The sequence below is a fragment of the Lygodium microphyllum genome, chromosome 23 (genome assembly GCF_053477565.2).
Source record: "Lygodium microphyllum isolate KBCC chromosome 23, Lygodium_microphyllum_v1.1.10, whole genome shotgun sequence".
NCBI lineage: Eukaryota > Viridiplantae > Streptophyta > Polypodiopsida > Schizaeales > Lygodiaceae > Lygodium > Lygodium microphyllum.
Window position 1 is genome coordinate 86,647,692 of NC_141157.1, and position 72,089 is coordinate 86,719,780.

General features: G+C 41.2%; 1 protein-coding gene across 1 annotated transcript; it reads left to right on the plus strand.

The window, feature by feature from the left end:
• Nucleotides 1-26,940: 26,940 nt before the first annotated feature.
• LOC148016428 (QWRF motif-containing protein 2-like) lies at nucleotides 26,941-36,920 on the plus strand. The gene is made up of 7 exons (XM_087663762.1): nucleotides 26,941-27,422; nucleotides 27,787-29,870; nucleotides 31,475-31,594; nucleotides 34,525-34,641; nucleotides 34,729-34,818; nucleotides 34,910-35,017; nucleotides 35,153-36,920. Exons 2-7 carry the CDS (start codon nucleotides 28,086-28,088, stop codon nucleotides 35,273-35,275), a joined length of 2,343 nt encoding a protein of 780 aa, XP_087519888.1. The 5' UTR covers nucleotides 26,941-27,422; nucleotides 27,787-28,085; the 3' UTR covers nucleotides 35,276-36,920.
• Nucleotides 36,921-72,089: the final 35,169 nt, after the last annotated feature.

Consider the following 72,089-nt stretch of genomic DNA (forward strand, 5'->3'; position numbering starts at 1 on the left):
AGTAGCATAAGAGACCAATCGAAAGCACAACTGACTGAGCAAAAAATCTCAATAAAGAGCCAAGACAAGTGTATACATAAGAATGAAGGTTGGTGCTAGTCCAAGACAATTGTCAACTCAGATCAACCCTCAAGGCATAAATTGCAAATATATAGCGTGTAAAGAGAGCATGTGCATAAAGTGAATATCCCACTGTGTCAATAATCAAGCTCAATTGCATAACCATGAGCTTTATGTAGCATAAAATTCAATGAAGTCCCTCCCATTGGAACAAAGTCAGATGTGGAAAGCAAGCAAAGCTTAGTTACATCATGTACATAGCATTAGACATCCAAGATCCAACTATATACATTTGAAGCATCCAAGCTAAAGTAGTCTCATCAAAGCATCCGCTTTAACATACAAGTAGGTAATTGACAATCAATTCAATGTTCAAAGCTCCAAAATAACTCAAATGCAAGTCAAAAGGCAAAGCCCAGTGTCCATTGAGCATAGTCAAGACATGCAGCATCCATCTCAAACATCTAACATCCAAGTTGATAGCCCGAGTATCATTAAATGATAAGTGACATGAACTATCTCTAGTGAATCTCTACCATAGCAAATGACAAACAATGTCAATCAAAACGAGCTTCAATCACTACTCAAAAGCATTCTCGAGTCATGACAAAGCATGTAACATGAACCATAAGCATCGATATATCAATCAAAGTAGTCAATAAGCACCCAAGAAGCAATAGACATTATTTTAATAACAAAATAACATTCAGCCCTACTTATTATAGCAACTAAGTCTCTATCAAACTAAGCAAGAACAATGCTCAAATCAATTTCAAAATGAGCTCAAAGCATAGGCATATCATCCCTAAACATGGTAGCATCATACATAGCCATTCGGGCATCAAACGAGCATGCCATTGATCATGAGACATCAAAGATAGGGGGCTACCCTATTATTACAACCTATAAAACTTAGAAGCACAGTCAATAACTAAAGGATAACACTCCAATGGGGTGCTCAAGTAGAAAAGGCCAATGCCAAGGGGTATTCCCAAGATATAGAGGACCACCCAAAAGCTAGAGGGGCTACCAATGATTGTTGTCGGGACTTGTCCAGATTGGTGCAATTAGCACATGCCTGAGATGAAGGGATGCTCCACATTTTGCATGATAATGCTGGTTGGGGAGGGTAGGGAGGCACTAAGAGGTGCCCAAGAAGCCTTCAAGCAAGCTCAAGCAAGGTGGGAAGCAAGCCAAGCTTCAATGAGAAGTTATAGGTGTGGCTGCCCTATTTTTCAAACTATCTACTATGTGACTAAGCTGAAATGTGGCCCAAGATCAAGCTCAAGAGAGTTCACCGAATCCCTAGAGCATGTCCAAAAAAGTGGGGAATAGGGAAGGGTCACAAATCATGCCCCTTCAAGCTAAGCTATGGCTTCCATGAAAGGAATTGTTGTAGGTACTGAAAAGAGAGCTAAAGCAATGCTTGTTCAAGCTCGAACTCACGGCAACAAAGAAAGCTCTGATACTAGTTGAAGGGAGTGATCCCTGAAGTGGAAGCACAAAGAGAAAGAAAGAGCTATGGTGGAAGGAGAGAGAGAGAGAGAGAGAGAGAGAGAGAGAGAGAGAGAGAGAGAGAGAGAGAGAGAGAGAGAGAGAGAGAGAGAGAGGATGTGGGAACTCCAATAGTCACAATGTGTGACCAGCCTTCCTTTATCAAATGTTATTGAAAGAATAAAACATAAAGTGATAGTGATGGGTGCTTGCTACCTACAATGCATAGGTTTGTGGGTAAGTAATAATGGTGCAGGTACTATCAATGTAACTAATACATAGGCGGCTAGGTAGCACATGTGCCTTTACCCCCAACAGCTTGTTTAGTCATATCCTCTTCATTTTCAGGGGAAAAAGGAAATTTATCTACCACATCCTCTTCTTCACACATAAGCTTATCATACAAGCATAAAATATCTAAATAATATCCTCTTTCATATTATGAATCAATACTAGATACTTGATATCTACATAGTCTTCCTTCATTTTGGGATGATTATATTTTTGCTTTTCATTATCAAAATAAGGTTGATGTGAAATTTTACCAAGAAAATTACAAACCTCTATATTTGATCTTGGTCTTTCAACCTCAATTGCAATTCAATAGGGTTGACATCTCCATCTAGTTGGATTTTGAACTTAGCATCCTCTTACCTGAAAGGTGGAGCAAAAGTGAAAGCACAAGCAAAAGCAAGAAGAGACGCAAGAGCTATGGAGGTTCAAGCGAGAAAAGAGAGACTCATGTGTGGGAACTCCAAAAGTCACAATGTATAACCTACCTTCCCTTACTCTATTGCCACTAAAAAAATGAAGAACAAAGTGATAGTGATGGGCACCTGCCACCTGCAGTGTACAAGTGTGTAGGTACAATATACAAGTGACTGTAGGTAACTAGACATAGGTGGCATTTAACCCCCAACAACCTCCCACTTAAAGGAAAATGTGCCCGAGTATGGACAAAACAAGAAAAAAAGTACAAAGTACAAAGTGTACATAGAAGTACAATAGGAAGAGGAAGAGATGCCATCTCATACTACACCCATCATCTTCCTAAGGAAAGCGTATCGATCTAATGGGAGACTTTTGGTAAGCAAATATGTAGGATTCATATCCGTAGAGATCTTGATAATTTCAATGGACTTATCCTCTACCACCTCTCTCATGAAGTGATAGCACACCTCAATGTGCTTTACCTTCACATGGAAGACTGGGGTATAGGCCACCAACTGAATCGTACTCATCAAATCAAAATGCAATGTAGCAGTCATAGTCATACCAAGATCTACAACCAAACGGCCTAACCATAGGGCCTCCTCCAAGCTATGGTGGTTACAATGTACTTACACTCAATAGTATGAAACACAAAGAAGGCTAGTGAATGGAATCACAAATGGTGAAGCATTCCCCAATAAATGAAGAATTGTAAGCATGGCAATCTGTAAGAGATTCCAAAGTGTTGTCCAAAATAGGGCTACAAGAGAAAGATGGCCATAATTTTGGATCTACAACTCTAAATAAGACAAATTATGTATCTAAAGATTAAAAAGACACTCCATAGTACTCATCTAGACTATTAAAACCCAAATTTGATGAAGTTAGGTCAATTATTTTCATTGCAAAATTTAATGCAGCAAACTATTTTTCTTGTCCTCTGCATATCAAGAGTCCTCCTAGGTAAAGAAGACATGAAAATTTATCCAAATAAGTGAATGGCTATTAGGTAGACTCTTCCAATGGTAAACCCTTCCATTTGATGAGATATTTGATGAGAGAAAGGTTGTGAAGAACCTTCTCCCACTTGCCAATAATACTTTCAAGTTCATAAATGATTAACCTATCCTCATCAATGGGTGGCAATTCCTCAAGCACTTGAATTTCAAGTTCAAGATAGGGCTTCAACTTGATGATGACTTGCTCAAATAGCAAGAAAACCATTTCTTCAAGAATCTTGTCAGTGACCACCAAAATGATCATGGTTTGCTATAGTAGACCCTACCTAGTTATTACAATTATAGGAATTAACTGGGCTTGTGGCTAAAATCAAACTATAATCCTATGTCCTAGTCTCAACAACTAAATCCATAGCTAACAATGATCACATATATTATCTAACCTAAAGCTCTGATACCAATGAAAAGAAGACTTGCACTAACTAAACCAACTAACATTTAATGTCTAAGAAAGAAGAAATGGAATAGAAAGTGATAATATTCCATTGCTAGAGCTTCATAAATCCATGGTTGCTGCAAGGTACAATGAAGAAGACAACTAATGCTAGTGCTACAGCTAATGCTAGCTCAGTTCTTGAGATTTTTCAAATGATCAAAAAGTATTTGCAATGCCACTAAGGCTCCTTTTATACTCCTCAAGTAATACTCTAAATCTCTCTCTCTCTCTATGCACAATTGCCTTCCTTCAAATTTAATAATGGCCTTCAAAATAGTCTTTGAAAACATTTTTTCTACATTATAGATGTGTGGAGTGATCAACTAACACTTAATACCCCTCTCATCACAAAGCTTCTCAAATGCCTTAGAGACATATTCACCCCCATTTTTAGGTATTTTAGCCAATACCCAGATAGCCATAGCAAGAAAGTACTAAAAGATGGGCAAAATATCTTTTTTTTCCTTAATAGGATAGGCCCAAACCTTATGTAAATAATTATCTATGAATCTAGCAAAGTACTTCATGCCACCCAATGACTGATAGGGCAAGGGACTGCAAACATTTGAATGGGCAAGAGCCAAAGGCTCACCTAGAGGCATAGAACAAAACTTCTTATGCAAGTTACAAGTCTACTTGCCATACAAACTATGATCACATGAATCAAAACATGAATAATCAAGAGATGAAAAATACTAGAAATGGATCAATACTTTCATTCCTTTCAAAGACATGTACCCAAGATAGTGATCCTAGAGAGATACATGTGGAAGATCGGTCATAGCCAAAACATAGTCAACAAAACTAGAAACAAATAAGGGACAGAGATTGCCAACATTAGCACCTCTAGTAAAAATAAGGCAACCATGGGTAATCTTCCATGTAGAATCACCAAAAGATACATAGTACCTATCATCATCCAATTGTCCAATTAAAATAAGGCTTTTAGTCAAAGCCAAGACATGATGTGAATCATGAAGCATGAAAGGAGCACCAATATCAAATTGCAATCTAACATCACATATACCAATGATATCTAATATAGTGTCATCTCCTAGTCTAACAAAACATGTAATAGTATGGTAACTATGAAACTAACAACAATGCAAGGTAATATGGAATGAAGCTCCCAAATGAAGAAGCCAATATTGAGAGTAAGAAGAGGGAGCATTGGTCAACTAGGTAGCATCAAGTGATGAAGCAACAAGAATGCACTCATCAAAACTATACTCCAAGGCATTTATCTCTATCTTCACACTAGACTTAAGCACAATATCAATAGACTTTGCACTTTCCCTTTGCCTTTCTCATTATGCATTTTATGGCACTACGCCCTAATGTGGCCCACTATCCACAATGATGACATCTCAAAGAGGACTTACGACTGCATGACTTACTATGATTGCCTATGGATTGAGACTTGCCCTCATTGGGCTGTGAGTCTCTACCATGATTATTATTCCTATTTCCACCATTTTTGCCTCTAACTATAAGTGCATAAGAAGTGTAGGATGTTAAATCAATATTCTTCTTGTTCACTTCTTCTATAAGTAAACCACTCTCTACATCACTACATTTAAAACCATCTTTAAGAGAATTAGCACTCACAGCAATACGAAATGTATCTCGTGACTCTAGTAGTGTGACAAGCAAGAACATAAACTTTATGTTATCTTCAAACTAAGTGCCTTCGAGATAAGCTAGCTAACAATGTGAACTCATTCAAATGAGTAGACATAAGGGTTCCCTCCATCCTCCAAAGGTCCACGAGCTTCTTAAACCAATACAACTGAGATGCAAGACTTTTCTTCTCATAAAGATCACATATTTTCTTCCATAAATCATAGTCAAAATAACATTAAAGTACACCTTCTTAGACAAAGATAGTGTGATAGTGGACTTGTATAGCTCGTCTAGCTCATAATAGTCATCTCTATATTCCCAAATTTATGGCTTAATGCCCTTAGCTTTCAATGGCCTAACCTTCTTCTACACCAATACTTACCATATTTGCATATTCCAATATGAGAAGTCATTATCATCTAACTTTCAATGTTAAAAATAGAACTATCATTTGATGCATTTGAAGTACATGCCATTATGTTTGCAAAAGATTGCAAAGTACAAGAGTATGGACTACTATAATCACAGTAAAAACAACCCCAAAACTAAGCCAAAAGTGAGGGTAAGAGGTATGGAATAAAAGAGTATATAGTTGTCCACAAACAATAGGTACAAGAGTACCCAACCAAGGTGTTTGCTCCTCTCAAAGAAATTGCTCATATACAAATTTCAGTATTGCTATCCATAAAAGTGTAGTAAATGACTATGCATATGTAGGCAAATGACCAACAAAGTAAGCTCTCGTTGGTAGGAATATCAAGGTAGCAACCTGAATATATAGAATGCAACTAGTAGTGTAACAAGCAAGTACCAAGAATTGTCAAAACATACAAAGTGTTAGAGACATAGATGCATACAACAATGTGTATCAAGCATGTATCCACCAATGACAACCCACTAATAATGATAGGTACAAGGTATCCAAGTACTCAAAAGCAAATCAGCCTGCAAGAGTTAGTATCTACAAGAACAATGTATTCATAGGTCAACTAAGCATGTGTATAAGCAAGAGACTCCCACTTTTTCTAAAGAACCAAGCTCTACAAAGAAAGTACAAGTGTCTCCCATTAGAAGCAAATCCAAAATGTAGAGTGAGCATGCAAAGCTCAAGACATAAGTGTCATAACATTCGAGAAGCCCAAGTACATCATAAATACATTTGGGAGTATACAAATCCAATATGTCTTCAATCTGCAAGTGAAGAATCACTAAAGCAAGTGTCTAATACCCAAATACATCCAACTTGACCTTAGATACAAATCTCAAAGCACATCATAAGCATATCCTGGCATATACAATAATGCCAAAGCATCCATATAAGTATGTAACATCCCCAGATGTCTTGTAGGCATTCAAAGCATAAAGCTCCACTATTATATGCTTGCTATCTGAGCTGTATTCTAGTGATGAACCCTACTAAAACTAAAATAGAATCTCAAAGAATTAACATAACATCCGGGCATCAAAATAGCATCACATAAGCATTATGGAGTCCAATGGGTGCTATCCACCACAATATACAACAAACTATTTCAAATAGTGGGTCAATGATTGACTAATGCCACTCCAAATGATACTCTAGACCACTATGATGCCAAAGAGAAATGCCAAGAGGTTTGCCAAGTGCTAGGAGTAGTGGGAAGTAATCTGGAGTAACCGTTGGTGAAGAACAAAGGGATGTCCCTGCAAGACATCCCATGCTAATCTAGTTGGGGCTATGGTAGCAACTACTGACCATAGTGGGGCTTCACCAAACAATCTCCCTAAAGACTTGGAATAATCCTTGATAAGCCTAAAGCAAGCCGAGACTCAATACATACCTCAGAAGGATGAAGGTTGGGCTACCGTGAAAGCTTCAAGTCAAGCTCTTCTTATCGAGCTGAAGTAAGTGATGAAGAAGCTCCTCGAATGCCCATGATGATACTAGTTGAAAGGTGGAGTGGAAGTGGAAGCACAAGCGGAAGCAAGAAGAGATACAAGAGCTATGGAGGTTCAAGTAAGAAGAAAGAGACCAATGTGTGAGAACTCCAACAGTCATAATGTGTGACCTATCTTCCCTTATTCTATTGCCATTAAAAGAATAAAGAATAAAGTGACATTGATGGGTGCCCACCACCTATAGTGTACATGTGTGGGGATACATTGTACAAGTAAATGTAAGCGGATGGGCACAGGCGGCCTTTAACCCCCAGCATTGCCTTGGAAATTTGACATCTACGTCATAAGTCAATTATGAATAGAAGCATCATGCTTAACTACTTTGTCCTTTTTGGTATCCTATCCGTAAAGATTGAAATTCCTCCACTTTGTCGAATGTTTTTTATATTACATTAATGAGATTTCCAAGTTTTGCATGGCTAAATATCTTGTTTTATTTGGGCTAGCCTCACTTGAATCAAGCTCAAATTGTCATCATACATCCAATCAATTGATTCACTATTTCCTACATCATTTGATCATGACAAATACTAGAGAATAACTCCATTCTATTTTCATGATGATTCTCATGCCAAAACACCAGCTTATCCAAAGAAAATAAGGAAATTATTTTAACTATTCTCTTGCCTCTTCCATTTCAACATAGTTTGAAGCATTCCAAATTTTCTTGATAATCTTGTAGAACTTATTGCACTAATGTGTAACATAAAACTTGATGCATATCCATTCCTTAGAACATGGGTCACACATGCAGGAGCATTCTCTAGTGGAATGGCAATGGTATTCAACAAATAAATTAATGTTCTTTTCTTCTTCTCAATTATTCACAAAAGGCTAAAGCAAGAAGGACTGACATTAAAACCCCGATTCATGAATTTCCTAAAACCTCTATGAACAAAAGAACCACTTGAAAATTATCAACTACATGCATTAGTTGAAAATTTTCTAGCAAAAAACTTCCTAAACTATAAACACTACATGAAATTTCTTGAATTGTTTACACTATAGGAAACTATTTGAAGTGTTTACACTACAAGAAAGTACCTAAACTACTTGCACAATACATAAGTACTTGAATGTTGAGATCAAGATGCCTAGATATAGGCTATTTGAATATATGCACACATCCCTAAAAATGATAGCTGTATCTCTTAATAGTGATAATTATATGAAAACCCCTATTTACAAGAAATGACCTCCAAGTTCTATAAGAAATTATCTCAATTTGGAAACATTTGCAAAAATACCTAAACACTCAATAATACCCCAAATTGGTAAAATGGCATGAGTTTGGAGTGGCCACAACCTTTCATATCCTGCATGCACGAAGGACCAGATTGCACAAAGATCTCAAAGTACGCTAAAAAGAAGCCTATAGGAATGCCAACTCTACTTGGTTTACATACTGGACATATAATTTGTAAAAACCAAAAGCTACAACCAAAATAACATTGCAAATATGCAAAGACTCAAACCCACACACAACATGATAGAATGTGTTTGCATGGTAAAGACTTGAACAAAATAGAGACAGAGATACATATAGAATGTTGCATCATCTTTAATCATTGATCACATTGAGAAGAACTTATAGTTACAACCTAAATAAGAGATACAAGGGACATCTATGTCCCATGAGATTTAATGTAGTCATTATCTACATGCATACACTAGTGAAAATCTAGGACCTATTAGTATTCATCCATCCATCTATTCATTTGTTTGTTTGTGTTATGTCTATCTATCCATCCGTGTGTGTGTGTGTGTGTGTGCGTGTGCGTGTGCGTGTGCGTGTGCGTGTGCGTGTGCGTGCGTGCGTGCGTGTGTGTGTGGGTGGGTGGGTGGGTGGGTGCATGCGTGCGTGCGTGCGTGCGTGTGTGTGCGTGTGTGCGTGTGCATGTGCGTGTGCGTGTGTGTGTGTGCGTGTGCGTGTGTGTGTGCGTGTGCGCGTGCGCATGCTCGTGTGCATGTGCGCATGTGCTTGGCGTGTGTGTGTGCGTGGGGGCGCGTGCGGGGGCGTGTGTGTGTGGGGGGGGGGGGCGTGTGTGCGTGTGCGTGAGCGGGGGCGTGTGTGCGTGTGCGTGCGTGTGCGTGGGCGTGGGCGTGGGCGTGCATGTGCGTGCGCGTGCGCGCACATGCACCTGTGTGCGCATAGAATGTAAGCCTATTGATAATGAAATTCTTGCCTAGGTGACTAGGGCCACATGAATCAAGTATAAAGACTACATTCACAAATCTTTCAATAATTGCATAGAAAACTCTTTTGGCCTTCTCCATAAATGTCAACTTTTTGACCAACACATGAGTCTGTGACATAGTTTATTGGTAGAAAAATTCTCAAAACTTGAATGCTATTAGGAGTTTAATATAAATAAGGATCTAGGCATTATGTAGAGAATTTGCACCAAATTGAGTGATCTTCTTTTATAGTTCAATTCGTTGAGCATGATGCCAACAAGGAATCCAAATAGAGGTGAGGAAAATGAAATTGCACAAATGTAGGTGACATTGTTAGATAATTTTTTAACTCAAAGAGGAGGGACAAAAGGATGCTGCATTTTGTGCAACTTCTTTTCCATCTTCTTTGATCTTGAAACTAGCCCCAAATGAGGCTATGCTAATGTAGCCTCCATTTCAGTAGTTTCATTTTCTGCATTAGTCAGTATCTCATTTGGGGTAGTCCTAAGCTCAAAGAAGATGGAAATGGATATCTCAAAATAAGATTGTATTGTCACATCCTTACTTAGGGTAGTTTCAAGTTCAAAGAAGTTGGAAATGAAACTACCTAAAAATGAGGCTACATTGACATGGCCTTATTTTGGGCAAATGAGATTGCATCAAGACGACCTTGTTTGGGGTAATTTCAAGCACAAAGAATATGGAAATGAAGCTGTCCAAATTGAGGCCATGTCAACACAGTCTCATTTGGAGCAATTTCAAGCTTAAAGAAGATGGAAATGAAACTACCCAAACTCAGGCCCCATCAACATGGCCTCATTTGGGGAAAGTTCCAAGCTAAAAAGGGATGGAAGTGGAACTACTTCAATTGAGAAGTATGTGCCTTATTTTCTAAGGGATAGACCCGATTTTTCTTTTGCTCAAAAGAACCATCCTAGAGATATGCTAAACTCAAAAAATTGATAGACATGCCACCATTCTTGCAAAATGTAAGGGTGTGGATGTGCTTATGGATTACTACAATGAAAACATGGGTAGGGAAGAGTTGGGAGGGTGAAGATGGCTAGAGTGGATAGCAAAGAGAGGATGGATGCAAACAACGGGGAAATTTCACTAGAATCTTCTAGGGAAAACATGCCACCTACTACTATTACGCCAAAATCACAATAACCCTTTGCATTGAACCACACATACATCATGTTAAGCTTGTGTTGGGATCATCATTAAACACCTAAAAAGTGAATGTTGGTTAAACGTAGACATGTGGATTTTATCCAACCTCCCATGTACCAAAGCACAAGTAGTGGTAATAAATGTGTAGGTGAGATAGGGCAAGTATCATGATCGGTGATGGAGGAAGGATGTGAGTGGCTCCTAGATGAATGGGGCACTGCTTAACTTACACAAACTTGCTTGATGTGTTGAACACCCATGCAGAGCTTGATTCTTTGGTCTTAAAATGTGCCTTTTCACAATAAAGTAGAGGACATCTTATTTTTGTAGCGAGGAAGTTTGAAGACAACCCAATAGAATACTACGATGGACCGATACACACAATAAAGTAGAGACCGTCTTATTTTTGTAGCAAAAAAGTTTAAACAAAACTTGATAGAATAATGCAATGGAAACATGGATGTATGTGTCAGTTGTAGGTGCTAATGTATTGAGTCGACATCATTACCTTGGAAGGATAAGGGTTATAGTCAATGCTATTTCATGTTACCTCTAATTTAAAGCCAAACATGAGGGTTTCTGTTCACTCAATTTCCTCATAGAATAGGAAGTGGTAGGAAACTCGCGAGGACTTGATGTAGATGAAATTAATGAAATAATTGAAATCATTTAAACCTTTGGCTCTACTATTCATTAGAAGCACCTTCTACCTTTGTGCTAGGAATGAACCCAAGAGGTATGCCTTTATCATCTTCGAGCTAAAAGGGTATTATGGATTGTGAATTGTGGATAAGCTCTAAACCTTTATAAAGATGACAAAACCATTCAAGGAATGGCTTGCCCAATTTTTACCAATAAATGTAAGACTTAATCAAACAGACTTTGGGAGTGGATGTACTAAAGTGGACATCAAGCATACAAGCAATAGCTTGTCTAATTTGGACCAAGAAGTCCAAGACAATTGATGTACTATAGTGGACACCAAGCATACAAGCAATAGCTTGTCTAATTTGGACCAAGAAGTCCAAGACAATTGAACAAACTTTAGGTGTGGATGTACTAAATATGAGTTATTCTACACTTTGTTGCATTCTTATTCTAGGGACTTTCGATTGCAAGCCCTTAGTTAACTTGTTCCACCATGCAAATCTTAAGTCCTTAGAGCCTATGCTTGCCAACTTAATACAATGAGAATAAATGCTTGTCAACTTCTTCAACGTCAATACAATGTTTCAATTAATACATGTCAAAAGTTCCTTAATAGTTTGTTAAAACATAAATCCAAATTATAAGACTAACTCAAACATTTGAGAAGTATTCACAAAGTCCGTTCAAATTGAACATGGGATAAATGCATAAAAGTGAGCTCAATTATTACTCTTAAATTTGGCTCATTGAGCCTTTTCACACTTGTCTTCAATATAGGATGCATGCTCTAGATATGAAAGTCATGGGCAATGCACCCCAACAATCACACTTCTTTGCTCATGTTCTTGAGCTTATCCATTTGTACAATTTGGTTCCTCCACATCAAATGGGATTAACCTTCGATCCAGCCTCTATAACTTTGTTGTAAAAGTGCACACTAGGTTTGAGCAAAATTGTTTGTGTTTAAACTGACTAGAAGCCCTTTTATTTCACTATAACACATTTGGCCTTCAGTGGCATTTTTAGTGACATAATTAGTCCTATGAAAATATCCCTTTGTCATCACTAAAAGCATCACCATAAAATCATTTGTTATTTGCATTGCTATAAACTGATGGAAATATGAATGATTACAATGTCACTATTATCATTGCTATTATAACAATGCTAAGAGCAACACAAATAGTGATAGATGCAATAAAATTAGTGATGCTAATAGCAATAGTCATAGAGGAAAAATTTTGGTGGAAAGGCTTTGCAGTCCTACCAACATTCTAGCCAAATTGGGTTGAGAACCAAATCTTGCCACATTAGGTTGAAAACCATAACTTGCCATTAAATTTAAAGAGTCTACATTAGTTGACCAATTACAAACACTTGAAAGAAAATAAATCCTTTGTGTCGATTGCATTTTGCAAATTGTTCACATATCTACTATTAGTAGTGTGTATAATTATGGTATGGATAGGGTAGAATTACAATAAGCCATAGAAACTGTAACTTTTTCTTAATATAATCCACATACAATGGATATAATAATAATCATAATCATAAGTAATCATGGCACAAAAAGAAACAAATGTGTAGGGCATAAGGCCTTACATGGTGGAGGAGAAAAGATAGAGCATAAGGAAAAAAAGACAAGAGGGCTTCAAGTAGCCAAACTCTAGGGGTTTGCAAGATTTGCACTACTCACCATCTAAGAGCTCGTATTGATGCAAGGGCTCCTCAAAAGGTTTTGTGACATAACCAAACTATCTAAATTTAGGTGTGACATAAATTTAACTATCAAGAGAGATATGACATACTGAACCACTACATGCATAGAACTTGTCGATGAGGGTGTGTAGACCATGGTTTCCTCCATATGTTATTTTGAGTCTACTAGTGGGATCCCGCACATTAGTAATATAAGAAATTTAGAAAACAATAAGTCTTTAATAACAAATTTAGGTGGGACATATGCCAATGCATCTACTTTATCATCCACCTTGTAGAGAATTGATCGACTAAATAAGGTATTGGGAGCTCCTAATGAAAGGTTGCTAGCACATAGTCATTGCCATTTTCTAGCACATGCCTCCATTTATCTAAGATGTTCACATCATTCATGATGCAATACTAATAACCTTGTACACCAAGTAGGGATACCTTGATGGTCAAACTCTAGTATAGGTCCTCTCCCACCTAGGAGTATATTGCCTAGCATATTTAGGAGAACCCTAAACATTAGATGTACTTGTAGACATGACTCTTGGAAGTGGCTAATCAAATCCAAGTGTCACAAGAGAGGCAATAGCTATGGGTGTGGCCAATTTGGATGGTGACCATCAATCAATAGGAAGGGGTCATATAATCAACACCCAGCAGAGCCATCAACTCCGTCGATAAATTGAGGTATACTATCTCTAGCCATACTAGAGCATCAATTGTGCCTATTAGAGATTGACATGTTAGAGTATATCAAGGTAGAATGTGAAAATGTCAAATGAGAAAACTCAACATCTGCTCTATCTCCAAAATGGGCCAATTGATGAGAGACATATGTGCTACTACTCAAACTCCTCATTTGTATACATGGCCATCTCATGATGCCCTTGCTGTCAAGTCTGAATACCTTGCTATTGTTGGCATTAGTGATGTCACTCTACAATTTTCCTCTAGTAGCACTTTTGTTATGCGTAATGTACATCATGTACCCACATTGACTAAAAGCCTTATGTCTACTCTGGGAAGCTTGATGATGCAAGTTATCATATATGCTTTGGTGATTCTACATGGAAGATAACTAGTGGTAGACTTGTTCTTGAAAGAGGTGCATTCATTGGCAGTTTAGGCATTCGATGACATACTTTAGTACATCACCCTTGAGTCTTTCCCAATAGAAGCTTTTTTTGACTATATTAAGAGTCTTAGCATAACGAGGATGACCTAAAAATGGGGAATTGTGAGCTTCCCAAAGTATTTTCATTTTGAGTTATCGGCTTGCAAGAATACATAATCTTGTCCTATAATAAGCAAGCTCCTCGTTTATGGAAAAATCTTGATACTTAGTCTTGAGTGTTGGGGGTAAAGGCGCCTCCGCCGTGCCGCCCCGTGTATTACTACACTGACAGTACCCGCCACTGCACACTGCAGGTGGCGGGCGCCCGTCACGTCACTTTATTCTTTATTCTTTTAGTGACAGTTTGAATAAAGGAAGGCCCGGTCACACATTGTGACTGTTGGAGTTCCCATTTCTTGTCTCTCTCTTTCTTGCTCTTGCTCTCCCGCCATAGCTCGCGTGCAAGCTTCGATCCTTCTCACCTTTCAACTGGTATCAGAGCTTGGCATTCTCTTGCTCGAGCTCGACTCGGTGCTTCCCGACCTTCGCATCGACTCGCTTCACGCATTGGGTCTCCATCCCGGCAGCCATAGCCGACCTCTTGAGCTCCCGACTCTCCCCGGCTTCCCGAGCTCCATCCTGGCCTTCTTGAGCTTCATCAGGGCCTTGCCCTTGAGGTATTGCTTCAGCATTTGCAGGAATTTGAGTGTATTCTCAGATTGAAACAGGGCAGGAACAAAGGGCAGCCACTCTTCTTGAGCTCCATAGCTCATATCTTCCCTCCCCTTTGCATTGGGCCTTCATGGCTTGGTATGTGCCTACCTTGGGCCATCATTGAGCCCCCCATTACCCCCTTTTTTAGCCCATGTGGAGCAACAGCAAGTTCAGCACCAACAGGGCAGATTGCATCATTTTTTCCAGGCTGTGAGCACTCATCTACTTCAGCTCCACACTTGGCCATTGCTTCTTGCTCTCTACCTTGATCAAGAGGGCTATAGACTTCATGTTTGATGTCATTCAAGCTTTGGGTATTGGTCTTGATCTTTCGGGGCTGATTTCTTCAGATTTGGGACTGTCATAAACTGTCATAATAGGCTGAAAACAGGGCAGCACCATTGGCATTAGCATTTGTTGCTTATACTCCATTCCGGTTGTGCTATTTGATGCCTGTATGCGGTCTACATGATGCCTAGTGCCTTGGGAATGTATGCACATGATTATGCCATGATTTTGGCTTGAAATATTGGCTAATTTGGGACTGTTATTTACTGTTATACAGTGCTGGAAACAGGGCAGCCACACTTGGCATTGGCATTTAATGCTTATACTCTACTCCGGTTACCTTGTTTGATGCCCGTATGCGGTCTACTTCCTACCCGGATGTATTGGGGATGTATGCATTTGGTTTGACCATGATTTTGGCTTGAATTTGGGGCTGAAATCTACTGTTTAGAACAGTAAATACATGCTGGAATAACAGTGGGCTGAAGGTACTTTACATGCTTTGGCACTTACCTACCGATACCGGATGTATGCTTTGAGCTTTGGCATGATATCTCTGACATTTGGGGACGACTTGGAGCATATGTATGAGATTATGGGATGCTTTTGAGCTTTGCATTAGCTCCGTCTTCACTGGCATTTGGACCGACTCGGCATGCTCGTGGACCGCCTATGCCTCATATCTCTGCTTGACAGTTAGGCTTTTGCATTACATGCTTTGGTTCGTGACATATGCTATTTGGTTCGTGTATGCCATACCGACATTTGGAGCTTGGATTTGGATGTATTTGAGCATTCCCGGCTTACTTGATCACTGATCTTGGTTGCTATTTGGATGTCATTGAGTTGACCGAGAGCTTATTTGGGCTTATGTATTGCTTCATGGTTAATACGACCGGTGCTTCATGTATGTCATGCTCTCTCGGATGCGCTTGATGCATTGACAGGGTCACTTATCACTGGTGCTTTCTCTTGGGTTGTTTGAGCTTCTGAGCTCGCTTTGTACGCCTTTTGTGCCAGTGGGAGCATTTTACATGCTTTCTTGACCTTTGACAGTTGCATGCTATTGGAGCACTTACATGTATTTGAAGCAGTTTATGTCTTGAGCAGCTACATACACATTGAGACTTTGGGATCATACTCCGATCTTTATGGATATGCATTGATGTACTCTTGGTTCATAGGATGCTTATGAGCTGAGTCTCATATTTGGATCTTTCTCTTTGAGCAGATACCTATTTGTGTCAGGTTTTGGCAGTTACAGGAACACTTTGCCTAGAGTGTCTGGGGGTGTGCCTTTCACTGGCAGATGTTATTTTGACATGCTTGGTGTTGAGCTCATGTTCTTTTCACTGTCATTGGCCTTGCTTATGTCCGTTTCATGCCGGCTTTGGACCTAGCATTGTTTGCTTGACATTGGATCCTATTTTGGGACAGTTTGCTCTCTAGACTGCATACCTGCAATTTATTACAGCAAGCAGTTATTGGTGGACTGAGGTGTACTTTTCATGCTGAAATATCCTGATTTGGTGTACCGCACCTAGTACTAAGTGGGCAGCAACTTTTGGCACACTTTGCTCACCCTTTGGACCCCGTTTTGGTCATTTTTGGGCAGTTTCTGCAGTAAAACAACAAGCAGTTTTGGACTGTTTGGGCATTTCCAGCCTGCATAATGGCGTCATCTTCGCATGATAGTGCCATCTTTAACATTACAAAGTTGGATGGTACCAACTACTCTTACTGGAAGAGTCAAATATGGCAGGTTTTGGTGCAGAAATCTTAGATTAAGCCACTTCGGTTGAGTGGGGAGCAGCCTGAAACTATGGACATTGACGACTGGCTTGAACTTGATGAGCTATGCAAGTCCACGATTGTATTGTCTCTCACTGAACAGGTACATTATAATGTATTTGAGGAAGCACAGAGTGCATGGGATCTATGGAATAAGATCAAGAATCTTTATGATAAGAAAAGTCCGGCGAGTCAGATGTACTGGTTGAAGCAGCTTATGGATCTGCGCATGAAGGATAATGCGACTATGTCTGCTCACTTGAGCCAGTTCCATGCTATACTGAAGAACCTGACTTCGCAGGATATCACCTTTGGAGAGGAAGTAACTCCTCTTTTCTTGCTTGGAACTCTGAATGAGTCATGGGATGTATTCCGCACTGCTCTTTGTGCCTCTAGTGCTACTCTAAAATTGGCAGATGTTGAGAGTGCTCTTCTTCAGGAAGAGGTGAATCGCAAAAACTTGGATGCCTCTCGTGGTAGTCATGCTTTGACAGTTAGAGGCAGGAATGACAGGTATGACCGTGGTAATGGCCGAGGCCGTGACTCGCAGAAGGGTCGGTCTAAATCTCGTGGTGGCAAGTCGCGTAGTAAGTCGCGTGGACGCAACGCAAATGTCACTTGTCATCATTGTGGGAAAAAGGGCCATATTAGACCACAGTGTCATGAGTTGCGCAATGAGAAGCGCAAGGATAAGGGGAAAGATAAAGTGCAGGAGAAGTCCTCTGATCGCAGCATAGTACCTGCGAAGTCCAACGTCAAGATTGAGGAAATTAATGTCACGCAGACTGAAGAGTCCGATGGTGGTGATGAGTTTATACTTGCAGCTAGTTCTTCTGATGCTTCACACTTGACTGAGACACCTAGTATGTATGCACAGTGCTGGTTATTGGATTCAGGTGCGTCTTTCCATGTGACGCCTTACCGTGAGTGGTTTCACTCTTACCGTACTGTATCTGGATCAGTCAAACTTGGAGATATTGTGGGCTGTGGAGATATTCAGTTGCAGTTTTCCACTGGCAGTTCCTTTTTGCTCAGGGATGTACGTCATGTACCTGCGCTTACGCGTAGTCTTATGTCTGCAGGACAGTTGGATGATGCAGGATTTCATGTCTGTTTTGGGGATTCTACCTGGAAGATTACCAAAGGCAGACTTGTGCTTGCTAGAGGCGCCAAGGCTGGCAGCCTCTATCCTCTTGTTGTATCTGGGTCTTCTGTAGACCATGTTTTGGCAGTGGGCTCTATCCCACATGTATCACTTTGGCATGCCCGTTTGGGGCATATGTCTTTGAAAGGAATGAAAATGTTATCTGGTTTGCAGTATCTTCCGCCTTTGGATTATGCATGTTTTGACTCGTGTGATCATTGTCTTTATGGTAAGCAGAATAGGTCTACGCATAAGAAATCGGGTAGGCCACGCATGAGTGAGCCCTTGGCATTGGTGCATTCCGATGTTTGTGGGCCTATGCCTTGCATGTCTATGGGTGGCGCGAAGTACTTCGTTACCTTCATTGATGATTTTTCTAGGAAAGTGTGGGCTTATCCCATAAAGCAGAAGTCCGATGTCTTGGCAGTTTTTCAGAGATGGCTTGCTCTTGTTGAGAACCAGACTGGGTATAGGCTGAAATGCCTTAGGACAGATAATGGGGGAGAATATGTCTCGCATGCTTTTGAGCAGTTTTGTGATGACAGGGGTATTAAGCGTCAGTTGACCGCCCCTTACACCCCACCCCAGAATGGTTTGGCTGAGCGCATGAACAGGACTATTCAGGAGCGTGTGCGCTCTATGCTTAGCCATGCAGGCCTACCCCCGAGTTTTTGGGCTGAGGCAGTTAGTACATCAGTGCATGTCATAAACCGATCGCCTTCCAGTGGATTGGATTTCCAGGTTGCAGAGGAAGTTTGGGCTGGTAAGCCACCCTCTTATGCGCATCTCCGTGTCTTTGGATGTGAGGCATTCTGCCATGTGCCCAAGGACAAGAGGAGTAAATTGGATCCAAAGAGCATTAAATGCATATTCCTTGGCTATGGTGAGTCAGGAGAGATGGGCTATCGCCTATGGGATCCGCAGGCACGGAAAATAGTACGCAGCCATGATGTCGTCTTCCATGAAGACAAGATGCACAGGCAGCCTGAGAAGGTGGTTGAGATCCGCAGAGTGATCTTTCAGGAGGAGCCTAAAGCTCCAACACAGGCCGATTGTTCGCAGACAGATGAGCAGAGGGCCGAGATGGCCAAGATCCCTTATGCATCAGCCGTGGGCAGTTTGATGTATGCCATGATAGCCACTCGTCCAGATATTGCACATGCAGTTGGTGTTGTGGCACGCTATATGGCTACACCTGGCAGCAGACATTGGGATGCCGTGAAGGGTATCATGAGGTACCTGAAGGGCACAGCAGATATGTGTATTTGCTATGGCAGCCAGGATACAGGGGTCGTGGGGTACACTGACTCCGATTATGCAGGACATGCAGATAGTAGGAAGTCCACTTCTGGCTATGTATTCACCTATGCTGGAGGGGCTATCTCTTGGATGTCCATGGTTCAGAAGTGTACGGCTTTGTCTACCACTGAGGCCGAGTATGTTGCAGCCACTGAGGCTTGCAAGGAGGCCATATGGTTAGGCCGTCTAGTTGCTGACCTTGGGATTGATGCTACACCTACACTGCATTCGGATTCTATGAGTGCCATTCAGTTGGCTAAGAATCCGGTCTTCCATGCGAAGACGAAACACATTGAGGTGAGGTATCACTTCATACGTGGTGTCGTGGAGGACAGGTCTGTTGACCTTGTCAAGATCTCCATTGACGAGAATCCTGCAGATTTGCTCACGAAGAGCCTCACTACTGAGCGCTTTGCCTTCCTCAGGAGGTTGATGGGCGTTGGATGAGATGTCACCTTTCCTCACCTATGTACATTTGTACTGTCTTTTCTTTTTCTTTTCTCTCTCACTAGGGCAGATTCGCCTTTAAGTGGGAGGTTGTTGGGGGTAAAGGCGCCTCCGCCGTGCCGCCCCGTGTATTACTACACTGACAGTACCCGCCACTGCACACTGCAGGTGGCGGGCGCCCGTCACGTCACTTTATTCTTTATTCTTTTAGTGACAGTTTGAATAAAGGAAGGCCCGGTCACACATTGTGACTGTTGGAGTTCCCATTTCTTGTCTCTCTCTTTCTTGCTCTTGCTCTCCCGCCATAGCTCGCGTGCAAGCTTCGATCCTTCTCACCTTTCATTGAGTTACAACAAATTAACATCCAAAACTGAGCAAACAATGGCTCAATCCAAGCTCAAAACCATAGACAAACCATGGGCATACTTTCCCATATGTATAGGCACCAATCGGGCATAATCGAGGATCAAATGATCATGTAACATGATTATAAAGTGTAATGAAAAGGGATTGCCCTGTTTTGGGCTACCTGTGGATTGTGTAAAATAGTCAATTTGACTGAGCAAATTCTGCCCCAAAGCATCTCATATCATAGGCATACATTCCCCTAGCATTCGAGGAGCATTCGGGACCAACCGAGCAACCAATGTCAATGCCAAAGTGGTCCAAACATATAATGCTAATGTAGCACTGTTGTGGGATGCCTGTAAACTATGTATAATAGTCCCAAACTTGAAGTGAATCACGTCAATTGTCAATGCCAAGGCTCGAGATCAAATGCCAAAGCATAAACCAAGTGTATAGTGCCCAAATGAGGTTGCCAATGATTGGAATGAGTTGGAGGAGATCAAACAACTAATCACGTGTTGTAAATGCACCTGGAAAAATGGTGCAAATCTACATGGGGTTGTTGCTCATGTTTTTGTGCTAGGCAGAGTGGTAGGAAGCTCAAGTGGGTGCCAAAGAAGGCACACAACAGGTCTGAGGTGACCCAGTAAAGCCTATGTCAAGATATGGAGCCTCGGAGCTTCAATGGTGTTGCCTCCTTTCTCTTCTTAGACTTGTAGACATGTAACTAGCATGAAACCCTGAACCAAATGAATGAACACCTTTGTTGGAATGCCCTGAGAGTGCCCAAAGGGGTTGGGAAGGTGCTCGAGAAGCCAAGGAGTGACGGGAGCTCAAGAGAGTTAGCTATGGCTACCGAGAAGGAGACCCAATGAGTGAAGGGATTCAATATGAAGCTGAAGATGCCACGAACCAAGCTCGAGCAATCATGAATCCTTGCTCAGATACCAATTGAAAGGTGAAAAGGATTGAAGCTTGCTTGAAAGAGCTATGGCAAGAGAGCAAGAGCAAGAAAGAGAGAGAGAGCAAATGGGAACTCCAATAGTCACAATGTGTGACCGAGCCTTCCTTTATTCAGGAATGTCACTAGGCTAGGCAAAGGCACCTTTACCCCCAACACTAGGCTAAGTCATAAGGGGGGTCCACTTAGAGATCTTAGCCTTTATTTTCTACATTAGCCAATCAAAACATTATTTCAATGTAATAGCAATGGGTTGTGCTAAATCTAAGTCTAAAAAGAGGGAAGTCTCTATGACTACAAGATTTTAAGATGGTGTGCTTTGGTGTCTTGCTATGGATCCTACTCATGAAATTTTGCTTCTCTTCTTAAAGATGTTGAAAAGTTCATTGATAGGATGGAGCAATATAGAGTTATGAGTGCAAAAACTCAGCTAAAAGTACATTGGGATCTAATGGTTGATGTGTTGAACCACTTCTACTTCCAAGCCCTCAAAGCCAAACAATAGAAAGATGATATCATCTCTATGATAGATGAGAAAGGCACAAAAGTCATTGAAAACTTGGAGATGTCATGCGCATTTTATAGATATTTGGCTACACTAGTGATGGAACTAGATACCTCTCAAGAATGGCACCGTTGCATCTCCAACTTTCTTAACGTAGAGGTGGAGAGGGTTCCTACAAAGATGATGCTCTTACTTGACAAAATTTTCCCCTAAAGAGGTAATCTTTGTGCTAAAGTATATGAGAACATGAAAATCACCTAGTATTGATGGATCTCTTGTGGATTAATATTTTAAAATATTACAAATTTAAGATATTTGTGACTTGCTAAACTACATTAGAGGTTCAAGTGGGATTAACCCTAAGATGAATGAAGGGCTTGCGAAAACTTATTTCTAAGGCCAAGGTAAGATCCCAACCTTGCCATTGAATGCCCTTGAAAATGCTTAATATTTCATACAAAGTGTTATTGAAGGCATTGGACATCAATAATTAAGCATGTGACCCCTTTGTTTTGCATGCTTATTAGTATGGCTTTGTACCTAGTCATAGGATTCATGGTGATACCACTTGATGGTTAAGGCCTTTTTCTCTAATGTGTCCGCTAAGGTTGCTATCAATGGTATTTTATCTAATCCATTCTAGCTTTGAAGGTATATTCAAAAGGGTTGCCCAATCACCCCCTTAGATGTTTACTATTGTCACAAACCTACTTTTAAGAAACATAGACAAAATGGTTAGGGAGAATCATTAAAATGATCAAGCTTTTAGACAACAAGTATTCATTGTCATAGTTCTTTGTGGATGATGATTTCAATGTAATGCAAGTGGATAGAGACTTTGCTAGTACACTCATGGATTTATATGATGAATTTGTTGTAGTCTTTTGTTCACGAGTCAATAAAACTAGTGAACTAGAGACATTAATGCCTTTAATTGCAAGCCATCACCTTCTTTTAACTTCATCCACATGCATGTGATCTTGCAAAAATGGCGCATTCAACTTAAAAGGAGAAGTGCCTCCACTAAATTTAATCACCTTCTTTTAACATCATCCACATGCGTCCGAATTGCAAAAAATGGCACATTCAACTTAAAAGGAGAAGTGCCTACTAGATTTAATGGCAGTCACAATATAAGCCACTATCTTGATGGAGGTGACAATTGATCAAACCTCTAAGAATACATGTATTTTCTTCCTATATGTATCCACCAAGCTCCACGTGTGGCATACATTTGATCCACACATGCCGCATGACAAGTTTTGATGACATGAGGATTATGTTACATGGATGATACATCATTTCTTTCCATCATTGATGCCAAATCCTTGATTATATGGTGGCTAAGGATCCATGAGTCCTATGATTTCTTTTCTTCTTGTATCATGCAAGCACTACAATGAGATGCATCCCTTTCACTAGTAGCCATATTCCAACCCTCTAATAGCAAGGATGACATCTAGGATATCTTCTCTTCAAGTGTCTTCCAAAAGGTTGTTCTCTATGCAAAAACATTTGGAGCGCATATAAAAAATATGTCTACCCTCTCATCATCAACATGAATGTGTGCAATGCCAACATGATCAACACCTTCATTCTATAGTTGCATAGGCTTAAGGGTGTCTTTGATTAAAAGGACACTGCCCCCTTTAGCCTTAGCATTAACATCACTGGGCATCTTTCATACTTAAGAGCCTGGCAATCTTCTAGCCCTAAATAAATTTCTTGAATAGTTGCCACATCTAGTTTGTGCATTTTGAGGATAGGTAGCCCACTTTCACTCAAGATAACATAGCTCATGGATGTTCTAGGACATGCATGCGACTTTTCTCAAGAATAGTTAAAATAAAATGCACATTTATTACTCATAATCCATAAACTTGATTTGTTTCTTTTAAAGCTTAGGTGTAGTACATTGACCTTAAATCCTTGAAGCTATGTCAATTTTTTCTTTATTTTACCATAGCATTAAACACATGTAATCTAAGCTCTTAACACTAGTGTTGTTAATGAAAATTTTAAATCAACCATAAAAAATCATTCATATTATTTATAAAAGAATATGATCTTATACAATAATGACACCCTGGACTTTATAAGGCACAAATTCTCACTAACCAAGCTTCTAGCTTTTAGAGCCCTAACTTTATGTTCAATTATCTATGGCACACATAATGTAGATCCTCTCTAAGATTTGGCCAAATTTGAGATTGTTCACACATTCCATGGGAGAAAAAGTTATTGGGTGATGCTAGGAACATGAAGAGAAGGAGAGATGCTTTTCATTGTACTTGGGATTACTACACTTTTTCAAATTGGAGTTAATCGTATGGTTCTACATTATTCACTTTGTCCTTTTTTAAACTTATATTTGATGTTTCATTGAAGTCCTATTTATGCCTTAGTTTGTAACTTTACCTTGGGAGTAGTTCTGTGAGGTGTTCAATAATAGGTCTTTCTGTCCTTTGAGAAAAGAACCTATTGACATGGACTATACATTCAACAATACCTTAGCCATCCTTTGTTTGATATATCATAGAATCAATTCATTTTGTACTAATGTTTCATTTCTTAAATTTAACCTATGCATCAATGTGACACCTTAATTCCACATCCATGAATGCACATTATTAAATTAAGGTAAGAGGATCTCTTTCCCCTTCATTGAGTCTACCCAAGTCACTAGCAAAGCTATAGATTAACTAGACTAGCAAAAGCCACAAACTTGATTATCCATGATGAGTGGATTGTAATCATTATGCTTATGGAGACTAATAAGCACTCAATTCGGCTCTTGATATTACATAATAGAGATGTACTAGGCCAACATCCAAAATTTACTAAAACATAGATAATCACTTACCTTTTGACATGAAATAATTTGGGCATAAGCAGCTTCATGTGGATTGTTTCAAGGTTTCTTGGCCATCTTGGGTTTAGCTTATGGATGTTTTGGACTAGTGAGCTTGAGAATACACAAGCTTATGAACATTTGAGCTAAATTTAGAGAATATTTTTTAGGGCTACCAAATTTTGATTTAGGACTCATTAAGTTTCATTTTGACTAGGGTTAAAGGTAATGATTTAGGCCTCATTAAGTTTCATTTTGACCAAGGCTAAAGGTAATGAACATGTAAAATGTACCTCATATTTAGCTCTTAGTGTGGAAGTTCAAAATGAAAAAAAAAAGAATGGTTCCATATTTGCAAGTAATTTCCCATATATCCTTCAAAAGCTTTTCCAAGCAACATGCACATATAAACTAGCATCAAAGTTTGGATTCTAACATGAGATTTATTGAATGTTTCACATTTTACTTTAGGAGGCACATTACTCAATATACAAATGACATTTGTACTTATATTACATTAGCTGCTCTTTGTTTGAAGGAGTGCATAAGTATGCATGCTTTTGACAACTTATTTTTGCATTTAGTATATTGTTTGAAGTAGTGCATAAGTGTGCATGCTTTCAATATCTTATTTTTGCATCTCTAATTAAAAGGAAGAACAAGCTGTCCTTGAGGGAACATGCCAAAAGTGGGAACTTAGCTTAAGAAAGGAAGCCTTCATGATTTTAGATCATTGCATGTGAAGGAAGAAGGAAATAGGTGAGAAGATGAGCAATAAACTTCCTTATAGTGAGACAATTTTTAGTATTGAGAGCTTCGAATTACACTTAGTTGCCTTAAGGGCATTTGATAATGGGATTCTTCATGATTTCCAAAGACATAATTGTTTTGTAGTCCAAAGTTCCAGTGCAGGTTCAGGGATCTTGGTAAATATGTTCCAATAATACATCAATTTTCAATTGTTTTCACATGTGTGTTCTTTGCGAAACTTTGCTCATGATATGCTTTATTATAACTTTACACAAAATCAACACTTGTCTAACTAGGCAACCCTTTCATTTATACTAGTAGCATCATAATGATCCTCTATAGTCATGCAACTTGATATTCTAAAGTAAAATTGTGGATGATACCATCATAGGAGACTTTCCTAGACACGCCATTCATTAATTAAAGTGGAGGAGTTTCAAAGGTAAATATGGTATGGCAAGGGAATTCATAATTGAAGTGAAGAAGTTTGCAAGGTAAGTATGGTATGGCAAGAGAAGTTGTAGAAAGGAGGGAAGGTTGAGCCCAATCTCTCTCGACATTTTATGTGAATGTTTATCGCAATGGGTTCGATGTTTGCATGGCATAAACATGCATGTGCACATGCCTAATTGGAATTACAATACAAAAGTAAGGGTCTGGAGTTTGGTGGGTCATTTTGTGGCATGTGAGCCAACAAGAAAAGGCACTTCCTTTTCTTTCTTTCTCCCTCTCACTTGTCACCAACATTGTCATCATCATCATAGGCAATGTCATTTTAATTGTAATTTCTATTGATGGGCAAGAACAAACGTATACTTTCCTTTCAGTGATGGTGTTTGGTTGGGCACCCTTTTATATTGTCCCCTCACCTTTTTGAGCATTGCCCATGATTTGCTCTCACCAACCTTAACGTTATCTTGGCTGGGGAGGTTCTCTCTTCCATCTCCTTTGAGGACATGTGGCGCCACCCCCCCTCTCCCTCTCCCTCCCCCATCCCCCCCCCCCCCCCCTTCCAAACAAAATCTCCTCCTTTTGGATGGTGGGACCCATAGAAGCATGTGTTCATGCATCCATAGTAAAGGACTCAAGGCATGCATGTACTTGCTTGATTTCACGAAAGTCGATAGTCAAGAACCGTGTTATGACTTGCTCAACTTCTTCTTTTATGACGCCAAGCAAGTGTTGCTACTTTGCTTGTGCTAGCGGAAGGTGTATGTGACTACTTGGAGCGCCACTTCTAGCCACGACCTAAATGGTTGGGTATAATGACCCCAGAGTTATCTACATTCCAATGTGGATAGAACATATAAATAAGGAAGCTTATCTTCGCAGCGTCATGAGTTAGCCACTAGATGTTTGAGTTTGAGCACCAATCGAGCACCGCATGTACAAAAGTGGGCTATGGCTTGTGGGATGCCCACCAATTGAATATGAAAGTAGACAAGTACAATATGCCAGTTGGTTTGTATGAGAGCTTACCTCTAGAGCATCATCAGGCAACCACAACCATTGGGTGCTCGAGTCCAACCACCATGTGTGCAAAAGTAGGCCACAGGGTGCCCACTAGAGTGAATTCCTAATAAGGCTCCCCAAGTTCAAGCACCAACTTGGGCACTGCAGATGCAAAGGCGCGGGCCGCAGGACGCCCACTAGACTGAATTCCTAATAAGACCCCCATAGAGTGTGGGTTTTTTTGTGATTTCCCTGCCTGGAGGCTGGAGCTGCTTTGCTTATTTTGGGCTTTCTGGGGGCTTTTCTTTTTTCTTACCTAGGCGGAGGCTTCCTCTTCCATTTGCCCGTTGGGAGCGCTCTCTCTCTCTCTCTCTCTCTCCCCCCCCATACACACATATACGCACAACAGCCTCTTCATTTCATATTTCGCCTTTTGCTCACTCGGCTTTTCCGTTCTTTTGGCCTTTTCCTTCTCAATTCACACGCAGAGACTCTCTCTCTCTCTCTCTCTCTCTGTTTGCAGAGTAAGCTCCCCCTGTGTGTGCTGCATCACAGCACACACAATTTCATCTTCCCTTTTCTGAGCTCTCCTCCTCCTCCTCCTCCTCCTCCTCGCCTCTCCTGCTCCTCGAATCGTATATACGTCTTCTTTTTTTTAACCAAGAAAGGAAAGGAATCGAAGACGGGGGGTGTTGCAAAATTCGTGGCCACCACCATCACTCTTCTTTCAGATCCCGTTGGCTCGCTTCTTCAGCCCCAAAGGCTCAGGTACAGGGTACAGTTTTTTGTTTTGTTTCTTTGCTAAAGGGCTTGCCTTTGCTAAGTGCATCTACTCTCCTCACACGTTCTGAGGCCCTTTTCCCCATCTTTCCTGACCGTTTGCTGTACACTCGGACCACTCTTTTGGGTGGCCTAACAAACAACAGTGCCAGCACGATCTGCTCTGCATTGCACTTTTCTTCATTGCCCTTCATGACACAATACACTGTTCAATATTCCCTTGTGTAATTGCATCGATTTCTAACTGTCCTGTTACATACACATTGATCCCTTTGTGCATAATTGCTTCATTTTTTCTAACTGTCCGATTACAGATACATTTTGTTTCATTTTTCTAACTCTCCTGTTACAGATACATTGCGGTGAATTTGGGAGAGCCTGTCTGTGTAGCTAAAAGGCCCAATCTGGGAAGAGGACTGTGAAGTGCCCACTTGAGCATTAGCTCGGATTCTGTAAAGTCCTTTTTGCGGGCATTCTCTGCTTTGCGTGAGCATTCACACAGAAATAATTCCTTTCAAGAAGGAGCATTTTTTAAATCTGTGGGAGCTTCTTTGTTGAAGAGCCTATTTGAAGAAAGGAACATTGTTCTGTATATATGCTGGCTCTGTATACCTCCATTCTAGCTGAATGCAGCATCATAATAAACAATGAATGATTTTGGGAGGAAAGATGGTCATGTTGTCTGTCGGGTGGCCTACTCCTGACCATGTTAAATTTCCAATCGATATGGTCATGCCTGAAGCAGCTGCTTTTCAGCAACAGACGTTAGTTCACACACCCTTACAGCAAACTAAGAATGCAGATGTTGAGAATGGCAAGGCAATGCTGGACAAAACTGCTATGGGTGGTGTCCGGCGACCTCGCACAAGAGAAGTTACTTCAAGGTACAAGTCCCCAACTACCTCTATATCTCCTGCACCTGCACTGAACCGCAGGTTTCCGACTCCTAATGGGGATCGAGCTGCGACTGTGCCTGATTTGCCATCCCCTAAAAGAGCACAATCTGCTGAGAGGAGACGGCCATCACCCACAAGAACAGGAGAGGTGAAGGTTTCAAATGGATCTTCGGATTCAGCAGTGGTCCCTAAGCGCTCCACTGTACGTACTGAGCTACTGTGGCCATCAACACGGAGCTTGTCCTCTTCAATGCAGGCTGAGCCTCATTCTCTACCTCCAAATGGGCTCGGAAAGATCCACACTGATGCTAAAGGGAAAGGAAATAACTATGCTGCTGATCAGACACTCAGGCCCTCAGCTAATGTGGTGCAGAGATCCATGGATCATCGGAAGCCAACACCAGAGCGCAAAGGTACACCTCTGCGTTGTCATAATATAGATCAAGTTGAAAATGCCAGGCCTCAGGAGAATGTTCATAAATCTGACCTCCAACGCTGGCCAGCCAGTACCAATGCCAAATCCTCCGGAGCTGCAATGAGCAGAAGTGTGGATCTTTCTTCAGATAGAGACAGACCTCTCAGTAGAGCAGCTTCCTTGTTAATACAGGGGAAACCTACTTATGGCTCATCAAGGGTTCCTCGACCAGGGAGCTCCTCGAGAATTCTTTCTCAATCTATAAATGAAGGTCCTGCACCTTCAATCAATTTGCAGAAAGCACGGTCAGATAGCAGGGGAAGGAGAAGAGATTCTCCTGTCAAGCTTGTAAAGTGTTCCAGTCAAGACTCACCACCAAGTGTGAGCTCACAACAAAATCATTCATCTGCAAACCATGTAGTCCATCAAGCTGGACAGGCACTCCACCAGGCTGTGGAGCCAGCCTGCCCAGAAAATGCAGTGCCAACTGATAATGCTTCAGATACAGATAGTGTGTCATCTGGAGGCACCACAACTACGTCCTCAAGTCGAGGCACACCGGTGAGCAGTACTGGGACCAGAACCGGGCGAGGAACAACTGTGCCTGCAAGGTTTTGGCAGGATGCTGCAAATCGTTCACGGCGTCTCTCCGAAAACAGCAAATTGCGTGCATCAATGCCTGAGTCTGACTTCTCTGCAACTTCAATGGGAAGATCAAACATTAGACACAAAACAACCATTTCATCTGAAAATGTTACAGGATTGATTCCAGTAACAATTGGGGGAGCTCCACCATCTCCTTGGTCAATTGTGCCCAATCGTTCAGTATCAGCATTTTTGCCACCTCAACAGCCTCTGTCTCCAATAAAGACTTCTCCTTACAGAAACATACCCAGTCCAGCAAGGTCACGGGGAACACCTCCTCCTTTACCCTCACAGAGTCACAGATCGAGCAGTGCTGCAGTAATGCTTAATTTTGGAGCAGATACAAGGAAAGGGAAGAAGGGTCTTTCTCAAATCGAAGAAGCTCATCTACACCGAATACTTCAGAATCGTCTCCTGCAATGGCGGTTTGTGAATGCAAGAGCTGATGCAGCAATGAATGCGCAGGCTTTCTCAGCAGAGGTATTTAGGTGTCCTTTAGTTGTTGTTTTGATGTTAGTGATCCTTTCAGATCTTGGGTGCTGTATGATTACCATGTATCTTTGTATACAGCCCAATCTTCAATGTAAGTTGCTAAATACTTGTTTGGGCTTTTGATGCATTGTGTTTCTTTCCATGTATCTTTGTATACAGCTGAGTGAAATTTGAAGAATGCCATTAGGCTGGCCTTTTGACTTTTGCTTTTGTATGCATTACTGTCATTTCTTACTGGGTTCTAGAGATAAGTATATGCTGTTTTGACACGGAATTAATTGCATTTGTGTGCATGGATTTATTGAGTTGTAGAAGAGCTAGCTAGCTGCAGAACATGGGCTCCTTTTGCACCTTTGATTATGTAGTGAGTTTGAATGGCACCCCTACATGACAATTTTGTGCGCTCCTCTTTTTTGCATGTCCTTTGCTGAGTGTGCAGACAGGAGCTGATTCTTGGTTAGTCACAAAGATTCACCTAGGCATCATAATTTTGTATCTGGTCCACTACAGCCAGTCACATACTGTGCTTTTGCGGGTAGTCAGAAGGTTTTACAGGCTTGTCTCACTATGTCAATTTTGCCAAAACCTAAATGGCAGAGCTACTTAAAGAGGCATTTGATGTGTTGCAAAACTGTCACAACTGGTCTCATTGTTTGACTTTGTCAAAACTCATAACTTAGCTACTCAAGAGGTTTTTCTTGCCAATCATAGAAATCTCTACTGTCCATTTGTTAGTGTTGCAAGTAGAGCTGTAGTGTTTCATCTGGTTGTTGATGGGCATCTTCAAATACTTTGTCATCCAGATGCAGATTGTATCACACTGTAACATGGCTTAAGAATCTATTTTCAGTGTGAGAAATTCTTACTTGTTTAATGGGCTTCTTCAAATGCATCAGACCTCCAAATGTGGAAGGAACTTAGGAATCAAGTGTCCATCCCTGCAAAGTAACATGGCTCGAGATTCTATTCTTTTGATGATGGCTTTTGTGATAATAAGCTTTCTAGATGCTAGGGCACATGACAGAATATGTTTTAAGATAACCTTTCTATTTTTACTTAATCCATAATATATATTATCAAACAATATGAAAATTTATGAAGAAATAAGTATTTACGAGCTTTTGTCATGAACTTTGATCCAGGTTAGTTTGTAACACTAGTACTTGAAGATAGACCAGAAATTTGCAAGTGCATGTAAGGCTTTGTACATTGAAGATTAGATTACATGGTTGTGATACATGATATTTTTTGAGGGTTATTAAACTGCAAGGTTTTTATCTCACACACCACTTTTGAAGATCAGCAAGTTCTTGTGCTTTGCTTCTTGCTGTGACTGTGAGCTGTGAAAAGTGCATTTAGGAAAATATATTTACATGGGAAAGCGTGTGCACGATGATTGTTGTACAATGATGCTGATATTGTGAAGATTTAATGGAAAAACATCATCAAAATCTGTGTGGTTGCAGTTAAAGTTCTTTAGCTGTTGAATTTCTTTTAAGCTTACATATGGCCAGCAATTATTATGGCGGTAAACTAGGGAGTTTGTGCACAAGTGGATTTAGATGCTGACCTTTACCCCTTTGGCCTCACAGAATTCACTGTACAATGTTTGCTCGAGGATATTTGACATGCGAACTTCAGTGACCCTGAAGAGGATACGGCTGCAACAAGCTAGACAGGCTCATAAACTTCAGTCTCTTCTTTTGGCTCAAGTAAGTCTATTAGATATAACTGCCAAGCCCAGCTTCTAATGTTTGAGAGAGTATGGAAGCTTATTGTGCAGTGATTCTAGTCTCCCCCAATATTACTGAAACACTTATCAGTTTTGTTCAAAGGATTAAAGCCCAAAATGACAACAGGTTTGAGTTAATGCTGTAGAGAAAAATATGATCAGTAGAGGAAAGTCTGTTAAATCTCAATTACTAAACAAGGTAAAGGCATGGATGAAGGCCCCCTCTTATGCTAAACAAAGGCAAAAGGGCTACATGAAAATACATGAAGTATGCATGCATTTAAACAGGCTTATCACAAACAGAAGAGGGGGGCAAGGGGGGGAGGAGGAATCACATAATTCAATCAGGATGCAACAAAAATAGTAAAAATGCCACTTTTAAAGGTCAAAAGTATATATGTAGGACAAACATGTTTGGACATGAAGGCAACTGAATACAAAGCCTACAACCAGCGTTAGCCACATGTAACCACATGTAACTGTCAATGCATATGCAAATATGGTCAGAACACCACTAGCGCTTCTTTTGGGGGGGTCTTTGGGTGCCCGGGCGGGGGGGTGAGGATCATGCAAGTCAAGTGAGGAGGAGGTATGCAAGAAGCACAACATGATCAGATGCAAAGGAAACCCAACACCAAGCAAAGTCTACAACCAGATTTGCCACGTGTAGACAATAGCAAATGCAGTTAGAACACAATTGGTGCCACTGCCAATGACCATAACCACAAATGGGCCACCTCTCTCACATTGTGCATACAATCACAATTAGGTACAGGGTCTACACATGATACTCAAAGAAACAACCTTGAAGCCATGATAGTCATCATCCTTGCAAAGGGAGAATGCCAACTCTGCTCATCACCATTGCAAGAAGAACTCGATGACCACATCGAGTGAGGGAGGCACAACTTACTGGCCTTTTTGAAAATGGTGATTTGACTCAAACTCATATTTATCATCGGGGGTCTTAACACGCCTCACTATCAAGGCGGCTAGTGTCTACCCGCTAGGTGCCATGCTCATTGACTCTATTTACAACTGTGAAACATGGACTTTTCATACTTGTTGCATTCCACCCACTGACTCAATATACAACTGTGGAGTAGAATGGGACTTGGGCAAAATTGTGAAAGAGACTTTATTGGGCACATCAACCCATCCACCTGCTGACCAAATTTACAAGCACAAAATGGAGGGTAACCCAGTCGAAGACACGTTGTGCTCCCATGCCCCAACTTGGGCCAAGTAGCTTGAGTGCGCAGAACTGCCTGTGGACTACGGGCTCACCACGCAGCTTTCACTCTGAATGCCAAGCCCGAAATGCAAGGGTCCAGGCAACGACACCTCGCAGTAGAAGCATAATTAGACATGCCTCTACTCATAGTAGTTCAATGTTGGCAACCATGAAGAGTCTTCAGGTATAGATGCTAGTAACTCAGCACCAAGCAAAGTCTACAACCAGCATTGGCCGCATATAGAGCAGTTAGAACACTGCTGAACCTTGCTGCCAATAGCCATGAATGACACAGCTGTGATAGTTCACCATCCATGTAGATAGAGAATCTGACAGTTTCACTTCAATAGACCATGATGGCACTCCACTGGCCACCATAGCAAGAAACAACCAAAAGTAAATGGCAACAAATACAACACTTGCCAACCAAGCAAAGTGAATAGTGAGTACTGAGTCAGACTAGCAACCATGTTGAAAAGACAATGGAGAATACCATGTGAACACAGTATGAAACAAAGAAAGCAATAGAACAAAACCATAATTATCAAAGAATGCAAAGAAACATGAGATGGTATGAACCTTGAACTGGGGTTAGGAATCCTTTAGCAATAATCAATGAGATACAAATGGTAGATTAACAAGGAGATACTATGCAAATTGTGCTCAAGTCTGCTCTCCCTGCCAAATGTGCAAAACAATAATACAATGAAGTATGCAGAGTGTGTGCTCCATGCAGCAACTGTCTACATGTATAGGCATACACAGTATGATAGTAGAGTGGCATACAAATGGATTAGGGAATGAGCGTAAGCACATAACTGCTAACAGGCATCTGAAACTCGACAGGGTGTCCCCTGATTTGTCCTTGACAAGCATCCTCTCATCCCCCTGTCCAGAGGAATGGGTTATGTGGTAGGGCCCATTGTATTTTGTGCCTCTGACGCTAGGATCTTGCATTCTTGGTTCTCACTCTCAGTAGTGCAAAATTCCTTCCATATCAGATCCAACTCTTTGCTGCAACTCATCCTTGCATCTCAGCCCATTCTGAGCCCCTCCTCAGCCAATTTTATCCATCCTCAGCTCTTAATCTCACCCTATTCTCCTTTCTAATTTAGCCCTTTCAGCTCCATTCTATCCCCAGTGTAAATTGCATATTTGGCTCATGGATAATGGTCTGTGGCCTGTCACTGGTTAAGCTTGCTTGGGCTTTTCTGCGATGCAATATGTTGACTTGATAGAAAATCTGATGATCATATCTTTTTATATAGAGGTGGCTGCTTGACTGTGTATCATATGTGCATTCAATAACTCGGTCATGGTAACCTGCAGCTACAGTGGCCTGATTTGAGTTGATTTTACTACTTTTCTTACTGGTGTGAGGTCAAATAATATAACTGAAAGACATATTGTCCTCAGGTTAGGGAATCAACTCTGTTGTGTGATCGAGGTTGTGGTACCTGCCTATGCTAGTTTTATCTGCAAACGAGGCTGACTTCTACAGTGGCCTGATTTGAGTTGATTTTACTACTTTTCTTACTGGTGTGAGGTCAAATAATATAACTGAAAGGCATATTGTCCTCAGGTTAGGGAATCAACTCTGTTGTGTGATCGAGGTTGTGGTACCTGCCTATGCTAGTTTTATCTGCAAACGAGGCTGACTTCTAACTTTATTGCAGGCTCCAAAACTCGAAGAATGGTCAAGCCTACAAAATGAACATATGGGTGCATTGACTGGAGCTGTCCAAGCTTTAGAAGCTGCAGTTCTACAAGTACCTGTTACTGGAGGTGTGAAGGTACACAGTTTGGCCGAGATGAACAAGTAATCTCCTTTAGAATTCATTTCAAGGTTTTGATGCAGGATTCTATGACTGTAATTGCAGGCTGATACCGTTGCAGTCAAAAAGGCGATAGGCTCTGCATTTGATGTAATGAATTCTGTAGAGAACTCAGTAAATTTTATACTGCCAAAGGTACATGACATGTTATGCTAAGCATTTTGGTTCTGAAGATTTGGAAGCTGTGTATTGAAAGTGGTTTTGTACTTGCTGATCACCCATGCAGGCTGAAAAGACCAACTCTCTTGTTTCTGAACTGGCACATGTGGTGGCTCAGGAAAGAGTTTTGATGGAAGAGTGTGCAGATCTGCTTGCACTTACTTCAGCATTAGAGGTGCAAATGACTGTTTTATTTTTGTTGAACTGGCATGTTTTTAGGTGCTAATTGATATGAAACTAGCATTAGGAGATTGCTTTTCTAAAGCTCTCAAAACTGGTAGGTTTCAGTTCTTTTGTCTTCTCTTGGCAGGTAGAGGAACGCAGCATGCGAACGCATCTACTCCAACTTGGCTATGAAAGAGCTCGAGTTCTAGGGCACTTAATAGATAGCACAACTGCTCCAGATTCTGTTTTAGTTGGCTCACCCAGCTAACATCTCCATCAACTGCTGTCCTTTTTAAAGCCAGGAATCGACAGGCCACAGAACATAATTTTTTGTGAGCCACCAGAAACAGCTATCGTAACTTTCCCTTGTCTGTGAGCTGAACCTGAGGAGGATCCAGCTGCCTGAAAACCTATCAGCTAGCATCTCTTATCAGATCAGGTGAAGCCATTTGTACCATAGATCCCTGCAAATTCCCCACAAATTTGTAGCTGCTTTGCCCTTTCCCTAAAACTGTCTATTTAAAGGCCTTTGTTCTTCAGTTTGTCAAGCATGGTCAACCAAGCCAGAAGTGACAACGTCCTGTTGCTGTTTGTAAACCATGGCTTGTTGCCAAACCTTTGGTAAGCTTGTACATGAGAGATGCTGACAGTAGTTTTACTGCTACGATCCAGAAATGCAAACACACGTCAATGGTGCTTGTGTGAGCTTTCTAGAGAAGAGACAGGAATAATTTCTACACTTATTATCATGATGCTACATTGCAGGGGCAAAAGTGCATAAGGCAGTGTACTTGTTGACCCTACTTACTTTTTCTAGCAAAAGTACTATCTGGCAGAGGCAAAAGTATGTAAGGCGATGCAGTTGTTGACCCTCCTTACCCACTTTTTCTGGACATGTCTCTAGTACCTGAAGACTTTATGTCGCTCTTTTCTGGAGCCATTTGTGACATTTTGGTGAGCATTTCAGAAAAACAGTCATTAATGACAGATCTTCTATGCTGTAAAAGAGCACAGGTTTCATGAAGGATATATGCTTTCAAGTTTGGCCAGTGCTAGTGCTTTTGACGAGTTTGGCATGGTATGCAGTATCATGTGACTATTTCAGCAAGGTTAAAAACTGGGTGGTTTAAATACTTCATGCTTCTGTGCAACCATTAAACTTATGTAATCTTGTAAAGGGTTGGGTATACAGACACTGCAAAACTCAGTTTAAGTTCACAGAAACTGTCAAGATATTTTCAAGCAAGGCAGAAGTTTGGTGGGTGCATCTTTTATAGCTGAATAGATGCATGCCCCTCATCTAAGCTTGGACTGGACAAGAGTCGTTTTTGTATGTGGCCTGGTATACAGAGATAGGTGAATAAGGCAGAAATTGGATACATCATATTTAGCCTGGGTATACAGAAAACAGATAATAAATAAGGCAAAAATGGGAAGTATCTTTAGTTAGCCTTTTTAGTCAATGCTTCTGTCTAAGCAATGAGCTGAAGTGTGCAGTCTAAGAGGGCCACACACAGCGGTGTCCTTGCATACTTCTTTCTGTATGGAGGAATGAGTTATGTTATCTGCTAATTGTTGAATGAGAATGGCAAAATGGTGTATGGACAGAGGTGTTGAGAGACAAACTGAAGTGTTTCTCATCACTGCACACCCCTTTGATGGTTTGTCCCCTCCATGGTTTGGAAGCTGATTCATGTAATTCCTCTGCAATAAAACCGCCTTACTGTTTCCTAGTGTATATGTGTGGGAGATGTGCGATATGCAATAAGAGCGGAGTGTCAGTATAGTTTGTCTCTCCTTACATTCATAGTAGCATAGTGTTATTATATACAATGGGTGTTGGCATATGTCAAGTGAGTTTTTTCTAAAATGGTAGTCAATCTTCCAGATGACACAGAAGGTGTCTATGGGCCATATGTTGGAAATTTAAGGAAAATATTCAGTTTCTTGTTAAGAATTACAAACATTGTTGTAACTCTACAGACGATGGTACCTTTGTGTGGGAAACGTGTGATATGCAATAAGAGGGGTGTGTTGGTATAGTTTGTCTTTCCTTCCAATTTATACAATGGGTTGGCATATCTCAAGTGAGCCTTTTAAAGTGCCTGTCAATCTTCTAGATGGCTCGAAGGATACCTATGGGCCATATGCTGGAAAATTTCACAGTTTCTTGGGTACAATTTCGAACATTGTTGTAACTCTGCAGAAGATATGTTTGTGTAAAAAATAGTCATCCAGCTTTTCGATAGTGCCAGTGTCTTCCAGATGGCACAAAGGATACGATACCTACGGGCCCATATGCTGGAAATTGAAGGAAATTTTCAGTTTCTTGGGCACAATTTTGAACATTGTTGTGAGCGCTGGTGTGAATGTGGGAGTTGTGTGTGGCCATATACAAGAGAATAGGGAGAGGTCCTTCAATGGCTCGTCGTAAGTAGATTTATGTAGCACTGCATTAAAAATTGTGTCAATGGTGTCTGGTGTAAAGGTGTGGCCATATACAAGAGAATAGGGAGAGGTCCTTCGATGGCTCGTCGTAAGTAGATTTATGTAGCACTGCATTAAAAATTGTGTCAATGGTGTCTGGTGTAAAGGTGTGGAAGATGTGTAATATATAATAAGGGGGGAGAGTGTCAGTGTGATTTTCTCATTTCCTGTATTATTTTCATTGGCAAAAATGTTGGTAACTATAGCGAGCCTTAATTTATGATGCCAGTCAATGGGGAGAGTGTCAGTGTGATTTTATCGTTTCCTGTATTATTTTCATTGGCAAAAATGTTGGTAAATATAGCGAGCCTTAATTTATGATGCCTGTCAATCTTCCAGATGGTATGGAATATGGAAGTCAGTCTTCAGTTGCTTGGATATTTAAGGGGAGAGTGTCAGTGTGATTTTCTCATTTCCTGTATTATTTTCATTGGCAAAAATGTTGGTAACTATAGCGAGCCTTAATTTATGATGCCAGTCAATGGGGAGAGTGTCAGTGTGATTTTATCGTTTCCTGTATTATTTTCATTGGCAAAAATGTTGGTAAATATAGCGAGCCTTAATTTATGATGCCTGTCAATCTTCCAGATGGTATGGAATATGGAAGTCAGTCTTCAGTTGCTTGGATATTTAAGGGTTGTTTTTCAAGGAGTTGCTTGTAACCGGTCGGAACTCTGCAGAAGAAGTTACACTGATTAGTGGTGTGTGTGGGATGAGTATGAGAGAGAGAGAGAGAGAGTATTTTAACCTTTCCTTGGAGTTACTGGCACCTTTAAGCCAGCTCTTTTGTAAATCAACTCTGCAAAAGATACACTGGTTCCTGGTGTGTACGTGTGGGAGATGTATGTAATCACATGTAAGAGGAGAGAGAGAGAATCACATGTAAGAGAAGAGAGAGAGAGTATATTTTAACCTTTCCTTGTGTATGTTGGCATAAATGTTATATATGCAATAGATTGGGACCTCTAAGTGAGTTCTTTTATGATGTCAGTCAATTTTTCAGATGGGTTGAGCATAAGCATATGTCGGAAATTCAAGAAGTTGCTTGTCACATGAAGCTGCAGAATCTTGTATTCAGTTGCGATTGGGTGCAATGATGATAGTGACATGCTGATTAGCATAAGCATATGTCGGAAATTCAAGAAGTTGCTTGTCACATGAAGCTGCAGAAACTTGTATTCAGTTGCGATTGGGTGCAATGATGATAGTGACATGCTGATTGCCTCACATGGCACTTTCTTCAACTTCTATTCTCTCATGAATCAAATCTTCACTTGATCACTTGAGAGATTCAAGAAAGTATAGCAAGTCCTAGTGTGATGGTCCAGTGTCCAGTCTATCTGTTACATAGCTACTGATTGCAAGAGAGAACCAAGAAAACAGGCTAGTAATATGGAAGTGCAAATAAAACACATGCAAACATTGAAGTGAAGATCAAGCAATCACGTCTGGCTCAGAGGATTCTGGATTCTTGGAAGAACTTTCTGGGAAACATGGAATGGAAGGGGGGGATAGTGTGGGAAGAACAGATGGATCACAACTGCAACACATAACGGCGGTAAACAGCAGCATATGAATAGCACTTATTGTCAGCTGTGGTTAAACCTATGCTTTCTAAGGCTGTTAATACAAAAGGAGTACCTCAATGGGAAGACTCTCGGGATGTTGGTATTGTGGAGATATATTCTGTAGAGCATCTGGGAAATCATTTTTGATTATCTGAAGAAGAACTAGAGTGGCTGCAGTTGAAGAAGGCAATGTGGCTGATGGCGTCCTAATGGAAAAACCTTCAAACAGTCTGAGGAAGATGCATGATGATTCTCTGCAAGAGAGACGAGGAAAAAACCAAACACATTTTTAGGGATTGTAGGGAAAGTTGTAGATGCTGGAATAAGTTGAAGAAGGGCATGGCTCATCAGAACATTAGTTGGAAACAGCCTCTTTTTGGGGATAGAGGAATTTTGATGATAAGAGTTTGATCAAAATCCTTGGGTCAATGATGTGCAGGGCTTTGTGGTCGAGTGGCAACTCTGTTTTGTTTGGCAAGATGAAGAAAGTGTTGGGGTGTTAGATTCATGGAAGTTGTAGCTACTTTTGGTTTCTTGGCCAAGAAAAACAACCCCTTTAGAGTTGTGAGGAAACTGCTTGTAAAGCTGATCACATCTTTCGAACCATGCTGTCTACTATAGAATATCTATATATACCCCTGCATTGGGGAAAAAACAACACATGCACTTGGTTGGCTTTTTAGATATTTTGGGACATACTAGTTTCTTGATTGTGATTGAGCCTTTAGTCTCTTGGTGTTCGAAGTTGTGTTAGTATTGTGGTTTTGGCAACCAAATCCATCATCTATCCTTATGGTAGCCTTGAGAAACTAGCAGCCTCGGATCCATCTTTTCTTAGTGCCTTTTCTTCTTTGATGTGGTGGTGCTCTTTTAGATGTTTGCTTTGGTTGTTTTTTGTCCTGCCATTATATCCTTGAAGGAGTTAATAGTCAAAGTTGTCAAAGACAATGTCAAAGGGATGTACTCAAAGATTGAAAAGTAAAGCAGGAGTAGGTTGGTAATATCAACACTTGGGAGTAGGAGATTGCAATGGCAATTGAAAATTTGCAAGATTCATTTTTAGAGCTTTAGGTTTGGGTGTAGCTAAAAATAGTAAATTAAAGTTAAATATTACATCTTGTAAAAATCAAGGGTAGATTTGAAACTCTTGGAGCATGTGTAGAGAATTTATTGTGAACTACATGTGCTTGTAATCATCCATGGGTAAAATAATTGGTATATTTTCTCTAAATTGGTGGATGAATGTTTAGTTTCCTTGATAGGAAAGCCTTAAAAGGGCCTATGGCATAGGGTAAGGGGGCCAATAGAGTGGGTTTTACTTTTGGGGGACCCCCTTTATAAACTAGGTAATGAAAATTCACCAAAATGGAGAAGAGAGGGAAAGTGGTATGTTGCTCAATTTTTAGGTCAAACATTTTTTGGGAGAAAAAAAAAGTAAATTAAAAAATTAGACCCAATCTGGCTAAGGCTAACTACCCTACAGTGTCCATCTAGGCCTTTTGGTACTCCACCACATCGAGTTTGTAGAGGATTTCTATGTTATCAAAAGATTGGGGAATAAGATTATCATGTAGATCACAGTCTCATTGGTTCTCGCCTTGCCATAAGGGAAAACCTTTGTGCTATGTAGATCACAGTCCCATTAGTTCTCATCCTGCCATAAGGGGAAACCTTCGTGCTATGGGGACTCCTTGCTCAATTTGAGGAGGCTATGGATTGTTTTAGGAGCTCTCTTGCATGCATTGCAAAAAAGAATTGTTGGACCAGTGATTCAAGAGGGTGACATCATGTTGACCTTTTTTCTAACACAATGCAATTGGAAGGGACTAATCGGAGCCTACATAGCCCGATAAGAATAATAGCCTACACATTGGCTTTTAGCTTTTGGTAGCTCCATCAAGCCTCATTCTCCATGTGTGAGGCCTTTTTGAAAAACATTACTATTCCCAAGCTTCTACACCAAGAGATACTGCATCACATAGAAACTTTTGCGGGCATCTACCTTATCACAAGGCTTAAAAAGCCATGCCAAAGTAAATTTCACTTGCACAAGTATATATAGTCAAACATTAATAGTGCATGATTGATTTATTTAACCACTCTTAACTTGTGTCAAAACTTTAGGGATTTTATAGAGTACCTCAAAAAATGGTGATATTCCATGGACTTAAGGAAGTCTAAAAACTTGGCAATCATTGATTGGTAGAAATCATGTTGTCTCCCTTTACAACATTTTTCTCTTTGCTTTAAATTGCTCTCTCTCAAGTCAAACACCCTCTCTCCTTGTTTGCACAAGTGGGGTCCTTGCATAGTCAATGTAGCATTGGTGCTTTCACACTCCCTTTTACTTGTTTAAGCTCATTAACTTAAGCATGGCATGCCCCTTACAAACTCTAAGCTAGTCCATCACCCTAACTATAATTGTAACAATGTGAGATATCACTTGTTTTTTACTTTTGATGATTGGATCTTAGCTAGCTACAATTTCTTGATGTCTTGCATACCTTTGAAAAAAAAAAAACCAAATTGGTACCATCTGACTTAGGTAAAGAGATCAACATTGAGTTTCAGAGGGAGCTAGCCATCCACTAGGAAGGAAGAGAAAAATGGAGAGAGCCTAGCTTGCAGTAGAAGGGGAAAAGAAAGAAATATATGCAAACCCACCATGTGCCAAGGGATCCATCATACTAGGGCTTTTAAATCACCAATTCCGTCTGCCTAGTGCTCATGAAGCAATCCTTTGGCCCATAATCTACGATCTCATTAAATTTTTAATGTTATCCACCATTTGCTTAGTTTTCCTTTCTCCTCATTCAATAACCCTTTTTCAACCAAATTTTATATTAAAAAAGAAGTTAGTTATAGAAGTATGGTGCTTGGTTTTCAATTCAAAATGATTAGTAGGTATGCAATAATTAATTTTAAAATTGAAAACAAGAAAGATCAAAATTTGAGACTTTATTTTAAGATTTTTTGGGGATTTCCTATATTTTGGCTTTTGGTAAAAAATAAGCATGTTGGTTAATTTTTCTATTATTTGAAAATATTTTTGAAGGTAAATTTGATTTTTGAAAAAATCCGAAAACTCTTAGACATCCCTTCTCTTTTTGCTTCATTTCACTACTTTCTCATAGCTCTATTACGACCTATTTTCTGTGTCTCTGCAAACTACCTTGACACAATGATTTACCTTGACCTCTTTTGCTCACAATCAATTATCAATATCCACAATATCCAATGTATGCAATCTATCTATGTCTATGTATTCTACATTCACACTCAACTATTCTATTTTTGTTGACATCTCTGTGTGTCTTCCATCCTACCTTCACACACTAAGCTCTACCTACTTTCTTTTGACATTTTTGTATGTCTATTTGTGCCTCTCCAGTATATCTCCTCAAACACCTAATTTCCTATTTTCATTAACATCTTTGTGTGTCTTTATGTGCCTCTCCAATCTACCTCAATAAAATCAAATACCATAATCTTAGTATGTCTATATGTGCCTCTCCATTCTACCACCGTAGACATTAGACTCCCTATTTTCATTAACATATTTGGGTAGAATGAATACATGCAAAAAGAGCTGCTTATTGAGATACATCTTGAATATATCTCATCATTCAAAAGGATAGAGTGTACTGATATTAACCCATAAGTCACACAAAGCTATATGCAGATGAGATTGAAGCACATAGACTTGTGGGTTGATGGGAGAATCTACCTTATTGACCCCCTAACAATAAATCTCCATTTTTCTTAGGAATCACAAACTTACTGAAATGTATGTGTGGAAGTCAAAATGGATTGTTTGGTTACACTAGGCAGCTTGATGAAGATGCATTAAAACTATTCACAACTTGCCATGCAATTGTAAACAATTATTATTGATGTCATTGTTGCACATTGACTTCAAATACAACAACTAATAGGAAAGTGAGGCATTTGAATAGAATTATCAACTTAAAAAAAATTCAAATTATCACAATGCACAACATTATTCATGACATTGATATCTTGTATGAGGTGACAAGGCTACAATTGGATGACCTAAAGAAGATCAATAGCAAGTTGATATAGGAGTGTAATTGAAAGAAAAAGTTAATTTATGAGTTGATTATGAACAATGGCCAGTGGAAGCAACGTATCAAGGCATGTAAGGTTGCTCAAAATGACAGTGGGTGATCATAGATCATCCATTCGAAGATTATTGAAGGCAAGCATATTGAAAGATACTTTGAGCAACCCAAAGTTCAAGGCTGTGAAGGAGAAGGTGATTGAGTCCATGATAAAACATGTTTCAGATGAGTTCTTAGCCTCTTCCTAGACCTTCAAGGGTGTGAAGGATAGGTTTGGTCGTGTGTTGAAGAAAAACAAAATTATGCCTCTTCCTAGATTTTCAAACTTAATAGAGGCTCGAAAGAGCTACTCAACACAAAGGTTTTGGAGTTGATAGGAAATCTCATGTATATCATTGGTGTGAAAACACTAAAGATGGAGATAAAAAAGACATATGATATTGAGTTTACAGAGCTCAACAATTACTACATGGATCTGTGCAAGGTGTAGTCGGCAATAAGTTTGTTAAAGAATGTAGTGGTAAATTGCAATTCATCATCAAATTGGATGAAAGTGATGTCATTAAGGTAATAAAGCTCGAAAGAGTTAGTGTCACTTTGATGAACAAAGCCTTACAATTTAATAAGAATAACCCAAGGGACTTAAGTGTTCAATCAAAGTGCCATGTATGGTGGCTTGTTGCATGTGAAGCTCCTAAGGAAACATTTGAGGTGCTATAGCTCTTTTTCATGTACACAAGCATTCCAAACATCATTGATCACCAAGAACATGGTGAGATGCTCTTAGTTGAAGGGTATTTGGAATACTTTGTTGAGACACCTTATAGGACACTTGAAAACCTTGAAATTCACAAGTGAAATCCCCAATGGTGAAAATACAAAATATCCATACCTCTATTGCTTGATAGAGAGGTGAAAGAAACGACTCGAAGATTTGGCAAATAGTAAAAAGTTCTATACTGACACACGATAAAGAAAATCCCACGTAAAAGCCCATTTTTAACATTCCATTGGATCATGTTCACATTTGTTCATTGCATATTTGTGAGGAATATGGAAAAATTTGTGTATGAATATATTTACTTTTCTTATGGAATCCAATTGAAAACAAAAGCCATTGCAACATGTAAGAATGTGGAGCGAGTGCTATTAAAGATTGGGCTACACAAGCATCAAGTAACAATTGAAAAAAATGAGAAGAGATTAAGAAAATTTGATAACTTGCTAAAGAAGCCTTGCTTTGGAGGAGCTAATGCTAGGAAGTTTCTCTCAATATAGCAACAAGGAAGGGAATGTCTTAGTTTGCACGTTGCAAGACTACAATGGGTGGAAAAAACTGAATGATGCGGTTCATAATTGAAGTAATGGAGAAAAAACAAGATTGGAAAAAGCCAATGTTTGGATTAGTCTCAATAAAGTGCCCCCCTTGCTTAGAAAGATGGTGTTTCATAATGGAGATAAGGAAGAGTTTACTAGTGTTGTACTTAGCTTCTACAAAAACATGGTGCAAGTGTGGGATAAATGTTCTATCACACATTACATGGTATGAACAAAGACAACATCTTAGAAGTATATAAATTGTATAAGTTATTCTAGAAAATTTTATTCATGTGCAATGCATGCGTTTTAGCGTATTCTCGAGGCGCATGGGCCATACTTTGTAGAAAAGAGAAGCATCAAAGTTTGGTCTACACAAGGGATGGAAAACTCACACTAGATAGTGCACTGATCATGGTGAAGGAGTGAATGGTAGCAATCCAATGACCTAATTGCTATCCTTGTGGTACAAGATCATAGTGGTAGATGAAGCTCAACTTGTGCATAAGAAAGCAAATGAGATTGTTTATGAATTGGTTATAGACATATTCAAATCATGCCATGTCACTAAAAGAACGAGTTATGATGCATCCAGTATCAAAGAAAACCATGCCAAGTGGTTAGAAACAAGGCTTTAAGAAGGCAAAAAATGAGTTTGAAAAGGACTAAGATGGTAAGATGAAGAAGGCATTTAGTGTGAATGCAATTTATTGCTCAAGATAAAAAGGGAGAGAGTGCATCTATGTGAATGAGTCTTAAAGTTTAAGCACTATAGATTAGGATTTCACTCTCTCTATCTTATTCACTGAGTTTCTAGATCTCTTGATGTGTAGGAAAGATGGCTAGACCTAAGCCACAACCTAAGCCACAACCTAAGCCACATGATTCCTCTCAGAGCCCCATATCATTTTCAACTCAATGGAGCATCTACTAGTCTTTGACAATGACACTTCATAGCCTCCTAATGGATCTAGCTCCTTCTCAACCTAACCTAGCTTCCTCAAGCTACCCTTAGAGGGGCTCTCCTTAGCATCCCCATAAGAAATGCAAGTGGAGGCCAAGTACAATGGCCCTAAGAGAAATTAGGAAGTATCAATGCTCTTTTGATCTCATCATTTTGAAGGCTAGCTTCTCAAGTCTTGTTTACGAGGGAGATTATGCAAGACCTCTACTGAAGAGAAAGCAAGAGATGATTTTTGACACAGGGTCAGAATAGACCGGATTGCTTCACAAAAGAATATCTTCATGTTCTACAGGGGCCTATAGAGGCCTTTTTTATAAACATAATGATTGATGCTCAACATTGTGCAATACATCCAAAGCACATTACTATAACTTTCAAGGACTTTCAACTTGTAGAAATCTTCAAGTAGTGAATGATGCATTTGTTCTAATGGAATGAATGCTTTTTGTAACGTTATCTATTTTAGAATAGTGTTCTCCACACGCACAAAATATGTGACTATATCCTACTACAAAATTGTTGTACTAGCTTAAAAGTACGAATAAATTTTTTGCTCTTGACCTTCGCTCATAAATGTGTATCTTTGTTGTATTTTTAGTACTTAATTATGATTTTTGCTATCCTTATCAATTTCACTTTAAAAAACATATGAAAAGTTATCATTTCTTATTATGTACTTTACTCTTGATATCTTTATACAATCTATGTGGTGTGAGACTTATAAATATTAATAAATTCTTTGATTATTAATCCATCCATAATCTTAAGTATTGACAAAAAAAGTTGGTGGACTCTTGGCCACCTGATAGATGCACTTGTGAAGTTTCATTACAATCACACAATGGACTATGTATATGAAGTGGCATTTCCCTAGTTTACGGTTTATATGGGTTGAAAATTCATTATTCTTTTCATTTTCACATGTTGCTTTCATTATTTCCTCCATTCTCCCTTCCTCAACTTTTGTCTCTCCTCCATCTCATACTCCTCAAGTTTGCATGGCATGCACTAAGCAAGCCGCTCACCATTTCTGAGTGAAGTCCCCATGCATGGTCTCACCAAAAGGACAAGGTGGAGCTTTCTTTGGGTAAACAGTAGGTGCTCCCTCTAGAGTACGAAGACCGCCATAGAAGAAGAGGAGATGGAGACTGCATTGTTGACCTATGCAAGATAATATATATTTAGTATGGCTGTGAGCTCCTTATCTCAAGAGCATTCTTTTAGAAGGGTAGTTCAAGAAACTTTGCAAGACATGTGATTGATCATGGCCGAGAAGGTACTGGGTGTGATTAGTTGATGCCCCATTGACATGCAAGTGGACTAAAGCAACCATGGAGGCCTTGTAAATGGTTGCAAAGGGGTTTCTCATCGACCTTTTCAATGATACATAGCTAGAGGTCATCCATGCAAAACATTTCATAGTTACTGATAAAGATGTAACTTCATCATTTGGCTTAGACACATTTACATGGACCACACATTTACTCATCTAACGAAGAGGACTAAGGAGGAAGAAGAGAGAAAAGAGGAGACTATATAAGGGAGAGAGAAGAGAGGGAAGAGGAGAGAGAAAGACTAGAGAAAGACAAAAAGGGAGAGAAAGAAGGAGAACAAGCCATGAAAGTTGGAAGGAAGGTGAAGAGACTAGTTGATTGTAATTTTTGGATGCGCTACCTAAGTCCTTTTACATCTTTTATATCATGTTAACGTGATGGGTATTCTCCGTGGTTCCCATGCAATCCCACTCTTTACACTCCGTCCTGACCCTAAAGATTTTTGTCCTCAAAAACAAAAGGAAAGGGACTTACTACGGTGGCTTATGAGTGGGACTACATAGTACTACTTTGTTCAGCATTACAATGAGAGAAAATTTGGATGGGAGAGTTTATATCCAAGTGGAATTGGGCCAAATAGGTACATATGAAAAATCTACATTAAATGGGCATTGATACATAGTAAGCTTAGCCACCAATTCTTTACAAATAGGGTCTTGAAGACTATGGACATGTTGTTGTCCACCATAGGCATGCTAGGGTAAATGTTCCATAACTTTTGATAAGTTGCTCACAATGGGGTGTGCCACATGTCAAATGAAGCTCGTGGTGAGTACTTTTAGGCTAAGTATGAAGCACTTGGTTGTTATTAATGCAAATTAAAAACTTGGTCATTATTAATTTCTAGCTAGAGTCTTTAGCCCACTAAGCCTCTTTAAGTGGAGAAGCTTCTCTAAAATGGTGGCTAGTCTCTAAGAGGCTTCTTTTAGGGGTAGGCCTTGCCATTTAATGAGATATTCTTTGATAGATCTAGATCTCAAATGCTTATTACATTGCCCAATGATTGCCTTTGGGGTATACTAAATGATGCATTCTTCATTTATGGGGGAGAACTCCACATAGTCCATTGAGGTGCCAATGAAGAACTTTAGTTATTGGTTGACATGAAAGACATTGTGAACATTGGATGAGGAGGGGAGTTCTTAGCAATAAGCCAAATCATTAACTCTTTTTATGATTTGATATGGGCCATAGAACCTATGGGTTCAACTTATTGCTAATGCCATCCTTGAGAGTGGAGTAACATGACTTTGGCACTTTCAAAAGAACCAACTCTCCCTCTTAGAACTCAATGTGCCTTCTCTTCTCATCTTTTGCATAGAGCTTCATACGATCTTATGCTTTTCGATGAAGATTCGCCTTACATTATTGAAGCAGGGAATGCATATGCTCTAACTCCTCTTTGCTTTGAGCGTCTATCTTATCATTGAACACAACAATAGGAAGGGGGGCCTTATACCCATATAGTGCCTCAAAAGGAGAAACTCCAATGCTAGAGCGAGTGGAGTTGTTGTATGCAAAATCAGCCAAATGGAGCCACAAATCCCAACTGTGTTGTGCATTGTGACAGAAGTGCCTTAAATAAGTCTCAAGCAATTTATTAACCCTCTCTCTCTTGCCATTTGGCCATCAGTCTAGGAATGTTATGATGTGGATGGAGGTAGCTTGGTGCCCATAGAGTTGAAAACCACATGCTAGAAGTTGCTCATAAACTTAGCAATTTTGTAATGCACTATGACTTGCAGTAATCCATGCAATTTAAATACATGCTCTATAAACTAAGTGGCCACTTGAGATACTATATATTGAATCTTGGTAGGGATGAAGTGGGAAGCTCTCTAATGAGTCTATCTAATATAACATATATGTTGTTCCATCCTTTCTTGGCTGTAGGTAGGCTTGTAATTAAGTCCATAGTGATATGCATTAATTTTCCCTCTAGAATAGGCAAGGGCTACAATAAACCGTCTGGTTTAAGCGTGTTGTCCTTGTTCTATTATTGACATGGAGCACATTTAGAGACAAAGTCCTTAACATCCCTCAATAGGCCCTTCCATTAAAATTTTTGGATAATTTTGTCATATGTCTTGAAGACACCCAAGTGATCAGTAGTGGGCCAAAAATGCATCTCTTCCATGATCTTTTGTGTGAAGGGAGAAGTGTAGGGGATGACAATCTTGTGATGGGACCATATAAGTCCATTCTTGACCTAATATTGGGAGTTTTCTTCCATTATCCTATGTAAATTCTTAAATATGTGGTCAAATTCTTCATTCAATAAGTAGGCTTCCTAGAGCTCCTTAATCTAATCACTATCCAATTTAGATATGGATGACACTCTATATGCCCACATTCGTGAGAGTGAATTAGCCACTACATTATGTTTTCCCCTAGTGTAAGAGATGCCAAAATCATAATTATGCAAGGTTGCCATCCATCTTCTCTGCTTAAGAATCAAAGTAGAGTGGGTTAGGAAGTACTTGAGCACTTGATGGTCACCCTTTATAAACTAGTTGCCATAGAGGTAATGGTGTCATTTCTTAACAACATGAAGGATGGCCAATATCTCTTGGTCATGAACATTCATTTGCATTTCCTTTCCATGAAGCTTATTACTCTCAAAAGTAATCACACCATGCTCTTGTAATAAAGTAACGCCTATACCCCTTCCACTAGTATCACAATAAATGGTGAAATCCTTTAAGAAGTTAGGGTATACGAGGATAAGGGCTGAGTTAAGCATCTCTTGATTGAAGCTATGATCAGCTATGGCATCCCAAAAAAGAGCTTTTTTCTTCAACCTATCTACTATCAAGGGTGCTACAATTGTTGCATAATGCTTGATGAATCTCTTATAGAATGATGATAGACCAAGGAAACCACGTAGCATGTTCAAAAAGTTTCAAACATGAGTACATAAACATATGAGAAATTGAAGAATAAGAAAAAATTAGAATATTACAAGTGTAAGATTTTGCAAAGCAGTTTCCATAAGCCAAAAAATCCAAAAATTACAAGCATTGGATATACAACTTATTAAGTTGGGATGTTTAAGGAGACTCCATAATTTCTAAAATGTGTGGAGTCACACACTTTCCATTGGTAATAGTACCCTTAACTTGGCTTTGAATCTTTCTATCATCTAATTTGAAATAGAAGCTAGTAGGTAGATTCTCTAATAACATTGTGATTTCCTAGTGCATTATACTCAAGGGCCAATCATCTTCCATTTGCAACAATTGGGACTCATGACCCTTACAAATGACATTTATATCCATGGCTATACTATCACATGTGTCTTGATTGAGGAACAACCATTCACTCTTAAGAATTCTCCATCTATGATACTTGAATACTAGGCATAAAGTTTATCATGTGACAAAGTACCTACAATTGGAAAGGAAAGTTAGCGAAGCAATCCCAAGTAAGAGCATAATCAATTAAGAAAGTGAAATTTTACTTGAAAGCAATATCTCTTGTTGTGACTTGACACTCTACTCTGTCAAAGCTATGAGTAAATTTTAATGTCCAACTTTTGCCTAGAATTCTATTATGTAGTCCTCTAATGCATTTTTTATTATGTATGTGCTTTTAGAATATCTCAAATCCTCACATTTCTTGAACATATGCACAAAAATTGTAATTGGTACAAACCAACTTACGTGTATATTCTTTGAGCCACTGCTTGTCTTTATAGAGTTCAATACATTTGATGAAATTTTTTTGTTTCACATGTGCAAAATATTACTACTACATGATGGCTATTCTATACTATTGAAATTCAATACATGCATAAACTCAAGGATTCCATATTCTCAATCCCCCTTAGGTAGTATGTGCTTGGAATTATAGAAAAAAACAAGTTTCTTTGTGAGCTACTGAGCCATATGCCCCTAAAAAAGCAATTAACCAATTTTGATGCGGTAGCACTTGAACTTGTAAAACTCTTAACATTTTGCCACTCATAGTAATCCAAAGGATGTACTTCTATAAATACAACATAAATAGTTCGCAGGTAGAATAGATCTCATGAAATTGCTCATTCTTAATGTGCTACAAAGACTTAATATTTACAATGTTTTGTTGAAAGGTTATAATGGTTGCGACATATATTTATTTGTGTATGAATATGTGCTGTAACACTACCTTTGTTACAACGTGAGAATCAACCTTCTTTGTCTAAGAGTTAAAATTTTACCCTTCCAATGCTTTGATACCTTTGTAATTGTAGATACCTTCACCTTGAAAGATCCCTTCATACCTAGACACATATGCACCCAAGATGAGCAGTGGTAGGTATCAATGATCCAATTCCCTTCTTTGTCTTTCCTATTATGTACTTCTATCGAGAGAATACTTGTTCTTCTTTTAGTCATTATAACCTAGGCAATAGATGTCAAGAATCTCGTGGTGGGGGAAATTGCTCAAGATGCTGTGCCGAACACACATAGAATGCACAAGGAGAAGCTCACTCAAGAGACAAGAAGAGAGATGGAGGCCAAAACGTTTTCTTGTTGGTTTTTTCTTCTTCTTCCACTCACTTTACAATGTACACAAAGTATAGATAAGATACAACATAAAGAAAAGTGGCCTATTAAGTCAAACAATGCATAACCGACTACACTAGTCGACTGGCGCTATAACTATGCCAGCTGTAAATAGGTGTAACAACCTGAATATAATAAGTAACGAGTCAGTGGCCATGTGAGAGTCATAATGACCACCTATGTGCTAAGTGTAGATATGTGGACCCATCTAACTAGGCGGTCCATCATTAATGTTTGTATGTGTTGAGCTTGTCATCTCAACAATAGATATAAAGAAGTATGTGTGAAACTCTAAAGAATTAGCTTTTCAAGTTCAATGATGAGTAATCACCAATATACCATACAATCAACTATAGCATTAAGAGATATTCACACTTTTTGTAACCAGACACAAATATTAAAATCAAAATACATATAGATGTGTACATTGACATAAAGTGCAAATTCAATTTCAAAGCATCACTTTGATGATACAATTTACATGAAGGAGAATGGAAAGAATAATACAAGACTATTAAGAGAATTTTACAAAAAGAAACTTCATTATAACGAACAAAGTTTGATTTGAATCAATACATTGTATGAACATGTGGATATTACAAAGTGATTGTTACAAGGATACATGCTAAATGGTATGCAAATATAAATTGCTACTTTGGATTGACACCTAATATATTCTATGACTTAGTACATTATGCATTATATGGATTATAGCCGAATGGCATGGCGATCCAAATGGACGCATAGGACCACCAGCAATGCTATCCACCATAAAGAAATTACTCACCATAACAAATTAGTGGGTCGAGGGTTATATGCTTCACCTAAACCTTGCATAATATCTATATGTTATAGAAACATATCACTTCAATAAAAACCAAAATAACTAATTATTCATATGAACTCTTGCAACACAAAAGAGGGAAAGTTTACTTATAAGATAGAATATCTCCATTGCTCTTTATTGAGAGTTGCAACAACAACAATTGATTCTAAAGTTATAATTAGCAAACTCTAGTGAAAATGATAGATGTAAGAAAACAATGATCTAATTCTATAAATCATGAATCCCTCTTAATAAAAAATAACTAGTCAGTCAAATGAATTTAATCAACACAAAAGAAGGCAAATTTACCTATAAGCTTATTTATGGAAGACAAGATGCAATCTCTGCTCTACCTTATATTACTTGAATGATAGATAAAGAAATACATCAATCCCTATTAACAAGAGAATAAGCAAATGCATAATTTTCGCATCACAACGTAGGAGAAATTGACCTGTAAATTGAGCACAAAATAGAAGTTGGAATCTCTAGTATACCTTGCATTGATTCCTGCAACAACAATCAATTCTAAAGTTAGAATTGACATCAAACCCTGCCGTAAAGATAATGTGAGAGAGAGAGAGAGAGAGAGAGAGAGAGAGAGAGAGAGAGAGAGAGAGAGAGAGAGAGAGAGAGAGAGAGAGAGAGAGAGAGAGAGAGAGAGAGAGAGAGAGAGAGAGAGAGAGAGAGAGAGAGAGAGAGAGAGAGAGAGATGAAATGATATATTAACGTTTACAAAAGGCCAAAATGACCTATGAGACCATGAGTTACAATCATGTGTATGATGGTACAAGTGTCTAGGTAAAATATGTAGCACAAAGCAAAATAAGAAAGGAAACTAACTATGGCTATGTGTAAAACATAGTGCTCTATCTAGTAACAATGAGATCCAAATGGTACAATCTCATGTGGGTATGGAGGGTGTAGCTCTAGCTCGAACAATAATCCCCTATATCTGCCTATGAAGGTGTTGTCGATGTCTATGTCGAGGCCTAGGATGTTTGGATCGGCTAAGCTAAACGGCTCGATCAATCAATACTCCTTGTCTATGTGTGGATTGTGGCGGTGAGAGAGGCTATTGTGTGGACTATGGTTGTAACTATATTGAAGTCTTCTGAGTCTTCTTTGCAAAGAAGTCTGTGAGCTGCCTCTGTGAAGGGCCTCGATGTCTTGGAGCAGCTGTACTCGTGAGGCGCATGTCATGAAGCCGTCGTATCTCAAGAAGAAAGAGGCCAAGGCATCGTTGATCGGTAAAATCCATGACTCTGGATAGTGGTCCAAATTTGTCTCTAAAGAGATAGTGGACACGACCACAGACCTCATAATACACTGCGCATGGTAGATATAATGCTCCTCTGTCTTTGGCTCTAATTGGCATATTTGGCATATGTGCTCCTTTGGTGGGATGGATCTATATCTTCCAGTCTCAATCTCTAGCTGATGTGAGGAGGTGTGCAACTGGCCAATAGTACATCTGATCCCATGGGAAAGGTGGGTGTCCATGTATCTCAGGTGAACAATAAATCCATCATCTGTAGTATGAAGGAAATGCTTGCAGTAGAAATCCATCTTTGTCCCTAGCTCTTGCCCTAGCGTCAACCATGTCCACTTGATATCCAATTGGGTAAGATCCATCCTGATGATCTTGCGGATCTCTAGTGTGCTCAGATCAAGAGATGGAGCATCAAGGGAGTACTGGAAGGGGGGTAGCTTGTCCATGCCAAAGCCATGCAGCTCAAACTAGGCCGACATCTATGCATACCAACATGAAGTATCACCCTCTCTGGCAAGCTGCTTGGAGGACTCAAGGGCCAACCGTGCATATCTGTGTCTGGGTAAGTCCCATAGGCTATGTATGTATGCAATTGATTGGGTGAGGGTCTCTACCACAATTGGTGTAGCTACTAGCTCGGCTCTGATGATCTCATGTGGTATTGAGGCCTTACATCTGATCATCCTAGATATCATGGATACTAGGGGTTTCTCCATCGACCTCCATCTGTCATAAGTGCACCTTGATCTATGTTGAGAGTGGAAAAAGACTGAAATTTTGACTGATTTTTGTTGTTTTTGAGGTCTGAATGATTGACTTTTGGTGGATTTAGAGTGATGTATGATTGTTAATGAAAGTATTTGAGAGTGTTTTAGATGATATTGATTATGTTTTGGAAGTTCATGATGATTTTCAGTGGAGATATGAGGTTCTGTGATGTTCTGATAGGTTCAGTATACCTTCTGTATAAGCTTCTGTTTTGTTCTGTTTGTCTTCTGTATGAAGCATGGATTGATGATTGATGAAGATTGAGAACTTGTGAAAGCTTATTGAATAGTTTTTGAGAGTTTGGAATGGTTTGAGTATGAGTTACGAGGTTTTGATGACCTTCTGTAACCTTCTATAGATCTTCTGTAGAGCTTCTGTCTCTGCTCTGTAACTGTACTGTGACTGTTCTGTAGACCTTCTGTAAGTGTTTTGTAGAATGTATGTGTGACGCTGGGAAAGTTTTCTAATCTTTGGAAATGATGAATCTAAGTTCAAAAGAGCTAAAACAGGTGGAAGAAACAGCTGCTGAAGACTGAAGAGAAGACTAAGTGACAGTGACAATAGTGAGCTGTGAAAAGATACTGTAGTGGCTCTGGTGACTCTTCATATCAGACATACCTCTTGGGAGGTGCATCCATGACCTAAGAAGGATTATTGAGGGTTATTATGAGAGTATTTTAATGAGGATATGATGTACTATTGATGGAGAGAGAGAGAGAGAGAGTCAAAGATAGTCAAATCTATCAAAATAGTGTAATTGTATATGAGAGATTAAGAGAGAGAACTATGAAGACATTGAAGATAAATACTATGTGATGTATTTTCATTCAAATATGGTGTATTTCTTTGTGTTCTTTGTTATTTTGATGGAGATTATGAAGATTATGAAGAATATGGTTGATTCTATCAAATCCGTGGGAGATCTACATGATGTTGCATGAAGATTTGTTGTGCCTGGTGTTCTTTTCTTCATTGTGATCATATAAAACCTAATAAAAAAGCTTGTTGATGTTACAAGATAGATTTTCTTACAAGATAATTCACTTTTCCTTGGTGTTCCTCTTGGGGCTCCATGTTTTTGGTGCGCAGCCGGGGAAACTTGCCATCAATAAGTACCAAAAGAGGCTGAAAATGAAGGAAATGGCAATGCCAAGAAGAGAAGAATTCAATGGATATTTGTAAGGTTCCTTCTTCCACTGAAGAGTTGGAATTTCTCATAATCAAAGCCACTTTCCACAAGAAGTTCATCCCACAATGGTGGAAACATATCACCATCATGATGCATGCTCTATGTGCTGGACTATTTCCTCTTCCTATTGAAGCAACAGAAACGTGCATCTTGGTGGCAAACTGTTTGGGAACAAAATGAAGAGTAGAATAGAGAGAATGAGTATCAATGGATGATTTGGCATTCATTGAGGAATTTCCAGACATCATCAAGTGGGAAATAGTCAAGAAGCTTCAAGAGTCGTGGTCTGTGGAGGTTCACAAAAATAAGAAGGAACAGAGCTGGGACTTGTTCGTAGACACTCAACAGCAAGATACATGGGATGCTTGGTACACTCATAATCTTCTGTTTGTTCAATTAGCAACCCACTGGAAGCTGGTAGCACAGAGCGTTCTTTACAACATGCACTGTTGAAACCATCAGAAGTTGGCATTACTATGATGATGGCACCACCACAATGCTTAGACGTATGCATTTTGACACCTTCAGAACCAAATACCTTCCTTTGTGCAGAGGCATGAAAGCAGAATTCAGAGACGTTGAAAAGGAAGAAGTAGAAGAAATGTTGGCAAGAGAGTCCTCCAGAGATTGAAGCCTTTTGTTATCCCTCTGTGGAGCACTAACAGCATAGTGGAGCCAACCCCTGATGAATGACGCAATAAAGAGGCAAGCGTTCGAACGAGTCCAGAGGTACGTGAGAAGATAGAAAGCAAGAATCAAAGCCGAGAACGAGCTAGCATGAGAAGCCGCCTTTGATGCCCTTGCGGAACTCTTTACAGAAGTCCCAATGGCACATCAAGCCCTTCCTCCTCCTGCTGGAGGTCCACTTCCAAGCCAGATCTGTCCTGGAAATATTGATAACAGGCTAGCGAATGTAGTCCCGTTGCCAATTTTTAAGGGAGAGTACAATGAAGACCCCGATCTTCATGTAGCAGAGTTTATGGTAGCATGTGTGGCTAACAATGCCAGAACCCCTGAGCATTGGTTAGCAATATTTCCCGCCACTTTCAAGGGTGCGGCGTTTCAGTGGTATGAGAGACAAGCAGTAGGAACTTTTGGCACATGGGACGAACTGAAGTTGGCCTTCCTCACTAAATTCAGGCGTGAAGGTTTTGAAGAGTGGATGCGAGAGGAATTCATGAATTTAAGTCAGTCCTCTGGAGAAAGAGTAGAAGCTTATGTCTCACGAATGGAATCCATCCTGAAGAGATGGACCAACCATAATCTAGATGATGGCATTCAGAAGGGAGTGTTTCTCAGAGGATTACAACCAGAAGTTCGTAAGTTTGTGGAGCTACAAAGACCAGCCACATTGCAAGCTACAACAGAAGGTGCAAGACTGTACGATGAAGTGGAAGCTAGATTGGCGATGAATCCATGAAGAGGAGTCCCACCTCCTCTGATGCCAGGAATGATGTACCCACCAAATACAATCCCAAGGACTATCCCCTACCCCTATCAACAGATGCCCCCAGTATCACAGTACAGTGCACCAAATCCACAGTGGCCACAATCAATGCTTCAAATGATGGTTCAACCACAACAACAATGGTCCCAAACAATTCCCCCAATGCTAAATCAGCAACAGTGAAACCCTACCAACTGGAGCCAACAGCCAACAGTTCAAACATGAGCTCTGAATCAGAATCTGAACAGAGACCCCTCTGCACCAGCCCAACCTGTTTATGCGGTGATTACAGAGACTCCTCAAAACCCTATTGCCAGTGCCTCCGGAGGAGAAAATTTGAAGGATTATTTATCCAACTGAGTTGCAAGTATAAAAAAAGAGTTGATGGATGTGATTACAGAGCAGTTGCAGACACTGAAAGTGAATACCGCTAGCAAATCCAACGTTGTAGGAGCAGGAAGAGATGTGATGCGGCCAAATGCTTGGTGTGGAAAGTGTCATCGAGCGGGAAATTTAGCCACTGAATGTACCCAAAAATCAACCATTCCTGGAGCCTTATGTTCTTACTATTTGCGGAAGAACCATACAGAGGATATTTGTTCTCTAAAAGAGATGCATGAATGAAGACAGAAGGATGAAAATGCAAGATTCAACTTGCTGGAATCTAAAATGAAACACAAGATATTGGACCCAAGCCTAGAGAGTTTGGTCCTAATTTCGGTCTAAGGAGGTTTCCCTCTCAAAGTTACAAAGGACGACAGTCTGGCGGTGGTCAGAGATCCGAGGTGGAATGTTATAGGTGTGGAGAAAAGGGACATATCTCCCCAAATTGCCCAAACCCTAGACGATCAGTGGATTACAAGCCCTTATGTAGTCAATGCAAAGGAGAAGGCCACACTGCAAATGACTGTCCCAGTCCAGCCCCTGTAAAGGCCAATGTCATTGATAGCCAACAGAAGGTACACGAACCTACTTCCAATTTGGTCGAGTTGGAAGTTGTCACTGTGATGCGCACCAAGAAGAAGGAACCAGTGGTTCAGAATGGAAATGACTCTCTTGCCAAGACTGTGAAGTTCAACCTACCTGTAGAGGGACAAAGCAGTACAGAACAGTACAGTACAGTACAGAGCACTACAGTGCCACAGAAGGCTACAGAGACAGTCCCAGAGATAGGACCAGAGGCCCAAGAGATAGATGATACAGAAACACTTCCAGAAATAGAAGAAGTGCCGATGTTGCAATTGTTAGAAGAAAAAGAAAAGATGAAAATGGGTGTAGCCCCATTTCCCAGCTGGTTGGAGAAGCCTGTGGATCCTATTAAAGATTATGACTTGGTCAAAGACCTAGATACTTTTAAACCAAACTTAACATTCCGGCAGCTGATGTTGTCTCCCAGCTGCTGAAAGAGATTCAAAAGCATCTTGACACGAAGGCGTGGATTAAGGATCGCTCCTTCAATAGTGACCAAGACCAATAAGGCCTCAGAGCTTGTAAAGGAAGTAGATGTGGCTAATGCCTTTTTAGATCATGGAACCCCAGAGATTAGTGTATGGATAGAAGGATGCTTCATTTCAGATGCATTGATTGATGGAGGCTCATCAGTAAACATAATGACGGATGTCACCATGAAGGACTTAGGGTTGCAAGGAATTCAACCTACACAGTGGCTTATCAAATTGGCAGACCAAAGTAGAGTCAAACCGTTGGGCATCCTCCCATATGTAAAAACAACCCTTGTAGGGAGAGACTATTGGCTGACATATTTGGTGGTCAAACCAAATTCTTGTGGGACCTCATACCCTTTGCTATTGGGAATACCTTGGCTTTTTGAAGCAAGAGCCAGGACGGACTGGTTCAAAGGAACCCTAACCCTAGGCAGAGGACCCAATAAACCGGTGTTAAAGCTGTATGGATCGCAAAAAGGCAATGGATCCACATCCATTGAAGTTATAACTGACTCCTCTAATGAGGTAACAGATGGTACATCAGGAGATGAAGAGGTTGTTAAGCGAATCTTTCCTAAGAAAACAGAGGCACAGTCCCTAACAGTGGGTACTGTAAGCCAACTACTAAGGGAAGTAAAATCCTTGACCATGGGTGAATATCTCCTACCTCAATTAGAATTAACTTCTGAAATCACCTCTAACAGTGAAATAGAAGCATGGGTGTACTGTTCTCCCTATTACATGACAGTCGCAGAGACAGAGCAGAGTCAGTACAGAGACAATACAGTTATAGATCAGAGACAGTATAGAGGCAGAGCAGATACAGAGCGTCTACAGAACAGAGACAGAGAGAATACAAAGACAGTTACAGAGACAATAACAGATATATAGCTAGAACCAGAAGCAGAAGTAGAGTCAAAACTGGTGATAGAAGCAGAAGTAGATGCAGAGGCAGAAGATCTGTTCTTCTCCTATAGAGCCTCTACAGTAGCAGAGACAAAGCCTCTAGAGGAAGAGGATGGAAATGATGAGGAAGAAAATGAAGTAGGCTATGGAAGTGCAGATGAAGAATTTCCTTTGATAGAGAATGATCTGGTTTATGTCCCTACAGAGACCTCAGAGGCCGAATATCTCAGGATACTGGATGGAATGACCATGGTTCCGTTTGGGTTGATCAATGGACCACAAAGTATGCAGAATCTGTATGAGCAATGGATTAAAAGCATAAAAATTAAGTTCACCAGTGGCTCCTGTCGCCCTGACTGCTCAGTCCAAAGAGAAGATGATGATGATGCCCCATGCCAATAGAAGCCCAAGCCCTCAAAGTCACAGCCTCTAGCAGGTTCGTGCTATGTGATATTCCTAGATGCATCCTCTGAAGATGAAGCCTTGAGTCCTGAAGAGGTCACCACTCAAACAAAAGCAAATAAGGCTCTAATACCCTTTCAACAAATTAAACAGATGAATGAGTCATCTGTTCAGAAGGAAGACACTGGTTCTAGTGGGACATTAGACGAGGATACGACTCTCTTGAAGGAGTCAGACCTCTACCCAGAAGCAATCCGTGGGACATTTATCCGCGAAGTGGAAGGTGAAAGACAAGTAACGTTCTTGGATGCCGAGGGTACTGAACGTCACCTGAAAGTGGGTCTCAATCTTCCAGAAGAAGAACTAGTGGTCCTTCGAGACCTACTAAAGGAGAACTTAGATGTGTTCGCTTGGTCCTATAAAGACCTAAAGGGGATTGATCCTACAGTATGTCAACATCACATTGACCTAGAGCCCGATGCCAAACCTATAAGGCAAAGACAAAGACGAATGAATCCTAATTATTTTGCTTTGGTGAAGGCCGAATTATTGAAACTTCTTGAAGCAGAGTTCATTTATCCCGTGGCTAACAATGAATGGGTTTCGCCCATTGTAGTAGTACCCAAGAAGAATGGGAATCTTCGAAGATGTGTTGACTTTTGAAAGCTCAATTCGAAGACGATGAAGGATCATTTCCCTATCCCTTTTACAGACCAACTATTGGACATAGTGGCAGGCCATGAGCTGTATTCTCTCTTGGATGGATTCAACGGATATAACCAAGTCCAAATCGCAGAAGAGGACCAATCTAAAACAACCTTCACCACGGAATGGGGGACATATGCCTACAGAGTGATGCCATTCGGGCTCTGTGATGCTCCTGCCACCTTCCAACGAGTAATGATGGCAGCCTTCCAGAACCATCCGCATGATTTCATTGAGGTGTATCTTGATGACTTTTGTGTCTATAGTTTGATCCGTGAGCACTGGGGACACCTAGAGCAATGTTTTGACAGATGCTGAGAGTATGGGATTTCTCTCAACCTCGACAAATGTGTCTTTGGTGTCTTCTCAAGAGTTCTTTTGGGCCATATTGTCTTTGCACAAGGAATTGCAATAGACCCAGCAAAGATTTAAAAGATTTTCGCCTTAACAGCATCGACAAACCTCAAACGATTGAGAGGATTTCTTGGCCATGTGGGCTATTACAAAAGATTTATTGCACATTTTGCAACTAAGGTAGTCCCTCTGCACAAGCTCCTAAGGAAAGAAGTTGATTTTCTTTGGACGGATGACTGTGAAGAAGCCTTTAATACCCTAAAACAATGCTTGATCCAGACACCTATTTTACAGCCTCCTGATTGGATGAAGGAGTTCCATGTGCACACAAATGCATCAGTTGAAGGGCTAGGTGTTGTCCTATATCAAAAGGGACCCTCCAAATTAGATCAACCAATATATTATGCAAGCCAAAAGGTCACTGGTAGGGAACGGAACTACACAGTGAAGAGCTTGAGTGCTTGGCAATGGTGTTTGCACTGGAGAAGTTTCGACATTATCTATTGTCCACACATTTCAAGTTCTATGTGGATCATGAAGCCCTGTCCTTCCTAATGAACAAAGCAGATGTGAAAGGACGAATGATGAGATGGCTCCTTCTATTCCAGGAGTTTGACTTTGCGGTAATTACCAAACCTGGTCGTTCCCATGTTCTGTCTGATCATTTGTCGCGTATCCTGCAGACTGCAGACGAGGAGCAAGATGATCTAGACCTCCCTGATGCTTCCCTATTCCTGGTAGAAACTATAACCCCCTGGTATGCAGACATTGCCAATCTGCTGGCAACCCAACAGTACCCTCCTCGCATTTCTAGTCGGGAAAGGAAGAAGCTTATGTTAGAATCAGTCCCCTACACCCTGTTAGGCGGTGCACTATACAAGAAAGACAAAGATGAAGTGCTCAGAAGATGTGTTGCAGGAGATGAGATTGGGATTGCTTTGAAGGCTTGCCATGACGAGCCGTGTGGAGGCCACTTTGTAGGAGAAGCTACAGTCAGGAAGGCTTTGCTAGCAGGTTACTGGGTGGCCGACCATTCATAAGGATGCCTATGACTACTGAAGCGATGTGATGCCTGTCAGCGAATGGGAAAACCCATCAAAACAAGTGCTATGCCATTGCAACCTATCCTTCCTTTGAAGCTGTTCAAGAAGTGGGGCATCGACTTCATCGGCCCAATCGATCCTCCCACCAGAAGGAAATAGAACAGGTACATCTTGGTATGTACGGATTATGTCACAAAGTGGTGTGAAGCTAAAGCCCTAAAGCGGGATGATGGTAACATCGTAGCTCTGTTCATGTACCAGAGGCACTCATTTTGACAGTCCCCTAGAGTTGGTAAGTGACAGAGGCACTCATTTCATTAATAAAGTCATGGAAGAGTTGACAGAGTTGTATAAGATCTGCCATCGCAAGTCCACTCCTTATTACCCTAGAGCCAACGGGCAAGTCGAAGTCACCAATCGCATCCTCTGCTTGATTCTGACAAGAACGATTGCCGCACATCGTCGTGATTGGGATGATCGACTTACAGAGGCTCTCTGGGCGTACAGAACCTCCCATAAAGTAGCTACAGGACAGACACCCTTCCAACTGGTGTATGGTATAGAAGCTGTTTTTCCTGTTGAACTAGAATTGCCCTCTTTGCGAATGGCTATCAAAGAGCATTTGGGAGACGATGATTCACTGCAATGCCGTCTCTTACACTTGGAATGTTTGGATGAAACTCGCAGGATGGCTCTACAGTGCATGGAAGCCATGCAAGCTCGACGTAAGGCTTACCATGACAACTTCATCAAGTACAAGGAATTCAAAGAAGGTGATTTGGTCCTAGCCTATGATTCACAATTTGGCAAGTTTCTTGGCAAGCTCCAACAGCGGTGGTTGGGCCCGTATAAGGTACTTGCTATCAACCCTAATGGCTTTGTCCAAGTGCAGATCGTTGATGCCTCTGATGATCCCTTCCTGATCAATGGATATCGTCTGAAGAAGTACTTCCCTCCTTGGGGATCTTGACAATCACGGTCACCTGATCCTTTCCCCCATTGGCATGGCACTGTAACTCTTATGATGCTACTTCTGATAGCCATTCTTCAGCCACTCCTGATGAGGTGGACGCAACCCTCTGTTTCCTCAGCCCCACCTTCCAGCCCTGATCTCTTATCCTCTATTTTCCACCAGCGGCAGTGGCGAGGTTGGTTCTGACAAATGGTATTCTCTTGCTTAATTCAAAAAAAGAAAAAAAATATACATACCGGTCATGGTGGGAGAAAAGGACTTCGGTCCCTATCATGCCGACCTATTCTTCGAGAAAAGGTGGAGACACCCTCGGGAATAGGAGATAAAGAAAAAGAAAAAAATAACAACAAAACAAGCAAAAAGAAAAGAAAAAAAAAACAAAGAAAACAAAAAAAAACTGTTATGGGAGAAAAGGAAGAAATTCCCTGTCATAGTAGGCCTCGTTCCAAGAAAAGGTGGTTAACACCCTTGGGCGGGAAGCTGGATGTGGAAAAGGTGGCAACACCCAGTAGTCCAGAAAGTGGATTCATCAATTGACATCCCCGGGATCCAGTTCCGAAGCTGCCTCCGTTGGTATGCTGTGTCCTGTGCCTTTCTGCAGAGCGTTTGACAGTCCTCTAGCAGACGCCATGTCCTATGTAACCCAACGTTCGATCTGATGGCTACCTCCTTGGGTACGCCTCTTCAACAACTGACGACACGATCTTCATCGACAAACAATCGAGTGACGCGAGCTTTCATCCTAACCGGATGGGGAAGTGAGTATTATTGCCCTTTGTAACTATCAACAGAGAATGAGACAGAGGGTGGGGCGAGTGACCAGTCTTTTCCCTTCAAATCAAATGAGAGGTGAGAAGTGTGAATGAAGTGTTGCATGCACAGGATGGGCCTCTCAATGCACAAAGCACAATGTGTTCTTGTGCAAAGCACCATATGGCTCCCTGGCCTTCCTTCTCGCACCGTATGCCAACACTAGGCAGGATGCACAGTTGCACCATCAAATGCACACAAGGCATACAACCTTTGCACAAGTGACCGTGAGGATTACATCAACGGGTTTCAGGACATGGTTTCCCTCTGTATCTTTCAAGAGAGCGTGAGATAGAGGGTGGGCTGAGTGTGACTAGAGTTTCTTCAATCAATTACCGAGAGGTGCGGATTGAGGGACGTTACGACCTTTGGAGTCAGGTACGTTCCCGTTTCCCTATGCACTCATGGGCTGGGTTTCTGCCATCAACACATGACACATCATTTTGCTTTATGCACTGCACTATAAGGCTCCCTGACCTTTCTCCTTTGCACCTATGCCAGACGGGTTGGACGCACTGATGCACCATCAATTGTGCACCCTGGCATACTCCCTCTGCACCATTCCTTTGTCGCTTCCTAAAACGGGTGTGAGCTATGGGTTTTCATTCTGATTTCCTCGAGTGATATTAGTCATGGGGTGAGTGACTGCTCTTTCATTCCATATGAGTGATTGTGCGTTGAGTGCAACATTTCTCATCATCGACGAATTTCCTGTGATTCCTTCAACCAGCTACCTCCCTGGGTGTTGCCGCTTGATCCCTACCATGAAGGCCGAAGTATGTGTGCTGTGAAGATACCTTGGTACCTCCTGCAGCCGACAATGACAGTGGACGTGCCATCGACAGTCAACCTTGATTCTCGACAACATGGGCCAAGTTTTTCTAACCCTATACCTTTTGTTGTTAGTGACGGTCATGTTTTGAGTGTGGGGACATTAGCGGTTGGTCTGTCGTGTGTGTATTAGGTCCCTGTTGCTCAGTCAACCCTATCCATTAAGGTTTTAAGTGTGGGACGCGTCCTTGCGCGTCTACATTGCATACCGCCTTACATATGCCTCACTTTGATCATGCATGTACGCCATGACTTTCTGTTACACTCCTGGGGTCCCTTCCCCATCCACCCGTCCACTGTCACCCCTCCCTTGAGGCTGTTCCTCCTCCATTTCTCTTTTTCCCGTATTTTGCTGTGTTTCCATGTGAATGCACCCTATGTTTCCCCAAATTCCAATCTAAACTTATAGCCCTGTTCATCCCTTCAAACTGACCACTTTTCCTTTTTACCTACCCCTGTTTCGATGCACGATATTTGAGTTATTAATTTTTGAGGGATTTTGAGTAAATTAGACGGTTTTCCATGTGAACACGCTTTGCTTGCTTCGGCACGGTGCTCTGATGTGATAGCCTGTCCTCCCCTTCCTCCTTGATATTTTTTGTTTTAACTCCGTGTCATTTCGATGCACGGTTTGTCTCATATTAATTTTGCGGTTTTTCGGGACCTTTTCGGGCGTCTTTTTGACATTTTTCCATGTGCACCTGCCTTGTTTGCATCGGAATTCTAGTTTGACTTGACAACCGTGTCCATCGCGCCTTTCCCTACATTTTTCCTTTTTTCTCCCCCCTTCCGACTTTCGGATTTATTATTATTAATTTTTAAAAGTGTTTTTGAGTGTCTTTTTGGTATTTTTTGCATGTGAATGCCTCCTAACCCTATCAGAACTGCGTTTTAACATGACAGTCCTGTGCAACCCTTCCCCTGCGCATTTGTCATTTTTTCTACCCCTTGTTTCGGTGAACATATATTCTGTTATTAATTTTCGACTATATTTACGTTTGTCCTTTTTATGTTTTTCCCATGTGAACGCGTCTTATTTTAGTCGCAACTGTGTTTTGACATGAAAGCGTTGTTGGGCGCGTTCTTTTGCATATTTTTTCTTCTTTTCGCCCTGCATTCCGGCGAGCGGATTTCCCGAAATTAATCCTCGTATGTGTTTTCAGGGCCGTTTTTCGTGTTTTTTGCATGTGCACGGCCTTTATTCCCCTCAGAACCCCTGTTGACCTTCTCCCCTATCTTCCCCCTGCCGTCTGGTACATTTTTTGTTTTTACGGCCTTTCGTTTCGACGATCGGATTGTGAGATATTAATTTTTCTTTATTTTGACGTGTTTCATGTGTTTTGCACGACTCGTCTCGCGCGTGCACGTCCGCATTTTTGGTTTTACCCGTCTTGCCACGCCCCGTCGCGTAACACACCCCGTGCCGACGTCCTGGTGCCGTTTCGCTCCTGCCACTGCAATTTTTTTTTTGTCCCACTCCGCGTACATGCGCGGGACGGGGGACACACCTTTCTTTTCCTTAATTTATTGCTTATTTTAACAAAAAATTCCTTATTTAAAATAAATAAATAATTATTACCCCCCTTCCCGGGCGTTCGTTCCAACTCCCTTCCCCTTCCCTCCTTTCTCTCCTTCTCTCTATCTCTCTCTTCTTTTTGTTTTTTGTTTCTCTCTCCTCCCCCTCCCCCTCCCTCTCTCTCCCTCCACCCTCCTCTTCTGCTCCCTCCCTTCCACCATCTCTTCCCCCCATCCCCTCCTCCTCCTGCTCCCTCTTGCCTTCATTTCCCTGCCTTCCCCTTCATCCTCCTCTCCTACTCCACCCTCCTCCTCTGCTTCCTCTCGCCGCCACTTCCCCGCCTCTTCCTTCTCTTGCCTCTACCCCTCCCTCTCCCTTCTTCCCTCCCGGCCCTGTGCCCTTCCGCTTGGCGCCTGCCGCCCGCCCGCTGGACTGCCTCTCCATTTGCCCGCCCGCTGGCTTGGCAGCGCCCGTCGCTGCTCTGCATCCTCCGACCACCCCCCATTTCCACCCCCCCAATCACCACCCTTAAAACTCCTCCCCCCCCCCGCCCCCCCGCCCCCCCGCCCCCCCCCCCCCCCCCCCCCCAAATTCACATCCACAAACCCCCCAGTCACACCTACCCAACCATATACCCCCCCCCTTAGCACACCAGTCACACAAACCCCCCCCCTTAGCCCCCCATTCACACCCACAAACCCCCCAGTCACACCTCCCCAACCACCCCCACCCTGTAAGGGCTTTGTAGCTATACCATGCCGTTGCTACCGATTGCACCTATATAGGGAGTAGTAGTGACTCAAAGCCCTGCCTTGTTTCCACTCTACGTGTGATTCCCTATACCCAGTGGTGAACCCTCTTATGTGCGGCGTCACGAGGGTGTAGTCCTGGGATGTGTCTATGTTGTTCCGCTTTTGGATTGAATAATACAAGAGTATACCTTGAGCTCATATCGTGTTACCTTTCTGTGCCGTGTTGGGTGTGTAACGAGTGCAGGTTTATCACACTTGGTATCAGAGCAACCCTTGCTCGGAGTGAAGGAGTGCTCACGGAAGCAGGAGGAAAGATCCAGTGCCCCGAAGAGATCGAAGTCGTAACGACCCATAGCGCGACGCCCCACGTCGCGTCGCCCCACGTCGCGACACCCCCCCGACGCGTCGCCCCGGCGTGACGTCCCAACCTCGACATCCCACCGTCTGAAGACGTGACGCGGCTTCCTCGCGGCACGACCCACACCACCACAGGCGAAACGCGGCTTCCCCGCGCCGACACCACCACCAACCACATGGAGGAAGAAAGGGAGAACATCACCCTCTTGACATTGGAGGAGAGGAAGAAGAGTAGGGGACACGAATGGAGAGTGGCCCAAGAGGAGAAGGTGGCCGGACTAGAAAGACAAATAGATGGTATGTCAGGCATGCTAGAATCAATATGGAGGAACATGCAGATGAAAGAGGAAGAGGAAGAAATGAGGAAAAAACTAGAAGTAGAGCAGGGCTATAGAGAATGGGTGAGTCAACAACAGAAGAGGAGAGGAGACACCGAATGCAAGAGGAGATGGATAGAACGGGTAGAGAGGAGTCATCTAGGAGGGCGCAAGATACAAGGAAGGAGAAGGAGAAAGTAGTAGAATTAGGAAGCAAAAAGAAAGACAACAAGAAGGAGAAGAAACACCATCGCAAAGAAGAGGAAGATAGCAGTAGTTCAGAAGATGATTATGGAAAATTCAAGATGCCCCAACCCGCCAAGTACAAGGGAGAGAGAGATGGGTTGGTTTTGAAGAAATGGATCGCAGAGGTGGATAGGTACTTAAAATATTCAAGAATCACCGAAGATAGGAAGGTGGAAGTGGCAGCCATTTACTTGGAGGAGGATGCTGCCAGTTGGTACCTGTTAGAACAAGAGCAGGGCCACACAAACTGTTCGTGGGAAGAACTCCAGGAAGAACTGAAGGACTACTTTATTCCCAAGCTGGAGAAATTCAAAGTGAGAGATGAATGGAGGAACCTCAAGCAAGCACAGGGAAAGATGAAAGAGTATGTCAGCAAATATAGGCAAATCATGCTGCAGCTACCAAACATGGATACCGACACTAAGCTACATGGATTTTTGTTTGGAATGCAAGAATGGGCTAGAAGAGATGTGGAGAGACAGGAGCCAATAAGCTTAGCAGAAGCCATGAGAATGGCCGAACGACTGGTGGACCTGGAAGGCAGAAGAACAGCACAAGGGAATCAAAACAGGTTCAACAACAACTTCAATAACACCTTCAACAACAGCAACTCCTGGAACCAGAGGCCCAATGCTCCTAGAGGGGCATTCACAGATACAAGGAGTCAAAACACCACTAACACCACGGCTGTATCCCAAACCGCATTAGTACCAAGAGGAGCAGCAGGGAGATGGGGAAACAATCACTACAGGCCAACCCCTAGCACATCATGGTGGAGACCCCCAGGCCCTTCCACCGGCATCAGATGCTTCAAATGCGGGGGTCCACACCACCAAAATAGATGCCCAATAGAAGACATAGCTTCATCGAGTGGATTAAGGGTGAATGCAGCTTGTGCATATGGAGGAGAAGAACCACAACCACAGCGTATCCAGGAAATTCCAAATGGGAGTGAAGAGAGCATGGACCACCCAAGGGTAGGGTTAGTTAGTGCCCGACCCCAATGCATGACAGCCAGAGTAGCAGCAGTCCACCATCTATACATCAAAGGTCGAGTGGGCGAAGGAAACCAACCTATCATGGTGGACACAGGAGCAACCCATAACTTCATGACACCACAGTGTGCAGCAAAGCATGGATTGAAACTATCCAAAGCCCTAGAAGGATTAACAGTAACATTCGCACAAGGAGAAGCCAAGGAAGTAAAACAAGTCTTTGCAGTCCAAGTGGAAGCCGACAAGTGGAAAGCGAAACTCAACTTCTTAGTAATCCCCATGGATGATTTTGAAGTGATATTAGGCTTAGAATTCTATGACAAGTATGTCATTGCAATGTTTGGTAAGGGTGTGAATGAAATGATGCTAGATATGCAAGGAGAAGGCGTCAGAGTACCATGCGAAAGAATGCAGCTACCTGGTAGGACCCCAATCAAGGTGCAAATGAAGGAGAACAAGCCAGGAGTATCATGCCAAACAGTAAAACTAGCTGCAAACCAACCAAAGGGCCAGACCCAAAAAGCACTGGTCCAAGGGACCGTCATCAGGCCACGTATCATGACATGCAGTGCAAAGCAAGTCGAGAAATTAGTCAAACAAGGAGATATGGTCTATCTGTGTATGATCCGACCAATTGAAGAAGAAGAAGATGGCAAGAAACCCAAACAATAGAAGAGGAACACAGAAGTGGCAGAAATACTTGAAGAATTCAAAGATGTAATGCCAGCCGAACTACCCAAGGGTCTACCACCCAGACGAGATGTGGATCACAAGATTGAGTTGATTCCAGGGTCTTCTCCACCAGCCCGAGCTCCCTATCGCATGAACCACACTGAGCTCATGGAATTGAAGAAGCAACTACATGAACGAGAAGAACAAGGATTCATCCGCCCTAGCAAATCCCCCTTTGGTGCTCCAGTGTTGTTTGTAAAGAAGAAGGATGGGGGACTTAGACTCTGTGTAGATTATAGGGCTCTTAACAAAATCACCATAAAGAACAAATACCCTATGCCCCTAGTGGAAGACCTCTTAGATAGACTGCATGGGGCCAAGCACTTCAGTCGGATTGACCTTAGATCAGGATACCACCAAATCCGCATAGCTGAAGAAGATATCCCAAAGACAGCCTTTCGCACCCGATATGGTAGTTTTGAGTGGTTAGTATTAGGGTTCGGCCTAAGCAATGGGCGAGGCACATTTTGTGGCCTCATGGATGGAATTTTTAGACCGGAGACAGATATCTTTGTCATTATCTACATAGATGACCTCCTAGTCTACAGCAAGACCTTAGAAGAGCACAAGCAACACTTACGCCAAGTTTTTGAGAAACTGCGGCAACATCAATTATACACCAAGCCGGAAAAATGTGAATTCGCAGTGAAAGAATTGGAGTTCCTAGGCTTTATTGTAGGAGCAGATGGAATCAAAGTGGACCCTAAGAAAGTGGAAGCTGTCCAAAAATGGCCTGTACTGAAAACTGTAAGAGAAGTGCAGGAGTTCCTAGGCTTCACAGTATTTTGTCGAAGATTCATCAAAGATTACAGCCTCATCACTGCCCCCCTCTCCCACCTCACCAAAGAAGACCACTCCTTTACATGGGGGAATGCACAACAGGAAGCCTTTGAGCAGATGAAGAAGTGCATGAGCCAAACTCTCGTCCTAAGGGTGCCGAACTTCACCAAACCCTTTGAAATCTCTACAGATGCATCTGACTATGGCATAGGGGGTGTACTGGTCCAAGAGGGGCACCCCATTGCGTATGAGTCAAAGAAATTTATTGATGCTGAAACAAGGTGGAGCACACATGAGAAGGAAATGTTGGCAGTCATCCACTGCCTTAGAAAATGGAAGCACTATGTTCAAGTCAAGCATACAATAGTCTTCACCGATAATATCTCCCTCAAATACTTCCAATCCCAACCCAAGTTATCAGTAAAGCAAGCCCGCTGGCTAGACTTCCTAGCCGAATTTGACCTGGAAATTAAGCACAAGCCCGGCTCTACTAACAAAATAGCAGATGCCTTGAGCCGGAAAGCTGACCTGAAAGCTGTCAGTGTTGTCAGCAGCAACTTCATAGAACTTATCAAAGAAGCCCTAGAACAAGATCAAGACATGCACAAGATAATCAAAGATGTGGAAGCAGAGAAGACCCCCCATGGAATGTACACTTTAGAAGAGGGTATTCTATTTTTAGGCAAAAGATTGTATATCCCCAACAATGTGGAATTAAAGAAACTCATCCTACATGAGATACACGACGGCAAGATTGGAGGCCACAAAGGGCAAAGCAAAACCTTGGAGGCCCTTAGGAAGCAGTTCTTTTGGCCGAACATGAAGGAAGAAGTGATAGACTACATCAAAACTTGCCCCACTTGCCAAATGGTCAAAGCACCTAGATCAAGACCAGCCGGACTACTACAACCATTACCAGTACCTAATCGCCCATGGGATGTCATCAGCATGAACTTCATTGTGGAACTACCGGAGTCCCATGGGTACACAATCATCTTTGTAGTGGTGGACTATTTTTCCAAACAGGCCCACTTCATCCCGGCCAAACCACCACTGAATGCCAAGGAGGTAGCATGCCTCTTCTTCACACATGTATTCAAATTGCATGGCTTACCACTGTCCATTGTATCAGATAGAGATGGAAGATTCATGAGCGACATATGGAAGGAACTCTTCAAGACTCTGGAAACCCAACTGAGATTCTCATCATCCTTTCACTTGGAGACAGATGGACAGACATAACGAGTCAACCAAGGCATCGAAGATTATCTCCGCAGCTATGCTAGAGTGGATCAAAAAGATTGGGCCTTGTACCTTGATGTCTTGGAATTTCACTATAATAGCTCCATCCACTCGGCTGCAGGGTACACTCCCTTTGAGTTAGCCACATGAAAAGAAGTCATCACACCATTGGCCTTAGCATCCGGAGCGGCCAAGCGGAGGATCAAGATGCAGAAGAATTCTTGAAGAAATGGAGAGATCGCAATGCAGCATCTAAGCAAAGTCTCGAGTGGAGCAAGATAACAATGACAGAGCAAGCAAATAAGAAGAGAAAGGCTGTACTATTCGCCAAAGGAGACATGGTCCTAGTGAGCTCTAAGAATATGTCACTTCCCAAAAACATGACCCCAAAGTTCAATCACCGCTACTATGGACCCTACCGAATCACTCAAGTGCTGAACGAAGTCACTTACAAGCTGGACCTGCCAGACAGTGTTTGTGTTCATAATGCATTTCATGCTCGTCTTCTGCGTAGGTTCTATCTCGACAACCAATGGGGACGGTGCGTACCAATGCTCCATTCAAATGGTCCCTTCGAAGTAGAAGCATTCCTCCGACGCCGGGAACAAAGAGACTTCCCCGAATACCTCACCAAGTGGCATGGGCGTCCACTTAAGGAGGCCACTTGGATCTCAGAAGCGGAGACCCGTGAATGCGGAAAGGATGCCTTCGCCCTTTGGCTCGAGGAGAACCCCCCTGCTCCTTGAAGGATGGATTTTAGGCCCCGGAACGTGCCTAAAAATAGGAGAAAAATGTGGAAATGCGGGGAAAAATGCTCAACCACGAAGGCGGCGGCTCGACCTAGGACGATTTTAAGCGTCAAGTGCTTGACGGG

What these genes read in the sequence shown, in the direction of transcription:
- LOC148016428 (XM_087663762.1), top strand. Translation starts at nt 28,086, where the DNA reads ATGATTTTGGGAGGAAAGATGGTCATGTTGTCTGTCGGGTGGCCTACT. An exon ending in AGTCTCTTCTTTTGGCTCAA is followed by an intron (nt 31,595 to 34,524) that starts GTAAGTCTATTA and finishes ACTTTATTGCAG; the next exon opens with GCTCCAAAACTCGAAGAATG. An exon ending in CACTTACTTCAGCATTAGAG is followed by an intron (nt 35,018 to 35,152) that starts GTGCAAATGACT and finishes TTCTCTTGGCAG; the next exon opens with GTAGAGGAACGCAGCATGCG.